At 36.7% G+C, this 72,089-nt stretch overlaps 2 protein-coding genes and 2 pseudogenes across 2 annotated transcripts; all 4 read left to right on the plus strand.

The window, feature by feature from the left end:
• The first annotated feature begins 18,035 nt into the window (after positions 1–18,035).
• LOC116590132 (olfactory receptor 4F6-like) lies at positions 18,036–19,001 on the plus strand. The gene is given in 1 exon segment (XM_032341784.1): positions 18,036–19,001. A coding segment is annotated over 1 exon segment (966 nt).
• A 17,906-nt stretch (positions 19,002–36,907) lies between these two features.
• On the plus strand, positions 36,908–37,819 carry LOC116590133 (annotated as a pseudogene).
• A 5,045-nt stretch (positions 37,820–42,864) lies between these two features.
• LOC116589968 (olfactory receptor 4F4) lies at positions 42,865–43,833 on the plus strand. The gene has a single exon (XM_032341695.1). The coding sequence runs from the start codon at positions 42,916–42,918 to the stop codon at positions 43,831–43,833; it is 918 nt and encodes a 305-aa protein (XP_032197586.1). The 5' UTR covers positions 42,865–42,915.
• Positions 43,834–65,310: 21,477 nt separating this feature from the next.
• On the plus strand, positions 65,311–66,256 carry LOC116590134 (annotated as a pseudogene).
• The last annotated feature ends 5,833 nt before the right edge of the window (positions 66,257–72,089 follow it).

Genomic DNA, 72,089 nt, shown 5'->3' on the forward strand with positions numbered 1-72,089 from the left:
TCTCTACTCTGTTCCCCTGGTCTATGTGTCTGTTTTTATGCCAATACCATGCTGTCTTGGTGATCACAGCTTTGTAGTAAAGCTTGAAATCAGGTAACGTGATGCCACCAGTTTTATTTTTGTTTTTCAACATTTCCTTAGTGATTTGGGGTCTCTTCTGATTCCATACAAATTTTAGGATTATTTACTCCAACTCTTTGAAGAGTACCAGTGGAATTTTGATCGGAATGGCATTAAAAGTATAGATTGCTCTAGGCAGTACAGACATTTTAACAATGTTTGTTCTTTCAATCCAACAGCATGGAATGGTCTTCCATCTTTTTATGTCTTCTTCAATTTCTTTCATGAGTGTTCTGTAGTTCCTTGAGTATAGATTCTTAACCTCTTTGGTTAGGTTGATTCCCAGGTATATTACGTTTTTTGGTTAGGTTGATTCCCAGGTATCTTACGTTTCTTGGTGCTATAGTAAATGGAATCGATTCTCTAATTTCCCTTTCTGTATTTTCATTATTAGTGTATAAAAAAGCCACTGATGTCTGTACATTGACTTTGTGTCTTGCCATGTTACTGAATTACTGTATGAATTCTAGTAGTTTAGGGGTGGAGTTTTTTGGGTTTTCCATATAAAGAATCATCTCATCTGCAAAGAGAGAGAGAGAGTTTGACTTCTTCATTGCCAATTTGGAAACCTTTTATTTCTCTTTGTTGTCTGATTGCTGTTGCTAGGACTTCTAATACTATGTTGAACAAGAGTGGTGAGAGTGGGCATCCTCGTCGTGTTCCTGATATCAATGGGAAGGCTGTGAGCTTTTCCCCATTAGGATGATATTTGCTTTGGGTCTTTAATAGATATATTTTATGAAGTTCAGGAATGTTCCCTCTATCCCCATACTTTGAAGCGTTTTAATCAGGAATGGATGCTGGATTTTGTCAAATGCTTTTTCTGCATCGATTGAGAGAACCATGTGGTCCTTCTCTCTTCCCTTATTGATTTCTCCTATCACACTGTTTGATTTGAAAATGTTGAACCACACTTGCAACCCAGGGATAAATCACACCTGGCCATGGTGGATAAACTTTTTAATGTACTATTGGATCCAATTAGCTAGGATCTTGTTGAAAATCATAGCATTTATATTCATCAGGGATATGGGTCTGAAATTCTCCTTTTTGGTGAGGTCTTTCCTGGTTTGGGGATCAGGATAATGCTGGCTTCATAAAAAGAGTCTGTAAGTTTTCCTTCTGCTTCATTTTTTTGAAACAGCTTCAGGAGAATAGGTGTTATTTCTTCTTTGAAAGTTTGGTAGAATTCCCCAGGGAATTCTGTCAGGTCCTGGGCTCTTGTTTTTTGGGGAGGTTTTTGATCACAGCCTCAATCAGGTTGTCAATTTCTTCCTGATTCAGTTTTAGAAGCTCATAGTTTTCCAGGAATGCATCCATTTCATCTAGGTTGCTTAACTTATTGGCATATAACTGTTGATAATAACTTCTGATGATTGTTTCTACTTCCTTGGTGTTAGTTGTGATCTCTCCCTTTTCATTCATAATTTTATTAATTTGGGCCTTCTCTCTTTTTTTTGGATTAGTTTGGCCAATGATGTAGCGATCTTATTGATTCTTTCAAAAAAAACCAGCTTCTAGTTTCAGTGATGTGTTCTACTGTATCTCTGATTTCTATCTCATTGATCTCTGCTCTAACCTTGATTATTTCCCTTCTTGCGTGTGGACTTGGGTTAATCTGTTGTTGATTCTCCAGTTCTTTACGGTGTAGAGACAACTGGTGTATTCTGGATTTTTTAATTTTTTTGAGGGAGGATAGATGGCTATATATTTCCCCCTTAGGAGACGCCTTCACTGTATCTCATAAGTTTTGGACCAAAGTGTCTTCATTCTTACTGGTTTCCATGAATCATTTAAGTTCTTCTTTGATTTCATGGTTGATCCAAGCATTCTTAAGCAAGTTGGTCTTTAGCTTCCAGGTGTTTGAATTCCTTCCAAACTTTTCCTTGTGGTTGAGCTCCAGTTTCAAAGCATTGTGATCTGAGAATATGCAGGGGATAATCTCAATCTTTTGGTATCGGTTGAGCCCTGATTTGTGACCCAGTATGTGGTCTATTCTGGAGAAGGTTCCATGTGCACTTGAGAAGAATGAGTATTCTGTTGTTTTAGGGTGGAATGTTCTGTATATATCTATGAGGTCCATCTGGTCCAATGTGTCATTCAATGCTCTTGCTTCTTTATTGATTTTCTGCCTGGATGATCTGTCTATTACTGAGAGAGGCATGTTAAGATCTCCTACTATTAACATATTCATATCAATATGACTCTTTATCTTAATAGTTTTCTTATGTAATTGGCTGCTCCCATATTGGGGGCATAGATATTTACAATTGTTAGATCATCTTGGTGGATAGTCCCTTTAAGGATTATGTAGTGTCCTTCTCTATCTCTACTACAGTCTTTAGTTTAAAATCTAATTTATCTGATATGAGATTCACTACCCCAACCTTCTTTTGAAGCCCATTGGCATGAAAGATGCTTCTCCATCCCTTCACTTTCAGGATGGGTGTATCCTTAGGTTCGAAATGGGTCTCTTGTAGACAACATATGGATGGGCCCTGTCATTTGATCAAATCTACAACCCTGTGTCATTTTATGGATGCATTTAGGCCATTTACAATGAGAATGATTATTGATAGATACGTTTTTATTGACATCGTGTTACCTTTGAAGTCTTTCTTTCTGTAGATTGTCTCCATATTTCTGTTCAATGATATTCTTAGGATTTTTCCTGATTTATAGAAGCCCCATTAATATTTCCTGCAGTGTCGGCTTGGTGGTCGCATAGTCTTTTAAGCCTTGCCGGTCTTGGAAACTCTATCTCTCCTCTATTTTGAATGTCAGTCTTGCTGGATAAAATATTCTTTGCTGCGTGTTCTGCTCATTTAGTGCCCTGAATACCTCTTTCCAGCCCTTTCTGGCTTGCCAGGTTTCTGTGGATAGGTCTGACGTTATTCTGATGGGCTTTCCTCTGTACATAAGGAGCTTCTTTGTCCTAGCTGCCTTCAAGAGTGCCTGTCTACTATTATAATTCTTCATTCTTAATATTGGGTGTCTTGAGGACTTTTGAGAATCTATAATCTTGGGGGGAGACCGTTCTGCCTCTAGTACATGAACACTGGTTCCATTCACAAGATTGGGAAAATTTTCATGGAGAACTTGTTCCACTAGAAGTCTTCTAGACTTCTCTCTCCTCCCCTCCAGGGAGTCCAATAATTCTGATGTTGGAACATTACATGGCATCATTTATTTCCCTGATTCTGTTTTCGTGGCTTCTAAGCTGTTTGTTCCAGGCTTCCTCTTGATCCTTTCCCTCTATCTATTTGTCCTCCAGATCACTAATTCTATTTTCTGTCTCAGTTACCTTAGTTTTTAGAGAATTTAGATTAGATTGGAACTCATTGAGAGCATTGTGAACATCATCCCTGCTGGCTTTCAGTTCTGTCCCAACATTGTGAACATCATCCCTGGTGGCTTTTCGTTCTGCCCTAATCAATTCCATTTGGTCATCCATGGCTTTCTTCAACCTAGCTATTGCCTGGATAATTGTTAACCTGAATTCCTTTTCCAACATATTGTCTATGTCGATAGCCATTAGGTCTGTTGCAGAAGGCCCATTCTCTGAATTTTTCTTTTCTTTGGCCTTCCTCCTCCTAGTCATTTTGGTCTGAGATGGCTGAACGGATGTAGCTGGATGTATCGACCGTGGTGCAGTCAAGGTGCACCCTGAAATGCTTCTGAGAAATCAGGAGTCCCCACCCAAATGAAAGAAAAAAGAAAGAGAGAAAAAAGAAGAGAAAAAGAAAAATAAAAAAGAAAGAGACAGGGAAAAAAAGAAAGATAGAAGAGAAGACTCAGCCCAAATGGGCCCCAAGGTAAGATTTATGACATATACAAACAACAACAGACAAATAAAAAGACTGATAAAAGTATATGAAAAGAGAAAAAATATATATATATATGTATAAATATAAACAAAACAAAACAAAAAGGACCACATCAAAAAGAACCTCAAGTATAATATTTATATACTATCAAGACAATCACAAATATACAGAAACTGGCGGAAGAAAACGATGGGAGAGTGGTTATAAATTCTCAGTGTGGATGAGGAAGGTTATTTTGATTCTTCCTGGATGTATCTTGATATCTTTGTTAAAGGACTCAACTTTCCTAAGATAAAGGGAGATTAAAAATTAGTTTGCCTATAGGGGTAGCATTGATTGGGAAAAGGGCATTACCTTGAAGTTTAACTCTATATGAATGTTAAAAAATAAAAATAAAAAAAGTATAAACTAAACTAAACTAAACTAAAATCATAAAAAAAATTAAAAATAGAAAAGCAAAAGAAAAACATGGGTATATGTATCAAAAAGTTCAGGTTAAAAGGTTATTTTGGAATTTGAAGTACTGGACATCTCACTGTGATGGTAAATAGGTTAAAAATTATCTATATTAAAAAAATGAACAGAATAGTGGGAATTAATTAAAAATAAAAGTTGTATCTATGAAGTAGTGGTGGTTGTTCTCTTGTCGTCTTTCTTTTCTTTCTTTTTTTTTTTTTTTTCCTGTTTGGCTTTCTGGGGGAGGGGCCTGCAACATGAGTTTTCAGGCAATGTTCCCTGAGTTAAGTCCTCCTGCCCCCCTCAGAGGGGTGGGCTCTGATGAAACCAGTTTTTCAGGCTTTCTTCTCTGAAGGTTTTTATGTTTGTTTGTTCATTTTTTGTTGTTGTTGTTGTTTGTTTTTGTTTTTGTTCTCTAGCCTTGACAGCTTTTGATGGTTTTTGGAGGTTTAGAGGAAAGCCAAACTGTACCCAGACCTCCCTCTCAGGGAGAAGCCTCAGTCTGTTCCCTTCTGGGTTCAGCAGAGCACATAAGTTCCCCCTGGGCCGCTGGCAGAGCACATTCTGAGTACCGGTCCCTGGGGACAGAGGAACTCATGCTTGTACCCAAAACCACAACAGCGGCAGCTGTCTGGGCAGCTCCGGACTGCCAGAGAGGTTCCAAGTAGTGATCGCACACTGAGATTTTCCCACTGGCCTGGGCTGGGAGTCCCTGGTCTTTCCAGGTTTGAGAGCACGGGGCTGGCGCCTGCATACACCTCTCTCAGGGGAGGGCATGGGGTGTGACTCCGACTCTGATAGCCCAGCACAGCACTTGTGTGGGGACTGTAAAAATGCTGTGCTTCTGCTGGCTGGCGAGGCTCCCAGCGCCTCATGGGAGCTGGACCCCACACGTTCTCAGGCGTGCTGGCAGCTCAGGGACCAAGAACTGGTTTCTCTGCCTCACTCTCTCTGGCTCAGCACCAGCAGTGGCTGTCCTGGGTCCGGGGACTTAATCCCCTGTCTCTAGCCACCCCAATTCCCACAATTTCCCCCTTGTAATACTTTGCTCTTTTTGAGTGCTTTCAAACTCCAAGTTAATGCTGGTGCCCAGTCACAGGGCACTCTCATATTGGGGTATTACTTTCTAGTGCTCCCTCCCCCTTTTGTTTATCTTTGATATTAGTCCGATGTTCCCACTCCACTTTACCTGCCCATTAGCATCTTCTGCCCCCGTAGAGATCCAGACATGTATAATTCTGATCTCAGGCTGGTTTCATGGGTGATCAGAGTTCTTCGGTAGGTAATCACTTTAGGGTACAGGTTGAAGCGGCACCTCCTCCTACTTCCCCGCCATCTTGTCCTATCCGGGAAACAATAATGTTTGAGAATTTCCCCCAGGTTAAAGTCATGCATCAAACCATAGATCCATAAATCCCAAGCTGGATAAATGTTCCCTGAAAACACAGCCACTAATATCATTTATGAGTGAAATAAAATCAAAGATAAAGAAAAAATCCTAGAAGAACTCAGAGAAAAACTTCACCTTACCTATTTAAAAAACAAACAAACAATAAATTCCATCCAGCTTTTCCTCAGGCATCATGCAAGCAAGAAGAGAACAAGGTAGAATATTTAGAGTACTAAAATACATAGATATTTTATATATAGACTTAGAATTCTGCACCCTGAAAAACTATTCTACAAATGTCAAGAAGAAAGAGAGACTTCCTGAGAGAAATAAAAAATGTGAGAATTTTGACAGGAGACCTCCATCAAAAGAAAAGTTCAAATAAGTTTCTCAGGGAGAAGAAATCCCACCAATTTATTTTATAGGTATTTACAAACTGATTCTAATATTTACATGGGGAGGCAAAGGGCTCCTATAGCCAACACAATACTGAAGAACACAGTTCAAGGACTGATGTTACCTGACATCAAAACTTATCATGAAGCTACAGTAATTAAGACAGTGTGGAATTGGCATATACATATAAAAAAAGATAAATCAGTGGAACAGAATACAGAACTTAGTATAGACACCCATAAATATACTCACCTGACCTTTTACAAAGGAACAAGATAATACAATGCAGCAAAGATAATCTCTTCAACAAATAATGCTAAAACACCTGAATGTGCACATGAAAAAAAAGGAAAAAAAAAGAATCTAGACACAGATCTTTATATCCTTCAAAAAATTAATGCAAACTGGATAAGAGACCCAAATTTAAAATGAAAAATATATAAAACTTCTAGAAGATAACATAAGAGAAAACTTGGATGTCCTTGGATATGATGAAGACTTTTTATTTTCTTTTTGAAGTATAACTGATACATAACATTAGTTTCAAGTGTGCAACATAATGATTTGATATTGGTATAGTTTGCAAAATAGCAGTGATGTCCTTTTAGATACATCAAAGACACAATCAAGAAATCATTGATGAGCTGGACTTCCTAAGATTAAAAACTCTGAATCACAAGAGATTATACCAACAGAATGAGAAGACTGAGAAAAAAATATTTGCAAAACAGATATGTATATTGAATTCTCCAATCAAAAGATGTAAGTGGCTAAATGACTGAAAGAAAACCCATGTACATGAGACTAGCCTCACCTAAGGACATATGGAGTCTCAAAGTAAACATATGGAAAAAAATACTTCATGCAGTTGGAAACCAAAACAGAGCAGGAGTAGCCATATCTGTATAAGATGAAATAAACTTCATGTCCAAACAAGAGACAAAAAAGGTCATGATGTAATGATAAAGGGAGGTACTTAACAAGAGGCTGCAACAATCATATAGATATACACAGAACATCAGTACAGCTAGATTCAACACTAACAGATATGAAGGGAGAAGTAGACAATACAAAAACAATAGTAAAATTCAAGATCCCACTTTCAACAATGGATAGATCAGACAATATCAGTAAGGAAACACTGAACATGAACAATATTTTAGACCAAATATATCTAACAGATATATACAGAACATTAATTAGAGCAACAGAACACAAATTCTCAAGGGCACATAGAACATTCTCCAGGATAGATCATATATTAGGTTCACAGAACAAGTGCAAAAAACTTTAAAAGATTAAAATCATACCAAATATCTTTTCTAACAATAATGATCTGGACTAGAAATAATACCAGAAAGAAACCTGAAGAAATTACAAATATGTGGCATTTAAACAACATAACACTGATCAACCAATGAGTCAAAGAAGAAACAAATGGAAAAATCAAAAACTATTTCTAAGTAAATGAACATGGAAATACAATATAACAAAACCTATGGGGTGCTGTGAAAGTAGTCATCAGGAGAAAATTTATAGTGATAAATGTTTCCATTAAGAAAAAAGAAAGATCTCAAGTAAACACCCCAATGTATAACCCCCAGAGAACCAGAAACAGAACAACCTAAGCCCAAACTTAGAAGAAGGAAAGAAATTATAAAGATCAGAACAGAAATAATGAACTAGAGACTAGAAAGAATAGAAAAGATCAACAAAAATACAGAAATCCTCTTTTTTTAAAGATTTATTTTATTTTATTTATTTCACAGACAGAGACCACAAGTAGGCAGAGAAGCAGGCAGAAAGAGAGGAAGTGAAGCAGGCTCCCTGCTGAGCAGAGAGTCCAATGTGGGGCTTGATCCCAGGACCCCAGGATCATGACCTGAGCTGAAGGCAGAGGCTTTAACCCACTGAGTCACCCAGGCACCCTCTTTTATTCATAGTTGAGCTTTCTGCAATTTCAGTTCCTGTGGACAACTGTTGTGATCTCGAAACAGATGGTACTCCTCTGATGACTCATCAGAATGTTACTAGTAACCTAAAGATGTCATATTGCCTGTATACATCATTCACCCACTTCATCTCATCAGGTAGCCTTTTAATGGTCTAATCATCACAAGAACAATAAAGGTGAGTAGGGTACCAACAAATACTTTGAAGGAAAGAGAACACATTCACACAATTTTCATTACAATATATTTTTAAAACTGTTCTATTAGTAGTTGTTGTTGTTATTTTCTTATGTGCCAAATTGATAAATTAAACTTTATCATAGATATGTATGCACAGAAAAATATGCAGTATATATAGGAATTGGGACTATCTGCAGTTTCCAGCTACAGGAGCTTTTGGATGTATCTCCTGCAGATAAGGGGGCCCTGTAAGAGCATTTTTCCAGATTTATAGAGAAATAGACATCACTGAAGATTTTTAAGGTGTATAACATGATGGCCTGATTACATATATTGTAAAATGATTCTCTGGTAGACTTAGTAAACATCCATCATCTCATGCAGACACAATAAAAAGAAAAAAACAATTCTACTCATGATAAGAACTCTTAGGATTTACTCTCTTAACTTTCCTGCACATCACACAGCAGTGTTAACAGTCACCTGTTGTAGATTGCATTCCTACTATTTATTTTGTAACCATAAGTTTGTACATTTTAACTACTTTCTTCCAATTCCCCCTCTCCCCTCCTTTGATAACCACAAATTATATCTTTTTCTGAGATTCTTTGTTTTTTGCTTTTTGTTTTAGGTTCCATATATAAACAAGATCATACAGTATTTGTCTTTGTCTCAACTAACTTCACTTAGCGTAATGCCTTCAGGGTCCATCCTTATTGTCACAAATGGTAGAGTTCCATTGTTTTTTATGATTGGAAAATATTCCATGATATATAATCATTACTCTTTTTTATTTTTACAATTGATTTTTTATGAGAACTTCTAAAACATACATCTTTAGCTATTTTCTTTTTTTTAATGTTTTCTTTTTTTAATTTATTTTTTATTTTCAGCATAACAGTATTCATTATTTTTTCACTACACCCAGTGCTCCATGCAATCCATGCCCTCTAAAATACCCACCACCTGGTACTCCAACCTCCCACCCCCCGCCCCTTCAAAACCCTCAGATTGTTTTTCAGAGTCCATAGTCTCTCATGGTTCACCTCGCTTTCCAATTTCCCCCAACTCCCTTCTCCTCTCTAACTCCCCATGTCTTCCATGCTATTTGATATGCCCCGTGAAACCATATGATAATTGACTCTCTCTGCTTGACTTATTTCACTCAGCATACTCTCTTCCAGTCCCATCCATGTTGCTACAAAAGTTGGGTATTCATCCTTTCCGATGGAGGCATAATATTCCATAGTGTATATGGACCACATCTTCCTTATCCATTCGTCCATTGAAGGGCATCTTTGTTCTTTGCACAGTTTGGCGACCGTGGCCATTGCTGCTATAAACATTGGGGTACAGATGGCCCTTCTTTTCACTACATCTGTATCTTTGGGGTAAATACCCAAGAGTGTAATGGCAGGGTCATAGGGAAGTTCTATTTTTAATTTCTTGAGGACTCTCCACACTGTTCTCCAAAGAGACTGCACCAACTTGCATTCCCAGCAACAGTGTAAGAGGGTTCCCCTTTCTCCACATCCTCTCCAACCCCTGTTGTTTCCTGTCTTGCTAATTTTGGCCATTCTAACTGGTGTAAGGTGCTATCTCAATGTAGTTTTAATTTGAATCTCCCTGATGGCTAGTGATGAATCATTACTCTTTATTCACTCTTCAATGGACACTTAGGTTGCTTTTTGTCTTGGATACTGTAACTAATGCTGCTATGAATGAAGGGGTGCAGGTATCTCTTCAAGTTAGTTTTTATTTCCTTTGAATATATTCTTATATGTGGAATTGCTGGATCATATGCTAGTGTTTTTGTTTTTGGTTTGTTTGTTTTTTTTTTTTTTTTTTTTTTTGAGGAGTTCTTATACTGCTTTCCATAGTGGACTTACCAATTTATAATCCTACTAACAGTGCACAAGGGTTCCCTTTTCTCCACATTCATACCAGCATTTCTTACTTCTTGTTTTTTTTTTTTAATTATTATACCCATTTTAACAGGCATGAGGTGATATCACATTGTGGTTTTTATCTGCATTTCTACAATGACCAGCAATGAGTATTTTTCAGTACTTGTTGGCAATTTATGTATCTTTGGAAAAATGCCTACACAATTCCCTTGTATGTTTTTTACTGAAATTTTTTTTTTTTTTTACTTTTGACCTGTTACTCTTTGAGAGGTTACTATTATCAGATATATGGTTTGCAAGCACTTTTTACCATTCCATAAGTTGTTTTTACACTTTGTTCATGGTTTCTTTCACTATGCACAAGTGATGTACTGTGCAGAAATGAAGTACAGTTTGATATAGTCCTACATGTTTGTTTCTGACTTTGTTGCTTATACTTTAAGCGTGATTTCCAAAACATCATTACCAAGACCATTTCTGGAAGCTTTTTTCCCAAGTTTTCTTTTATGACTCTCATGGTCTCAGGTCTTACATTTACATCTTAAATTCATTCAAAGTTAAATTTTGTGGGTTGTATAAGATAGAGGTCTATTTTCAGTACCATGCTTTTTAGAAGACTAGGTAAGAATGAGCTAATAACTACACCTGTGCCCTTTAATGCCAACGTGTGGGTCCAGAGGAAAACAGGGAGTGGCAGAGATGAGTAACAGGGTGGGAGGATTGCAACTGTTGAAAAGTGCCAGTGAAACTGGCCTTGGGTTCTTTATGCTTTTCTCTGACTGTTCTCTCACTGAGAACTGCTCTTCATCAAATGGTGCCTGACAAATAGGCAGGGAGCAGAGGGAGGGGAGTGAACAGAAAATAAAGCATGGGCTGAATTCTTTCTTGATAGAAATCAAGTACAACTGATTTACCCCAGCACTTAGTACATTGCCCAGCTTCTCTGGGGTAAGAGCTAGATTATTTCTTAAAGACATGAATGAGCTGAACTGAGCAGTTATTCTGCACTCCACTCCCCCATTCTCACCCCACTTCTTTGTTAGTATAACTGAATTCTAAAGGGGACCATTAAGTCAGAGTGAGTGCAGAGGAGGGTGTATCTTTTTGATATAATAAAACAGAGAAAGTCTACCTCATTTAAGCCCAATTTACCTCATCATCTGTTTTTAATTTTTTATTTTTTATAAACATATATTTTTATCCCCAGGGGTACAGGTCTGTGAATCACCAGGTTTACACACTTCACAGCACTCACCAAAGCACATACCCTCCCCAATGTTCATAATCCCACCCCCTTCTCCCAAACCCCCTCCCCCCAGCAACCCTCAGTTTGTTTTGTGAGATTAATTTTAAGATGTAACAGTCTGAGCTGAACCTCCAAGGGAGGTTGAGATCTCATAGATTGTCAAATAACCCATTACCTCACATCATTATTTGTATCTAAGTGTGGATTGGGACTAACGTGCAAGGTCATAAACAATATTTAATTTGACAGGTACTCATTCATGATCTCTTGAGATAATCATATGATTCTTTTCTTTCATTCTATTAATGTAATTTATTACATTGGTCAATTGCATATGTTGAGTTATCCTTTTATATCCCAGGAATAAATCCAACGTGATCATGGTGAATGATCCTTTTTTATTTTTTTTAAGACTTCTTTATTTTATCTTAGAAAGAAAGCATGTGAGTGGGAGAGATGCAGAGGGAAAGGGAGAGAATCTCAGACTCCCCACTCAGTGGGGAGACTGACTTGGAATTCAGTCTCATGACCCTCAAATCATTACCTGAGCTGGAACCAAGAGTTGGACACTCAATCAACTGAAACACCCAGGCATCCCATGAATAATCCTTTTAATGTTGCTGAATTTGGTTTGCTAGAGTTTAATTCAGAATTTTTGCCTCTAAATACATCAGAGATATTGACCTGTACTTTTCTAGTAGTACCTTTACTTGGCTTTGGTATCAGAATTATGCTGTCCTTGTAGAATGTGTCTGGGAGCATTCCCTTCTCTTTAATTTTTAGGAAGGGATGGGAAAGACTGGTGTCTTGGTTTAATAAATTTTTAATTAATTTATTTATTTTCAGCATAACAGTATTCATTATTTTTCACCACACCCAGTGCTCCATGCAATCTGTGTCCTCTATTTAATACCCACCACCTTGTACCCCAACCTCCCACACCCCCGCCAATTCCAACCCCTCAGATTGTTTTTATCCAGGATCTATAATGAACTCCTCAAATCAACACACACAAAACAGACAATCATATCAAAAAAATGGGCAGAAAATATGAACAGGCACTTCTCCAATGAAGACATACAAATGGCTATAGACACATGAAAAAATGTTCATCATCACTAGCCCTCAGGGAGATTCAAATTAAAACCACATTGAGATATCACCTTACACCAGTTAGAATGGCCAAAATCAACAAGACAGGAAACAACACGTGTTGGAGGGGATGTGGAGAAAGGGGAACCCTCTTACACTGTTGGTGGGAATGCAAGTTGGTGCAGCCTCTTTGAAGAACAGTGTGGAGATTCCTCAAGAAATTAAAAATAATTTTTTTTAAGAAAAAGCCCTACATATTCACTTTGTGTTCAGCCCTACAAGTGTGTAGTCAGTCCTGAGTGCAATGTGTCTGGGGAATGTTGTATAGAACTCCAATGAGCTTACTTCTCAACCTTCATCTGCATCTTTACCCCTGAGTATATAGGAAGTGATGAAGATCACTGTGGATGATCCTTCTACTATACCCTCTTCTTCTGCCCAACTTGATAAATGTGGGAATTCATAACACCTGACTAAATAAGATTTTATAAACATATGCCTCCCTGAGTGAGTCTAATTTAAAAGCAAAGAAGGAGTGTCTGGCAAATTGGGCCTCCTTTGAAGTTTTTGGGCTGAAAACAGCTAGATCCTCATTGCAGCTCAATTCCTTCATCCAGGGAGTAAATACTTAGGAGGAACATTTATCTTTGAAGGTCATGTGCTCCACATACTCCCTGCCGACACGCACATCACAAGCACATCTTGTTCTAATCACATGATGCTCCCTGTGTCACTGTCCTGATTATTAAAGCTTTGCACTCCTTTTTTTTTTTTTCTTACTCCCTTAATATCACTAATATTCACAATTAAAGTGGAGGCAGTGCTTGGTTCAGGACCTTTCACCACTAGTACTTGAGCATCTGGTCCCCACCTCCTCTCTTTTCTCCTAAGGTGTCTGGAATAAACTCATTTACCACCTCAGGGTTTTCTGGCCAAAACTAACAGCTTAATCTAGGGTAGGATCATCAAACTTCTTATGGAACAAGCCAAAGACTTTGTGGGCCGTATGTCGGCCAACTCTGCTTCTGGTAGCACAAAGAAGCCATAAACAATACATAAACAAATGGATGTGCCTGTGTTCCAATAAATTTGAGAAAGAGGCTGTGGTCCAAATTTGGCCCATGGACCATAATTTGCTAACATTTAATTCGGAATAGTATATTTTTATCTTTTCATTTGTCCAACAATTTAGTATGGTTATGGGATTGTTCCCCTTGGATAAATACTCTTGCTTGTTCTGGAAAGAAATATTCATACATAGGGCTCACTCTATCTCATTCCATAATGAGGGCATCTGCAACAAATGTAGAAACTTCTTAGTCTTCCCAAATCAGTAAATCTAAGATCATATTTCCACATAGTCTGTCTTAAATGAGTTATCACCCACACATCCAGAATATTAACTTGTGAAATAAGCAGGAGATACTCTAACATCATGCATCTTCTCTTACTTCCCATCAATAAGTAACTCTTCTATTTTTCTCTTGAGCCAATTAACATAACTCATGGCCTGGTTCCCAGGAGAAATCAATATAAGGCTGATAATTAGAAATCTCAGAAACATCAGTAGGTCACTACCACCTACTGCTACTAATTAACTGTATTCTTATGGAAAGAGACATATATTTTGTCTGAGAGGTGATTATACTACACAGCGGAAATCAAAAGTATTGAGTTTCTACAAAGGAGACTGCATACCTAAGAACAGAACAGGTAGGTCAGACAAATATTCCTAATGTTGAGCAATACCACAGCAATCTCTATCTTCTTATACTTCCATTCTACTTTCTTTCCCTTTTTCCCACTTGCATACTTTCCTCCTCTATCTACTTATTCTAGTCTATTGAACAGTGTTCTATTTTAATCACAAAATTATGCCTGAAGAAGGAATATTCTGAAATGACTGATATTTATGATGTCTCTTTGGTGGGTTGGTATCTCAAGGATCTTGCATCTCTCACCACTTGCTTCATCCTCTTAGGTGATATTTCACATTTCTCACTGTGGGTACCAAATATGTCTTGCCCACTCCATTTCCACCCATGCTTCCAACAGATTACAACAATGGAAATTATTTTCTGCCTTCATGCAGGAAAAGCTGGGGTGAGTCAGTTCCCTCCATTTGACACATTTGATCATCTGATCAAATCATCCAATGATGTTAGCCAATGAATGGGTCAAGAATTGGAGAATGATAAGAATGAATATGACTTAGTAGAACTGGTGTCCATCGGTTGTGAAAAGAACCTCTGTGAGAAGCAAGCTAAGATGGTTAAGAGTAGAGATTAAAAGAAAATTCATGAGTATGGTACATCAGTGACAGAACACTGGCAAAATGAGTTTTGAACCAATTTGCCTCCTACGCTTTCAGTTTTAGGATGGTTTTAATTATTGATCTTGGCCTCTTAGAGGAGAGGCTATGTTTAATCACTAAAGTCAAAAGACCTAAGTTCTATCTGATTTTCTGCATAGCCTACTTGAAAAATATCCTTCCTATGTTCTGAATGTTAAAGCCAAAATATCCAGCAAGGAGAGCAACCAACTCTTAGGGGACTCTGCTTTCAGAGAATTTCTGATTCTCCAATACCTCTAAGAAAGAAGTCTAAGAGGTCTTCATACCTCTAAGAAAGGTATGTCCACGGTAGCCAAAGTATGGAAAGAGTCTAGATGACCATAAACAGATGAATGGATAAAGAAGATGTGGTACATATATACAATGTAAAACTATGCAGCCATCAAAAAACTGAAATCTTGCCATTTGCAGTGACGTGGATGGAACTAGAGGGTATTATGCTAAGTGAAATAAGTCAATCAGAGAAAGAAAGAACTAAAAATTATTAACTGGTTTAAATTCACTCTTCCCTTATACACTAAGCATGAACACAGTATTTCAGGATAAACTAACTAAATATTAGAGGTAATTTCTTGTAAGTCTTGAACAAAAGATGGCGTCCTCTTCAGATGGTAGCTATACTTGTCCTGAACAAAACATAATGTTTAAACTAGTCAAATGACTAAACTGTACACCTGAAACTGTTGCTGCATTGTATGTCAACTATGCTTAAATTAGAAAAAAGAGAAAATGAAAGGGAAAAAGAAAAGGAAAAAAAAAAAGAAAGAAAGATGAGATCCTCTTTAAGCAGGATAATCAAAACAAAGTAGTATGAAGAGTTACTGGTAAGTCTGTTTTCACTAAAAATTTCTAGCTTTTCTCTTCAGACAGATTTCTTCAGTCTTACCTGAAAACATAAGGAAATATTAGCAACAAGAAATTTCAGTTGGCAAGGTAAATAATGTATTATATTATACATTTCCTGTTCTTGGTGTAGGACTTGCCTATTACAAATAACAAACTCACCCTCATTCTGTAAAATGCCATCCAGTTACCAATATTTTATATTCCTTGACCCAAATCTCTTTCACATATATTAATGTTCTCTAAACAAGGAGGCAGGTACACTTCTGGTTGGAATTAGGTATGAAGCATGAAGGTTTTCTTCATAGCATACCCAGGAATTGTCATTTATTGGCTGAAAGATGTTGGTTTAACCAGAAGTAGTTAAAGTAAAAAACTAGTACCAAAATAATAATAATGGTAATAATTAATAATTACCTTGTGTCACATATATGCATACTTCAGTCATATTTCACAGAATTCTTTTTCCTTTTCTTGCCCCTATTTCTCTTGTTGCTTTCATTTCCTTTTCATGATTATTATTGATTATGCTCACTACAAGTGTAGCTAACATCTATCAATACACAGTGCTATTACAATATCACTGACTATATTCCTTGTGCTGTAACTTTTATCCAAGTGACTTATTCATTCCATAATAGGAAGCCTTCATCTCCCACTCCTCTTTACCCTATTTTGCCCATAACCCCACCACCTTCCCCTTGGCAACTACCAGTCTCTTCTCTGTATTTATAGGTCAGTTTCCTCCTTTTCAAATTTTTATTTCAAACACATGACCAGGTTTCTGTGCTCAGCAGGGAGTCTGCTTGAGATTCTCAAGCTCTCCCTCTGCACCTTGCTTACTCATGATCTCCCTCTCACTCTCTAAAATAAATATATAAATCTTTAAAAAAAAAACATGGACAATGTGGAAAACTACAAAACACTGATGATCAGAGTTTTTATTATTAAAATGACCTAAAATGTCATTATCCAAAGTGATCTTGCAATGTTGATCTTGCAAAAATACTTGCATATTTTGTAGTGTATAATAATAAAGAGCACATCACATAATACATAGTCCTTTATAAAAAATTTTTGTTACTTAATAATTTAGTGGACATCTCAACAACTGTAAATTTTCATCATTTATAATGGCCAAACTCATTTTGGAACTAATCTTATCAAATTCCCCTTTCTGAATCTTCTCATATCTAATTGTATCTTTTAATTGTACATTTAATTTTTCACTTTAAATAATGATAGATTATATATACACATCTTCATCTTTCTACCTATTCACAGTCAAAACATATATTCCCCTTGAAAAAGTTGCAGCAATTTTACTCACCCTCAAATAGCATTTTAGCTAAGCTCAGCTTCAAATACTGGAAGACATGATTGCATGACCTCTATCTTTCATGACTCTCTGGAGTCCTGTATTTTTTACATGCTTTTTGTGTATCATGAGTAAATATTTTGTTTCATTATCTCTGAGTTTTGTGTTTGAATTGCTACTCACTAATGCTAGAACAGATATATCAAAAACACAAATGCTCTCTCAATCCTAGCAAAGTAAGGAGAAGCCCTTTTTCTGAGTCTGCTGCCACTCTGGGGTTTAGAATTTTACCAATTTAAGGTACATCTTAATTCTCCAAATCACTGGTTGCAGGGGCAATACTGGAAACTATCAGAGAACTAAGCCTATTCATTTTAAGCTATGAGTCCTCATAGAGTCAACACTCTTAAATTCATTGGCTGGTCACTATTCACTATTCCATGAGTGATAAATGCCTGAAATTTTGCAGTGCAAAGTAAAAGAATAATCAGACAGTACATTCTGCTATGGTATATACATGTGCACAAATATGATTAAGAGTTTGAACATTCAAATCATAGCTGACTATTTAAGACACAGAAAACATTTTCTCAAACATATAAGGAGAAGACTGAAGAAGCCCAAAATTGCAAAATAAACATGGTAAAGAATCTCTACCAGGCAGATGTTACTCTTTGCTCCTAATTCCTCCATTTTACCTGCCTTACTTATTCTCATATGATTTCTTTCCTGTAACCCTAGCTGGACTTTTTATTACCTCATTTCTATTTTTTTAATCTTCCCTTCACCTGCCCTCTCTGTAGGTGTTATAACTTCAAAATTAGACACAGGTAACATATTTTACACAAATCAATGATGGGCAAACAACATATCAATGTTCACTTCCCATATTTATCACTTCTGCCTTATTTTCTACCTTTAGAATATTTCTGCTTCTTCTCTACTGATTGAGCCAATGGATGCAACAAATGACTCTGTGGTGTCTGAATTTGTATTGATTGGACTTTCAAATTCATGGGAGATGCATCTTTTTCTCTTTTGGTTCTTCTCTGTATTCTACATGGGAATTATCCTGGGAAACCTCTTCATTGTGTTCATGGTAATTACTGACTCTCATTTACACACACCCATGTACTTCCTATTGGCCAACCTCTCTCTTCTTGATATAGGTCTATCCTCTACCACAGTCCCCAAAATGATCTCTAACCTTTTCACTAACTGCAACATCATTACCTTTCCCAAATGCATGATACAGATATTTTTTATTCATTTCGTGGGTGGAGGTGAAATGGTGGTGCTCATAACAGTCACATAACTTGCTGTGTTCTTGGTGAACCTGACCAAGTACACTGCAATCTGTAAGCCTCTCCACTACCTGACCATCAAGAGCCCCAAAATGTGTGTTTCCTTTGTAGTGGCTGCCTGGATAGTGGGGATAATTCATGCCGTGTCTCAGTTTGTTTTTGTCATAAACTTGCCCTTCTGTGGCCCTAATGAAGTAGATAGTTTTTACTGTGATTTTCCTCGGGTCATGAAACTCGCTTGTGTAGACACTTACAAGCTGGAGTTTGTAATCATCGCTAACAGTGGGTTTATATCCATGGCTACCTTCTTCTCTTTAATTATATCCTATATCTTCATTTTGGTCACTGTCTGGAAACGTTCTTCAGGGGACTTGTCCAAAGCATTTGTCACACTGTCAGCTCACATCACTGTAGTGATTTTGGTTTTTACACCATGCATGTTTCTCTATGTGTGGCCTTTTCCTACAACATCATTGGATAAATACTTTTTCATTGTTGACTTTGCTATCACCCCCCTCTTGAATCCTGCCATCTATACATTAAGAAACAAAGACATGAGAGTGGCCATGAGAAGACTGGGCAAACGGATTGTGGGTCCTAGTGGGATCTCACAATGAATGGAGCAGATCCACATACAACATGCTTCAGGTTCACCAAGAACACAGCAAGTTATGTGACTGTTATCACTGCAACGGTAAGAATTCTTTTAGGGGGTGGCAGTTTAGCAAAGGTCCCCCTGTATAAATTGATTGTTTAGTTAGAGGTGACTTTATTTTGTTAACCACAGAGAATAAATTGACTTTACCTACTTCCATCAAGAGGAGAGATGAGAATAGAAAACTGAGCTGATTTTCAGAAGTAAACTTAATATTTGAGTGCCTTTTTCTGGGTGACATTTTCTGTGACTTGCTAATTGTATTTACTCTCAATTATGAAAACAAACCTCAAAGAATTGATAAATATAACTCAGAGTAAACTTACGATTTTAATAGATAAGGTGCATTTGGATAAATCTAAATCAATGGCCTATTTTTTAAAGATTAATTTATTTTAGAAAGAGAGAGTGGGTGCATGAACAGTGGTATGGGGAGAGGCAGAGAGGGGAAGATGGAGACAAGCAGACTCCCCGCTAAATGGGGAACCCACCACTGGGCTTGATCCCAGGACCCTGAGATCATGACTTGAACTGAAATCCAGTTGGTCACTTTAACCGACTAAGCCACCCAGGTGCCCCAGTATTCTATTTTTTTAAATTTCTATTTTATTTTAGTTTAACTTAGAATAAGGAGAAAATCTACTTTTTGTTAGTTATTTTAAGGATACTGTATTTGTTTAGATTCGAACAGTTGTAAGTTAAGAGAAACTTTTTAACATGATACATAATTTAAGTAAATACAAATCAAAGATTTGAAAATTATTATTTAGGTGGGAGGGGCAGAGGGAGAGGCAGAGAGAGAATATTAAGCAGACTCCATGCCTAGCACACAGCCCAGTACTCACAACACTGAAATCAAGATCTCATTTGACATCAAGAGTCAGAGTCTGAACCACCTGAGCCAAGGAGGCACCCCAGAGATTTGTGAACTTTTTGTCTCATACTCTATTATTCTAAAAATGAATATGTTACAAAATTCAATTATCCCAGTTTATGATCAAGGAACAAAAGAACCTCATTGAAATAATAGATGTTTCACAAAGAAATAATCAGTCAGGTATGTGTTTATAGATTCTGGTTTCTTTGAATATGGTTTGCCAATCAGGCAATATATATCAGACCCCAAGAGCTTTTATATCTGAGTTTGAAGTCTTGAATAAATGTAAAGCCAAAAATGGTGAGGCATATTCAATTCAATTGAGTATTTCTACAAATGGACTAAGTGCTTTATTAAAGTTACACATAACTTTTTGACAAATTTATTTCTACTGCTCTCTAAATAAAATCTACTCAATTAAGGAAAATAATGCCTATATTTTTTTCCTGTATTTCTTCAAAAACCTGTCCAATAATATCTCTGCTTTATCCATGTAAATTAATCACTAATACTTTTTTTAATTCTTTGGTATTCATCTGGATGGGAAGTTCTTCTTTACTTCAATATTGCTAACCACTCCTTCTTTCAAATATTTTACTGGGGTTCTGAGAAACTATATTCTCTTGTTTTTCCTTCTGCTCTTTGGGAATTTCTTCCCAGTAGCAGTTTCCTGGGGTTCTCACATCTGCTCCATGACCAAAATTAGTGTTCCTCAGAATTGCCTCTTTGGTCTTTTCTCACTCCATATTCTATCCCTGGGGGCATCTATTCCTTTGGCTTTAATTACCATCTCAGCTAAAAGCTTGCATTCTTAAGCCAGTGTATTATTTCTTGAATTCCTACTTCATAAATTTAACTGCCTGCTGACTTGATGTTTCAAGGGCATCTCCCACTCAGCATTGGAAACTAACCAATCATCTCATCCTCCAACTCACTGCTCTTTCAGGCCTCTAGTCATAATAAGCAGCACCAATATTAACCCAGTTCCCCAATGCAAAATCTAGAAGTAATAATGGACTCTTCCCTTTCCTAATCCCCAAAAATAATAAATCAGCAAATCATATTAATTCCAACATCTAAACACATCTTTAATATGTCCTTTGTTTTCTTCCAATTGTCACCATTCCTTTTTTTTTTTAAGATTTTTTACTTATTTGACAAAGAGAGACAGAGTGAGAAAGTAAACACAAGAGGGGGAGTGGGAGAGGGAGAAGCAGGCTCCCTGTGATGTGGGGTTCGATCCCAAAACTCTGGAAACATGACGTGAGCTGAAGGTAGATGTTTAAAGACTGACCCACGAGGTGCCCAAATGTCATCATTCTTGTCTAAGTCTTCACAATTCATTTTTCAAATAGGATATTAAGTCACTAAATGTCTTCCCCCCTTCAAATCTCATCTCCCTTAATTCCCATTATTGGCATTCAGAATGAAAATTTTTGAAAAATACATATAAATCTAAGCACATGATATTTCCCTTAAGACCCTTCACATACTTACCATTGTTATTATATTAAAATATAAACTCCTTTTCAAGATTTATCAGGACATCCAAGATCTGGCCCCCATCCTCCTCTCCAGACTCAGAGGACAACATGCTCTTGCCCTATCTACAATACTAGAGGCAATTTGATTTCTTCTGATTGCCTAAAACTTTCATTTTCTTTGAGCACCCTGTGGCTCAATCAGCTAAGCGTCAAAATTTGGCCTTCAGCTCAGGTCATGATCTCAGGATTGTGAGATGGAGCCTTGAGTTGAGTACCACATCAGGTTCCATGCTCAACACAGAGTTTGCTTAAGATTCTACCCCTCTGACGTATCCTCAATTCATGCTTTCTATCTTTCTCCATCCCTCTCCCTCTCTCTCTCTCAAAAATAAATAAATAAAACCTTAAAACAATAAAGTTTATTCTCTCTCATCTTGAGGCTTTGCACTAGCTAATCATTTTGTCTGAAGCCGCCGTCTTTTATGCTTTGCCTATTAACATCTGTTCATTTCCCAATTCTCAGTTTCAACATCATTTTATTAAGAAACACTTCCAAGAACCTGGGTCCAGGAGAGCTCTTTCCATTGTATATATTATATCACTCCTTAGTGCCACTTTTATAACATCAGCCACACTCATAATTTCTTATTCAAAGTATGTCTTCCTCATTACAATTTAAGTTTAATGTGAGAAAGGGGCTGGGTACATCATGGTTACTGCTATAACACAAGTGACAACTCCACAGAAAATGCTCAATAACTATTTTCATTAAATAAATGAATAAAACCAACAAAGAGTAAAAAACAAGTAATGTGAATAATTTCTTGAATACTGTTTGGACTTTCTTTGTACATTCAATCAAAGATCATAGGATTACAGTAATTCCTCCCTTTTCTTTCTCCTTTTCTCTATTAATTTTCTCTTCTTGTATGTCCTCAGTACTCTATGGTGAAATCTACTAATGAGAACATTTTGTAGACTTAAGTCAATTCAAAGCTTAGGCCAATCTCAACTGAGGCAGTCTATATAAATAAGTGGTCTCAGCCCTTTGATATTCTAGGTCCCATAAACCCTATCTTAACAACCTTTGCTCCTCTTGACCCAGCAGCTTTTTCTTCTGCCAAGCAAACCGAAGATCCATTCCTCAGAGAATGGCTCTCAAATCACAGCTTTCTCTGTGTCTGCCTGGTAAACTCCTCAGGACTTTATTTATACCTAAATGTACTCATTCATCTTAATATGTTGTTCTGCCTGGGATAGTGTCTGACTTAGAATCCAAGAATATCAGGACTGGAGCACACTGACATGATAGAATGATTTTATGGGGGAACTGTGTTGCAGAATAGTCTCAGGGGGTTGAGAAGAAACAGGAGAAATTTTCCTCTCATCTTAGAGTAGTTGTGCTTCTTCTAGGCAAATGAATAGCTTTACCTCATCTTATATATACTGATTCATGTACTTGACCATGCATCCCTATTTATTTTTTAATTTATCAGCCCACAGTATTCTCCAGTTTATATCATTGTTTATATATTTTGTAATGTCGATACTTTTTGAAAATTAATTTGAAATTATCATCTGCAGTCAAGAGAATTATGATTTTCCTTTTTCCGAACTGAGAAAATAAAATACAACTCTGAACAAATACAGCTCTAAGCAAAGATAGATCCTTCACACTCTGGGGCCCCATTATAGCCTGGAGATCAGATTCTTTGTATCTCCACATCAAAAATAAAGACTTACTTTTACAAAGATACACTAGGCTAGTTTCAATGCCTTATTATAGGTCCTTTGAATGGGTATCTCCCCCAGGTAACATGCTCCCATTAGGAACAACTCAAAACAACTCCCTCATTTTCCTCTTATCTGTGTCACCTTTATCTCTTAAAAAACGGATCCAATAATATACAAATTTTACTTGTAACCAGTCAACTCAGGAAAAATAAGGGTCAGAAGCATTCAAGAAGACCTTCATCCTCAACACTCCAAAGTTTGGGACCATAGGTAAATATATACAGTTTAACACTGGCTATAATTGATATTAGGAAAATGATCAATTTATCCTTACTCCCAAGAATTATCTTGACATATCATGGGTTTTATATCTATTTCTTCAAGTTTGGTACTACAAGTGAAGGTATGTCTGTCCACTCAAGATATGTTTTCACCCTTATCCCTTCATCTCCGTGCTTTCAAACAATTCATCCTGAAGATCATCAAATCTGTAAAGGGATATTTTACACAAACCAACATCCTACCTTCAAAACTTACCCTCTTCCCTCAACCACCATTTATCACGAGGAATTCTTTTCTATTTTTCTCATGGGAAAACAAATATGACTCAAACATTTAGTCCCCCAAGAGAAACTAATACTGGGCTCAGTATTGCTCTTATCTGAGACATCAGAAGGTCATTCTTCTTTGCACCTAATTAGCTTATTTCCCTTTTTGAAGAACCTAATACAGATTTAGTCTTTGAGGAAAGATTGTGCACAGAAATTAAGATAAAGCTCTCTGAATTTTTTTTCTCCTAAAAATGTATATCCTGTGGCTGAACAGGCAGATAGGAAAGATGCTTTTGAATTATAAAACTGCACCTGTCATGATTACATTCCTCTCCCTAACCCACTTAACTCTGCTTCAGTGTCTGCTCTTCTGTAAAATATTTGTGTCAAAAATTTTCTTTTATTGAAAATATTTTTGTCCTGTTCTTTCTTTTTTTTAAATTTTATTTGACAGACAGAGATCCCAAGTAGGCAGAGGTAGGCAGGGAGAGAGGGGGAAGCAGTCTTTCCACTAAGCAGAGAGCCCCATTCTCTACCTGTTGAATGAAGTAACTGAACAAGATTCTCTCAAAGTTCTTTCCCAATTCTATACAAACTTATAATTCTGATCATCTTATTTGTTTAATATGTATCTATACTTCTTTTTTAAAGAAGGGTCTCCCCAGGCCCTGAATGACTGAAAAATATTATATCTCCAATAGGAATGATACAAAGTTGGGTATTCATCCTTTCTGATGGAGGCATAATACTCCATAGTGTATATGGACCGGAGTCTTAACCTGTCTTTATGTAAGTGGCCAGTTTCCCTACAGCTTTACTAATACTTTCCATCCTTTCAGCCAAAAGATACCTAAAGCAGTGAATGAAACCCAAATAAAATTCACACCCAGGTGCTTATAATTTATCAATGTGTTTTGGTTTAAACTTGTTCAAGCAACATATGCAATGATATGCAATATTCTACCAATGCCTTTTTTGATTATTATTTTATCTTCCTTATTTGTCTTTTAAGAATTCTTTCTAGGATTTTCTTATTCCTTCTCCTATTCATCACTTTACTTTCTTTTTTTATTTTTTTAAAATTTATTTTTATTTTTAGCATAACAGTATTCATTATTTTTGCACCACACCCAGTGCTCCATGCAATCCGTGCCCTCTCTAATACCCACCACCTGGTTCCCCCAACCTCCCACCCACCCCGCCACTTCAAAATCTTTAGATTGTTTTTTCAGAGTCCATGGTTTACCTCCCCTTCCAATTTCCCCCAACTCCCTTCTCCTCTCTAACTCCCCACATCCTCCTTGCTATTTGTTATGCTCCACAAATAAGTGAAACCATATGATAATTGACTCTCTCTGCTTGACTTATTTCACTCAGCATAATCTCTTCCAGTCCCATCCATGTTGCTACAAAAGTTGGGTATTCATCCTTTCTGATGGAGGCATAATACTCCATAGTGTATATGGACCACATCTTCCTTATCCATTCGTCCGTTGAAGGGCATCTTGGTTCTTTCCACAGTTTGACGACTGTGGCCATTGCTGCTATAAACATTGTGGTACAGAAGGCCCTTCTTTTCACTACATCTGTATCTTTGGGTTAAATACCCAGGAGTGCAATGGCAGGGTCATAGGGAAGTTCTATTTTTAATTTCTTGAGGAATCTCTACACTGTTCTCCAAAGAGACTGCACCAACTTGCATTCCCACCAACAGTGTAAGAGGGTTCCCCTTTCTCCACATCCCCTCCAACACATGTTGTTTCCTGTCTTGCTAATTTTGGCCATTCTAACTGGTGTAAGGTGATATCTCAATGTGGTTTTAATTTAAATCTCCCTGATGGCTAGTGATGATGAACATTTTTTCATGTGTCTGATAGCCATTTGCATGTCTTCATTGGAGAAGTGTCTGTTTATATCTTCTGCCCGTTTTATGATATGATTGTCTGTTTTGTGTGTGTTGAGTTTGAGGAGTTCTTGATAGATCCTGGATGTCAACCTTTTGTCTGCACTGTCATTTGCAAATATCTTCTCCCATTCTGTCGGTTGCTTCTTTGTTTTATTGACTGTTTCCTTTGCTGTGCAGAAGCTTTTGATTTTGATGAAGTCCCAAAAGTTTATTTTCGCTTTTGTTTCCTTTGTTTTTGGAGACATATCTTTTTTTTAATTTATTTATTTTCTGCATAACAGTATTCATTATTTTTTCACTACGCCCAGTGCTCCATGCAATTCGTGCCCTCTAGACATATCTTGAAAGGAGTTGCTGTGGCTGATATCAAAGAGATTACTGCCTATGTTCTCCACTAGGATTCTGATGGATTCCTGTCTCACATTGAGGTCTTTTATCCATTTTGAGTTTATCTTTGTGTATGGTGTAAGAGAATAGTCGAGACCCACAGCAAATATCATCCTCAATTGGAGAAAGCTTGCAGCCTTCCCACTGAGATCAGGAACATGACAAGGATGCCCACTCTCACCACTCTTGTTCAACATAATATTAGAAGTCCTAGCAACAGCAATCAGACAACAAAGAGAAATAAAAGGTATCCAAATTGGTAATGAAGAAGTCAAACTCTCTCTCTTTACAGATGACATGATTCTTTATATAGAAAACTCAAAAAAAAATCCACCCCCAAACTACTAGAACTCATACAACAATTCAGCAAAATGGCAGGATACAAAGTCAATGTATAGAAATCAGTGGCTTTCTTATACACTAATAATGAAAATACAGAAAGGGAAATTAGAGAATCTATTCCATTTACTATAGCACCAAAACCCATAAGATACAGGGGAATAAACCTAACCAAAGAGGTGAAGGATCTGTACTCAAGGAACTACAGAACACTCATGAAAGAAATTGAAGAAGACACAAAAAGATGGAAGATCATTCCATGCTCTTGAATTGGAAGAATAAACATTGTTAAAATGTCTATACTGCCTAGAGCAATCTATACTTCTAATGCCATTCCGATCAAAATTCCACCGGCATTCTTCAAAGAGCTGGAGCAAATAATCCAAAAATTTGTATGGAATCAGAAAAGACCCCAAATCGCTAAGGAAATGTGAAAAACAAAAATAAAACTGGGGGCATCATGTTACCTGACTCCTCTTTGATTTTTTTAAAAATTTATTTATTTTAGAGAGTGAGAGACCATCAGCAGGGGTGGGACAGAAGAAGAAGGAGAGGGAGGGAATCTGAAGGTGACTCTATGCTGAGCACAGTGCCTGATGTGGGGCTCCATTTCATGACCCTGAAATCATGACCTGAGCTGAAACCAAGAATAGAATGCTCAAGAAAATAAATCACCCTGGTGTCCTTTTGATGTTTCTATCAAAAAACAAAGTACATAAATTAAAAGGATTATTCACCAAAACAAAGTGGGATTTATTCCAGGGCTGCAAGGTTGGTTCAACATCCGCAAATCAGTCAATGTGATACAACTCATCAATAAAAGAAAGAACAAGAACCATATGATACTCTCAATAGATGATGAAAAAGCATTTGACAAAGTACAGCATCCCTTCCTGATCAAAACCCTTCAAAGTGTAGGGATAGAGGGCACATACCTCAATATCATCAAAGCCATCTATGAAAAACCCACCGCAAATATCATTCTCAATGGAGAAAAACTGAAAGCTTTTCCGCTAAGGTCAGGAACACGGCAGGGATGTCCATTATCACCACTGCTATTCAACATAGTACTAGATATCCTAGCCTCAGCAATCAGACAACAAAAGGAAATTAAAGGCATCCAAATCGGCAAAGAAGAAGTCAAATTATCACTCTTCGCAGATGATATGATACTATATGTGGAAAACCCAAACGACTCCACTCCAAAACTGCTAGAACTTGTACAGGAATTCAGTAAAGTGTCAGGATATAAAATCAATGCACAGAAATCAGTTGCATTACTCTACACCAACAGCAAGACTGAAGAAAGAGAAATTAAGGAGTCAATCCCATTTACAATTGCACCCAAAACCATAAGATACCTAGGAATAAACCTAACCAAAGAGGCACAGAATCTATACTCAGAAAACTATAAAGTCCTCATGAAAGAAATTGAGGAAGACACAAAGAAATGGAAAAATGTTCCATGCTCCTGATTTGGAAGAATAAATATTGTGAAAATGTCTATGCTACCTAAAGCAATCTACACATTTAATGCAATTCCTATCAAAGTACCATCCATCTTTTTCAAAGAAATGGAACACATAATTCTAAAATTTATATGGAACCAGAAAAGACCTCGAATAGCCAAAGGGATATTGAAAAAGAAAGCCAACGTTGGTGGCATCACATTTCCGGACTTCAAGCTCTATTACAAAGCTGTCATCATCAAGACAGCATGGTACTGGCACAAAAACAGACACATAGATCAATGGAACAGAATAGAGAGCCCAGAAATAGACCCTCAACTCTATGGTCAACTAATCTTCAACAAAGCAGGAAAGAATGTCCAATGGAAAAAAGACAGCCTCTTCAATAAATGGTGCTGGGAAAATTGGACAGCCACATGCAGAAAAATGAAATTGGACCATTTCCTTACACCACACACCAAAATAAACTCAAAATGGATGAAGGACCTCAATGTGTGAAAGGAATCCATCAAAATCCTTGAGGAGAACACAGGCAGCAACCTCTTCGACCTCAGCCGCAGCAACATCTTCCTAGGAACAACGCCAAAGGCAAGGGAAGCAAGGGCAAAAATGAACGATTGGGATTTCATCAAGATCAAAAGCTTTTGCACAGCACAGGAAACAGTTAACAAAGCCAAAAGACAACTGACAGAATGGGAGAAGATATTTGCAAACGACATGTCAGATAATGGACTGGTGTCCAAAATCTATAAAGAACTTAGCAAACTCAACACCCAAAGAACAAATAATCCAATCAAGAAATGGGCAGAGGACATGAACAGACATTTCTGCAAAGAAGACATCCAGATGGCCAACAGACACATGAAAAAGTGCTCCATATCACTCGGCATCAGGGAAATACAAATCAAAACCACAATGAGATATCACCTCACACCAGTCAGAATGGCTAAAATAAACAAGTCAGGAAATGACAGAAGCTGGCGAGGATGTGGAGAAAGGGGAACCCTCCTACACTGTTAGTGGGAATGCAAGCTGGTGCAGCCACTCTGGAAAACAGCATGGAGGTTCCTCAAAATGTTGAAAATAGAACTGCCCTATGACCCAGCAATTGCACTACTGGGTATTTACCCTAAATATACAAACGTAGTGATCCGAAGGGGCACATGCACCCGAATGTTTATAGCAGCAATGTCCACAATAGCCAAACTATGGAAAGAACCTAGATGTCCATCAACAGATGAATGGATCAAGAAGATGTGGTATATATACACAATGGAATACTATGCAGCCACCAAAAGAAATGAAATCTTGCCATCTGCAACAACATGGATGGAACTAGAGCGTATCATGCTTAGCGAAATAAGTCAAGCGGAGAAAGATAACTATCATATGATCTCCCTGATATCAGGAAGTGGTGATGCAACATGGGGGCTTAAGTGGGTAGGAGAAGAATCAATGAAACAAGATGGGATTGGGAGGGAGACAAACCATAAGTGACTCTTAATCTCACAAAACAAACTGAGGGTTGCTGGGGGGAGGGGGGTTGGGAGAAGGGGGGCGGGGTTACGGACATTGGGGAGGGTATGTGCTTTGGGGAGTGCTGTGAAGTGCGTAAACCTGGCGATTCACAGACCTGAAGCCCTGGGGATAAAAATATATGTTTATAAAAAATAAAAAATTATAAAAACCAAAAAAGTACGTATACCAAATAATATTTCAAATCTAAAGAAATTTTTTTTTCTTTTCATTTGGAAATTTATTTTAATTTTTTTTATTTTTTACATCTTTTATTTTTTATTTTTTACATCTTTTAATTTTTTTTATCTTTTACATCTTTACATTATTTCACATCTTCTTGATCCATTCATCTGTTGATGGACATCTAGGTTCTTTCCATAGTTTGGCTATTGTGGACATTGCTGCTATAAACATTCGGGTTCACGTGCCCCTTTGGATCACTGCGTTTGTATCTTTAGGGTAAATACCCAATAGTGCAATTGCTGGGTCATAGGGCAGTTCTATTTTCAACATTTTGAGGAACCTCCATGCTGTTTTCCAGAGTGGCTGCACCAGCTTGCATTCCCACTAACAGTGTAGGAGGGTTCCCCTTTCTCCGCATCCTCGCCAGCTTCTGTCATTTCCTGACTTGTTTATTTTAGCCATTCTGACTGGTGTGAGGTGATATCTCATTGTGGTTTTGATTTGTATTTCCCTGATGCCGAGTGATATGGAGCACTTTTTCATGTGTCTGTTGGCCATCTGGATGTCTTCTTTGCAGAAATGTCTGTTCATGTCCTCTGCCCATTTCTTGATTGGATTATTTGTTCTTTGGGTGTTGAGTTTGCTAAGTTCTTTATAGATTTTGGACACCAGTCCATTATCTGACATGTCGTTTGCAAATATCTTCTCCCATTCTGTCAGTTGTCTTTTGGCTTTGTTAACTGTTTCCTGTGCTGTGCAAAAGCTTTTGATCTTGATGAAATCCCAATCGTTCATTTTTGCCCTTGCTTCCCTTGCCTTTGGCGTTGTTCCTAGGAAGATGTTGCTGCGGCTGAGGTCGAAGAGGTTGCTGCCTGTGTTCTCCTCAAGGATTTTGATGGATTCCTTTCACACATTGAGGTCCTTCATCCATTTTGAGTTTATTTTGGTGTGTGGTGTAAGGAAATGGTCCAATTTCATTTTTCTGCATGTGGCTGTCCAATTTTCCCAGCACCATTTATTGAAGAGGCTGTCTTTTTTCCATTGGACATTCTTTCCTGCTTTGTTGAAGATTAGTTGACCATAGAGTTGAGGGTCTATTTCTGGGCTCTCTATTCTGTTCCATTGATCTATGTGTCTGTTTTTGTGCCAGTACCATGCTGTCTTGATGATGACAGCTTTGTAATAGAGCTTGAAGTCCGGAAATGTGATGCCACCAACGTTGGCTTTCTTTTTCAATATCCCTTTGGCTATTCGAGGTCTTTTCTGGTTCCATATAAATTTTAGAATTATGTGTTCCATTTCTTTGAAAAAGATGGATGGTACTTTGATAGGAATTGCATTAAATGTGTAGATTGCTTTAGGTAGCATAGACATTTTCACAATATTTATTCTTCCAAATCAGGAGCATGGAACATTTTTCCATTTCTTTGTGTCTTCCTCAATTTCTTTCATGAGGACTTTATAGTTTTCTGAGTATAGATTCTGTGCCTCTTTGGTTAGGTTTATTCCTAGGTATCTTATGGTTTTGGGTGCAATTGTAAACGGGATTGACTCCTTAATTTCTCGTTCTTCTGTCTTGTTGTTGGTGCACAGAAATGCAACTGATTTCTGTGCATTGATTTTATATCCTGACACTTTACTGAATTCCTGTACAAGTTCTAGCAGTTTTGGAGTGGAGTCGTTTGGGTTTTCCACATATAGTATCATATCATCTGCGAAGAGTGATAATTTGACTTCTTCTTTGCCGATTTGGATGCCTTTAATTTCCTTTTGTTGTCTGATTGCTGAGGCTAGGATATCTAGTACTATGTTGAATAGCAGTGGTGATAATGGACATCCCTGCCGTGTTCCTGACCTTAGCGGAAAAGCTTTCAGTTTTTCTCCATTGAGAATGATATTTGCGGTGGGTTTTTCATAGATGGCTTTGATGATATTGAGGTATGTGCCCTCTATCCCTACACTTTGAAGAGGTTTGATCAGGAAGGGATGCTGTACTTTGTCAAATGCTTTTTCATCATCTATTGAGAGTATCATATGGTTCTTGTTCTTTCTTTTATTGATGAGTTGTATCACATTGACTGATTTGCGGATGTTGAACCAACCTTGCAGCCCTGGAATAAATCCCACTTGGTCGTGGTGAATAATCCTTTTAATGTACTGTTGAATCCTATTGGCTAGTATTTTGTTGAGTATTTTCGCATCTGTGTTCATTCAAGGATATTGGTCTATAGCTCTTTTTTTTGAGGGGATCCTTGTCTGGTTTTAGGATCAAGGTGATGCTGGCCTCATAAAATGAGTTTGGAAGTTTTCCTTCCATTTATATTTTTTGGAACAGTTTCAGGAGAATAGGAATTAGTTCTTCTTTAAATGTTTGGTAGAATTCCCCCGGGAAGCCGTCTGGCCCTGGGCTTTTGTTTGTTTGGAGATTTTTAATGACTGTTTCAATCTCCTTACTGGTTATGGGTCTGTTCAGGCTTTCTATTTCTTCCTGGTTCAGTTGTGGTAGTTTATATGTTTCTAGGAATGCATCCATTTCTTCCATATTGTCAAATTTATTGGCGTAGAGTTGCTCATAGTATGTTCTTATAATAGTTTGTATTTCTTTGGTGTTAGTTGTGATCTCTCCTCTTTCATTCATGATTTTATTTATTTGGGTCCTTTCTCTTTTCTTTTTGATAAGTCGGGCCAGGGTTTATTAATTTTATTATTTCTTTCAAAGAACCAGCTCCTAGTTTCGTTGATTTGTTCTATTGTTTTTTTGGTTTCTATTTCATTGATTTCTGCTCTGATCTTTATGATTTCTCTTCTCCTGCTGGGCTTAGGGTTTCTTTCTTGTTCTTTCTCCAGCTCAGTTAGGTGGAGGGTTAGGTTGTGTACCTGAGACCTTTCTTGTTTCTTGAGAAAGGCTTGTACCGCTATATATTTTCCTCTCAGGACTGCCTTTGTTGTGTCCCACAGATTTTGAACCGTTGTATTTTCATTACCATTTGTTTCCATGATTTTTTTCAATTCTTTTTAATTTCCCGGTTGATCCATTCATTCTTTAGAAGGATGCTGTTTAGTCTCCATGTATTTGGGTTCTTTTCAAACTTCCTTTTGTGGTTGAGTTCTAGCTTTAGAGCATTGTGGTCTGAAAATATGCAGGGAATGATCCCAATCTTTTGATACCGGTTGAGTCCTGATTTAGGACCGAGGATGTGATCTATTCTGGAGAATGTTCCATGTGCACTAGAGAAGAATGTGTATTCTGTTGCTTTGGGATGAAATGTTCTGAATATATCTGTGATGTCCATATGGTCCAGTGTGTCGTTTAAGGCCTTTATTTCCTTGCTTATCTTTTGTTTGGATGATCTGTCCATTTCAGTGAGGGGAGTGTTAAAGTCCCCTACTATTATTGTATTATTATTGATGTGTTTCTTTGAATCTGTTATTAATTGGTTTATATAGTTGGCTGCTCCCACGTTGGGAGCATAGATATTTAAAATTGTTAGATCTTCTTGTTGGACAGACCCTTTGAGTATGATATAGTGTCCTTCCTCATCTCTTATTATAGTCTTTGGCTTAAAATCTAATTGATCTGATATAAGGATTGCCACTCCTGCTTTCTTCTGATGTCCATTAGCATGGTAAATTCTTTTCCACCCCCTCACTTTAAATCTGGAGGTGTCTTCGGGCTTAAAATGAGTTTCTTGGAGGCAACATATAGATGGGTTTTGTTTTTTTATCCATTCTGATACCCTGTGTCTTTTGACAGGGGCATTTAGCCCATTAACATTCAGGGTAACTATTGAGAGGTATGAATTTAGTGCCATGGTATTGCCTGTAAGGTGACTGTTACTGTATATGGTCTCTGTTCCTTTCTGATCTACCACTTGTAGGCTCTCTCTTTGCTTAGAGGACCCCTTTCAATATTTCCTGTAGAGCTGGTTTGGTATTTTCAAATTCTTTCAGTTTTTGTTTGTCCTGGAAGCTTTTAATCTCTCCTTCTATTTTCAATGATAGCCTAGCTGGATATAGTATTCTTGGCTGCATGTTTTTCTCGTTTAGTGCTCTGAAAATATCATGCCAGCTCTTTCTGGCCTGCCAGGTCTCTGTGGATAAGTCAGCTGCCAATCTAATATTTTTACCATTGTATGTTACAGACTTCTTTTCCCGGGCTGCTTTCAGGATTTTCTCTTTGTCACTGAGACTTGTAAATTTTACTATTAGGTGACGGGGTGTGGGCCTATTCTTCTTGATTTTGAGGGGCGTTCTCTGAACCTCCTGAATTTTGATGCTCGTTCCCTTTGCCATATTGGGGAAATTCTCCCCAATAATTCTCTCCAGTATACCTTCTGCTCCCCTCTCTCTTTCTTCTTCTTCTGGAATCCCAATTATTCTAATGTTGTTCGTCTTATGGTGTCACTTATCTCTCGAATTCTCCCCTCATGTTCCAGTAGCTGTTTGTCCCTCTTTTGCTCAGCTTCTTTATTCTCTGTCATTTGGTCTTTTATATCACTAATTCTTTCTTCTGCCTCATTTATCCTAGCGGTGAGAGCCTCCATTTTTGATTGCACCTCATTAATAGCTTTTTTTATTTCAACTTGGTTAGATTTTAGTTCTTTTATTTCTCCAGAAAGGGCTTTTATATCTCTCGAGAGGGTTTCTCTAATATCTTCCATGCCTTTTTCGAGCCCGGCTAGAACCTTGAGAATTGTCATTCTGAACTCTAGATCTGACATATTACCAATGTCTGTATTGATTAGGTCCCTAGCCTTTGGTACTGCCTCTTGTTCTTTTTTTTGTGTTGAATTTTTCCGTCTTGTCATTTTGTCCAGATAAGAGTATATGAAGGAGCAAGTAAAATACTAAAAGGGTGGCAACAACCCCAGGAAAAAATGCTTTAACCAAATTAGAAGAGATCCCAAATCGTGAGGGTGGAGAAAGGGGATAAAAAGAGGTTCAAAAAGGAAAAAAGAAAAACAGAAGAAAAAAGAAAAAAAAGAAAAGAATTTAAAAAAAGAAAACAAATAAGAAAAATATAAAAAAGAAAAAATATATTTATTAGATAAACTGGTTTAAAAACGTTAAAAAAGAAAAAGGTAAAAGTTAAAAAAAAAATTTTACCAGAAGGCGAGAAAAAAAAAACAAAAAATGAAAAAGAAAAAAATTAAATTAACTGCAAGACTAATAAAAATCACAGGGAAAAAGCCATGAGTTCTGTGCTTTGCTTTCTCCTCCTCTGGAATTCTGCTGCTCTCCTTGGTATTGAAACTGCACTCCTTGGTAGGTGAACTTGGTCTCGGCTGGATTTCTTGTTGATCTTCTGGGGGAGGGGCCTGTTGTAGTGATTCTCAAGTGTCTTTGCCCCAGGCGGAATTGCACCACCCTTAGCAGGGGCCGGGGTGAGTAATCCGCTCGGGTTTGCTTTCAGGAGCTTTTGTTCCCTGAGAGCTTTCCGTAGAGTTCCGGAGGACGGGAATGCAAATGGCGGCCTCCTGGTCTCCGGCCCGGAGGAGCCGAGAGCCCAGGGCCCCACTCCTCAGTGCGCCCTCAGAGAACAGCGCCAGTTACTCCCGTCTGCCCGACCTCCGGCCGCGCTCCGAGCTCACCGAGCCTGCGACCAGTTCAAGGTAACCCCGAGCTGTGAGCTTACTGTCGGCTCTGTCTCTGTAGCCGGCTTTCCCGTTCCAATACCCGCAAGGTCTGCGACACTCAGACACCCCCGATCCTTCTGTGACCCTGCGGGACCTGAGGCCACGCTGAACCCGCGTGGGCTTCGCTCCGGTTTAGCCTCTGGAGCGATGTCCCTCAGCGGAACAGACTTTAAAAGTCCTGATTTTGTGCACTGTTGCTCCGCCGCTTGCCAGGAGCCGGCCCCTCCCCCCGGGGTCTATCTTCCCGTCGCTTTGGATTCACTTCTCCGCGGGTCCTACCTTTCAGAAAGTTGTTGTTTTTCTGTTTCCAGAATTGCTGTTCTTCTTCTCTTCGATCTGCCGATGGATTTTCAGGTGTTTGCAATCTTTAGATAAGCTATCTAGCTGATCTCCGGCTAGCCGAAATAGTCTCAGCCTGCTACTTCTCTGCCATCTTGACTCCTCCCTCTAAAGAAATTTTTTTAATTCTAAAAAAATCAGTATCAATTACTATTATTTAAAATATTGACTATGCAATTTGTTTACTTTTTTGCACTTAATATTCTAGAGAAAAATCTTCCTAGTGCTGCTATAAACTCTTTTATAAATATTTATTTTAGTAACTATTAAATTCCATTATATGCAAATATTGTAACAGACTTAAAACTAATGTTTGGCATTTAAATTGTTCAGTTTTTCCACTGCAGAGTGTAATGAACATTTCTGTGCCAGAAATCTTTTCTGTCAAATAGAACTCTGTAAGGAGTACTATTGCACCAAATGATAAGGATCAAGATTCCTGATACATAGTTCAAAATGTTTTTTTTAATGCTTGAATCAGACTGTATTTCCTCAGCAATGTATGAATATATCTATTTCATTGAGGCTTCCTGGTTTTGATAATAACTACAAAATTCTTTGTAATTTAATAGGAAACTAATATATATTTTATCACATTTCTTTGATTTGTAAAGCAGAAATGAATATACCTACACACAGAGTTGACATTTGTGAATTCTTTCTTGGTATCAATTATGTCTAGTAGGTTTTGAAAGTTTTACTGAATGGTTTGATCTTTTTTATATTATAAAGATACAAACCTTTTGCCTCTCTATAACATTTTAATTACAAGTACGAATTGTGTGTTCCTTTTGAGCAAATTGTTTTTAAGGACTTATGAGAAACAGACTTCAGAAGTGTCTTAACTATTGTTACGTTAACTGTTACTATTCTATACTCATTTCTAAGTTTTTATTATTCTTTTAAAAGTTCCGTCTATTTTTTGTTTCAAAAAAATTTTTTTAATGATTTTATTTATTTATTTGACAGACAGAGATCACAAGTAGGCAGGTAGAGAGAGAGGGTGAAGCAGGCTCCCTGCTGAGCAAAGAGCCCGATGTGGGGCTCGATCCCAGGACCCTGAGATCTTGACCTGAGCTGAAGGCAGAGGCCCAACTCACAATACATATTATTTTTGTTTTTAATTTTTATTATTTTCTTTTACCTGAATTCCTTGAGTTTAATTTGTACATCCACTTCTAACTTCTTAAGTTTCCTGATTACTTCATGTACTTGAATAAATAAGAGCAAATTTAATGCAATAGATGGCCTCTGAGTGCAGCTTTGGTCATACTACCCAACCCATACTCTGGGTTCCCATGATTTTGTTAATAATTTACTATCAATTAAATAAAAGATCTGTCAGTAACCAATTTAAATTATCAACAGTTAACACATAGTTTTTAGTGCCTCACAGCTGATCCTTCTTTCAGGTCACTTCAGAGTCTTCCCTTCCTTATGATTCAATGGACCAAGTAAATGGCTCTGTGGTAACTGAGTTTGTGTTACTAAGACTTGTACAATCCTTGGGAATACAGGTCTTCCTTTTTCTTTTCTTCTCTTTGTGTTTTGTGGGAATTATCTTGGGAAACCTCTTCATTATGTTAACAGTGATTTAGGAATTTCATTTACACAACCTATCACTCCTTCATTGACCTGGGGCTTTCATCCACCACAGTTCCTAGGATGATCTCTGATCTTTTCAGTGGTTGCAAAATCAGTCACCTTTAACACCTTCCACAACTGCATGATACAAATGTTCTTTATTCATGTCATAGAGGAGTTGAGATGGTACTGCTCATAGCCATGGCATATGACAGGTACACAGCAATTTGCAAGCCTCTCCACTATCTAACTACTATGAGTCCCAAAATGTGCATGCTTTTGATAGGAGCTGCTTGGATTACTGGGTGACTCATGCTGTGTCTCAGTTTCTTTTTGTCATAAATTTACCTTTCTATGGCCCTAATAATGTGGGGAGCTTTTGTTTTGATTTCCTTAGGATTATTAAACTTGCATGTATGGACACTTAAAAAACTAGAATTTGTGGTCACTACCAACAGTGGCTTCATATCTAGGGGCACCTTCTTTTTCTTAATTGTATCATACATCTTTATTCTGATAATTGTCAGACAACATTCCTCAAAAGATTTATCTAAAGCATTCATCACTCTGTCAGCTCACATCACTGTAGTGGTTTCATGTTTTGTTCCATGCATGTTTCTCTATGTGTGGCCTTTCCCTACCAAGTCAATGGATACATTTTTGCCATCATAGACTTTGCCATCAGTCCCATATTAAATCCTTCCATCCATACTTTAAGGAACAGAGATGAAGGGGGCAATGAGAAGGCTAAGTTAAAGAGTTGTAAGTTCTAGCGAGATGCCATAACAGACTTCACCAGTAAGAGCACAAGGTGAATGTCATGAACCATCAGGACCCTTATGACCACCACAAACACTATGGATTAAGGACAGTTTCGTTACTGCCCTTAAAAAACTGAGAACTCTACATAAAGAAGGTATTGTATCAATGAACTTCACTTTCAAATATAGCTGCAGTTATTTCTGTTAAGTATGAAAAATAAAGTATTATATATTCCTTCCTACCTACAATACTAAATGGCAATTATCATCAATGAGTACATTCAATTTTCATGTTTTTTATCTCTGTGTAAATACATACATGTATATATGGTTGAATTTTATTTATCAATATTTTCATATTGATTATAAGCATTGCTAGAAATCAATATTTCTTGTGGAAATTTTGTGGATCCAATGGATAAAATGTGAGTTTATTTGAACTAGCACCCATTAAAAGTCAAGAAAGAAATATTTCTCATCCTAATTATATTTTATGTTAGATAAATAGGCAGGCAGCACTATGCTACAATTCCTAAGAATTATTTACCGTCTTTAACTGTTAAAGTATTTTGTACAACGTTGCTTTAGAAAACACTCTACTATTTTACATAATGCAAAATTTGTCTATGTTCCGTTTTTTCCAACAGATTTCTATCATCCTTGCAGTCTTCCTCAAAGAATTTCTTGATTCACCCTAAAACAGTATCTACAATTATCAAAGCATTTTAAGGATGTTATTACCTAAAGAAAAGCATCCAACCCAGATCTCACCTTATATAATATACCTATACTTAATCCATGGTGCTTAGGACAAAGAAGATGGCTGACATATTTATTTTACTTGTCCAGGTAAAACTTGGGAAGCCTGTTGAGCCAAGGAGCATGACTGAGAAATCAGCTGGACACATCCCAATGAATGATTTAAGAAACATTAATTGTGGTGACTCAGCTCAGTTGTAGCTGCAGAATTGTAATTAAAGCTGCTCAAAAAAAAAAGTAAAAAATAAATGGCACTTTCTTTTTACTGGTGAAGGTATTTTTCCTATATTTTATCTGAAAGTGGTAATAAATGCTATATGCTATCCTCTTTGTATAATATCTAAAGCATTATTGTTTATTGTCTACTTAATCCATCCAGATTTTAATATTGGAACTTTATCTTTTTACTTTCACTATGACTCTTAAAAAAAAAATAAAAAGTCATCTTTAACAGAAAAAGACACCCCACACACACACATACCCACAAACAGAGAAAGACAAATACTATATGATATCACTTATTGGTGAAATCTCAAACACAAAACAAATAAAAAACAAATTGACTTTTAGAGAGAAAAACCTGGTGGATGCCACAAGGCAGATGGGTGGGGTATGGGAGAAATAAAGGGGATTCATAATACAAACATCCAGTTTTAAAGAAAGTAAGTCACAGAGATGTAAAGTATAGCATATGGAATAAAGTCAATAATATTGTAATAATGTATGTTGACAGATGATGACTACACTTAGTGTACTGAGCATTGAGTAAAGTAGAGAATTGTCAAATCAATGTTTTATACACTTGAAAGTAACATCACATTGTATGTCCCTATATTGGAATATAAAGAGAATTATGGGAAATATAGATATAAGGAAATAAACTTTCATTTTCACAGAAATACAAAATCACCCTTAGATTCAGTGAAGTACTAGAAATACCTAAGAAAGCTGAGAAACTGTGACAACAGCCCCTGACTCAAAAAGATTCCATGTGTATCCTCAAGGGAAAACCTGTGAGACTATATGATTTAGTCTCAGCACTCAAACTTCAGGCTGGCTACTTCCAGATCTCCTCACTTGCCTCCAGTCAACTCATAACTGGCTCTTAACCAAGTGACTTACTAAGGAACACCAATCAGACACACTTTATTCTCTTGGAAATGTTTTGCTTCAAGACAAAGTACAAAAAGGAAAATCTGTACTCTTCCTTGCTCTGAAAATTGTTGCAGTCTCTTCCAGATATGAAGGAGGTGGGTGGAATGATGAAAGTGAAAGTAACCACAGTGTAGCATTTTATTGACAATGAGTTGTTTCTATTAGTAAGAACCCATTTGGCAGAATTCAATTGCATGTGCACCTTCAAGAAAAGTGGAAGGTCCTGTGAGGTCAGTTCAAATATTTAGAAGAGTTAGTATGAATATTAACAAGGATTGCCCTAGGTGTGTTATAAAACTTAGTATATGTTACATAAGTGTTCTAAGTGTTTAGTCCTTCTGAGTCTTTCAGGCTAATCTCTTCTTTCCTTTCTATTTAATGATCCTTTTTCCATATAACCAGAAGCAGTGTTCTCTTACTTACCTCTTTCCATCCTTCCTACAATACAATCTGGCTTGGGATATTTCTTTCACATATAGGTGTAAATCATAAATCATAAATCACCCTATAGCTGTAGCTGGCTAGAGTTATGGAATTTCACATTTGAGAGATTTTGGTCCAATGAGCTCATTGGTAAACAGGAAAACTAAGTCTTGGAAATTCTGAATCACATGCCAAAATCACACGGTAACTTTGTACTAAAATCCCCAAGTCTCCTGACTTCAATCTCAGTGAAACTTATGAGGACTTTAGGTATTTTTCTTTAAAGAGGGGTAAAAGATATTTAGGACAAACGTAACACCCTCATTGTTGAATTTTAAGTTAATTTAGTACATAGGGAAAGATTTTCTTTCCCTATAGCTGTAGCTGGCTCTTCATGAATGCTATAGCCAGTGTCGAAGACTCTGGAGAACTTGACTTCAATAAACTTAATCTTTAACTTAGAATCAATAGAATTCTTCTCAAACTCCTTGAGCCATTTTTGAAGAATCAGATATAAGCTTTGAAAGGATTACAGAGGTAGCAGGTCCCCTGTAACTGAGAATCCATCATCATCACTCACTCCTCCATAGCATACACTCAGGAAATGAGATGTCTTAACACAGTGAGCAAGAAATTCCTCTTGCCGAGGAGCAGCATATCTGAATTCTTGTTACCATGCTATAAAGTCTTTTTGTCTTTTTGTTTTACCAGCCATTACCGTTGGTATATTTCTTATGGAGATGTGAGTATCGATTTTGTCCTCTCAGTGGACAAATAAAATGGTTGCAGTACATAAGTAATTACTGAAGTCCCACTATAAGTTGCATACTTTGATTCTTCAGAATGATCCTAACCAATCAGTCACATCAGAAATGATCTCACAACAGGAATCCCATCCTCTCTGTTGTCAACGATCACTAGGATTGTATTTATTACTGTGCTAAGCAGGAGGGAAGAGAGGGGTTATGCTTGTTTTATTATTTGACTTCTTTTTATACATGGAAATACAATTAGAATTGCTAAATTCATACAGAACTTTGAAAAGAGTAATAGAGAGCATTAGTGGATAGGGCTAAATAATGGAATTGGGATATGAAAGAGAAAAGTGTAAAGGCAACACAATATCCACAATTAGGAAAATGTTGAAAATAAATACTACTACTCCCGAAGAAATTTGGTAATAACACACTATACTTTCAGACCTCTTTAGGACCCATCTATTTCCACATTACTCAGAATAAAATCATTTACATCATTTTTTAAAAATCTCCCACATCCTGTTGACAAATGCCCTATTCTTACTACTTTAACAATAGCTATTGTGCATAGACTATTCACTATTTGTTAGAAATTTGTATTAAACAATTGCACATAATTCTTCAATAATTCTGTGCTGTACTCATAATTATATACCTTAGGAGACATTCCAGAATCCTTTTTTCGATTTTATCTCCTATTAAACTCTTTCACATTATCTCTCATGCGATATTTTTTTGCATTTTTCTCACTTTTCATTTCACCACTGAATCACCTTTTATTATTTCCCTGTTATTTTTTATTCTATTTTTCATCTTTAATTTTATTTTGTATTAAATCTTTTTCTTCTAAGCACTTCCATATCACTAAATGGTAAGTATGAATTCCATTCTCTATAAGGCCTCTTACCTTCTATTCTAGAATACTCATTTATTTTAACTTCTCCTAAGACTGGATCTCTACATCTGTCTTGGCTCTCACATTTCTATCCAAGCTTCTGAGAGACTATGAAAATTATTTTGGAATTCTGTCCCTCACTCATACCCTATAGAGTATTAGATGAGTGGGCATGTTGAGAACTTTTAAGCCAGTACATTCATTCTAAAGATGGGAAAACAGAAGAACAGGGAGCTGAAATTCTTGTTACGATTATTTCTAGAATACAAGTAAAATTCATTAATGATTATTGGGGAGCCAGGGTTCCCCTATGAATCAGAAGGTGATAAATCTTACTGCTAATAATTATCTAAATCTATTGTGCACTCACTAAATACAAAAACTCTCCAAAAAAACTTTATTTTTACTACTTCATTTGAAATTCATAATAACCATAAGAATTGAATATAATTAGTATCCACATTTGTAAAAAATAAGACTTAATTAGGGACATTAAAATGTCCACAGACTACATTCAAAACTTGTGCATTACAAATTGCCTCACATAGCAAAACTGTGAATAAGGATTTGTCTTAGTTTGTTGGAGAGGTTTCCAATGACCAAAATATAAAATTATCATGATGGGCTACAAAACCTCTAAGAGTAGTTTTTCAAAAATGGATGTTGTAAAATGGTGCTATAAATGTAAAGATCACATAATATTGCATTTACTTAAGAGCTAAGAGAGTGGTTACAGAATATAAACTGTTTGGGAGCTCAAGGAAAAGGAGCCAAATGTAGGCTGGCAGTATAGACGTAATCTGGCAGAGAGAATAGCATGAACAAAGGTATTTTATTAGGATAATTATTAGGATAAGTGGAAATACTAAGTAGACTTGAATAAGTGGATAAGGCATCATCAGGAAGAGTGTAAGATAAAATAGTAGGTTTAGATTGTGTGCATTTTGAAAGTGTTTGTGTAATAGACCACACAAAGTCATTATATGAGTGAGCAGAATAATACAAAATGAGACTTTGAATTGGAATCTAATAATTCTGACTTCCTTCTTACTCTATTCTCCAAGGTAACTACACAGGCTGTTTCCTGGAATGAATCAATAAGTGACACAAATTACTCCATGGTGACAGAGTTCATTTTTCTGGGACTCTCCAATTCTCGGGAATTGCAGATTTTCCTATTTGTGTTTTTTTTTGTATTCTATGTAGGAATTGTGTGTGGAAACCTTCTTATTGTCATAACTGTGGCCTCCGACTCCCACCTTCACTCCCCCATGTACTTCCTGCTGGCTAACCTTTCACTCATTGACCTGTGTCTGTCTTCTGTCACAGCCCCCAAGATGATTGCTGACTTTTTCAGTAAACGCAAAGTCATCTCTTTCAAGGGCTGCCTTGCTCAGATATTTCTCCTTCACTTTTTTGGTGGGAGTGAGTTGGTGATCCTTATAGCCATGGCCTTTGACAGATATATAGCAATCTGTAACCCCCTTCGCTACACTACCATTATGTGTGGCAATGTATGTGTTGGGCTTGTGGCAGCTGCATGGGGGACTGGTTTCCTCCATTCAGTGAGCCAGCTGGCCTTTGCAGTAAACTTACCTTTCTGTGGTCCCAATGAGGTTGATAGCTTTTATTGTGACTTACCTAGGGTTATCAAACTTGCTTGTACAGACACCTATAGGTTGGATATCATGGTCATTGCTAACAGTGGTGTGCTCACTCTGTGTTCTTTTGTTTTCCTAATCATCTCCTATGTTATCATCCTAGTGACCATCCGACAACGCCCTTCACACCAGTCATCCAAGGCCCTGTCCACTTTGACTGCTCACATCACTGTAGTTCTTTTGTTTTTTGGACCATGTATCTTCATTTATGCCTGGCCGTTCCCCATCAAGTCATTAGATAAATCCCTTGCTGTGTTTTATTCTGTGGTCACTCCTCTCTTGAACCCAATTATATACACACTGAGGAACAAGGACATGAAGACTGCAATGAAACGGTTGAGAAAATGGAATGTGAACTCTAAGGAAAAGTCTTAGATCTCCTGTAACTATAAGGCTAATCTAAGACAATGACATAGCAAAGTTGATGAATTATTTAGTAAACCTCATGAAAATCTTACCTCCATTTCCATATCCTTTAGTAATTTTCTAAGAACTTTCACATACATTGTCTCAATTTATCCTTTTATAATTTTGCATTTTATATTTTTAGGTACAGATAAAAAGTTGATCTGCCTTCCAAATATTATCTCACTAATCCTCAGAACAATAGCAAAAATCTGTCAATATTTGTACACTCCTGTGACTACCTGAGCAGTCCTGAGCATAATACAGGGAGAGACAGAAACTAGCCTGATTTATAATTTTTTTAACATTTTACATGGCTCATTTTCCCTAAAAACATCAAGGAAGAAACTGCCGTATGCCTCACTCAAAAAATATTCTTAGTGTTCAGAATATTTATCAACTAACTTTAAAGAGATTTAGAAAAGAAACTCTTCACACTGCAACAATCCATAGTTCCTTCCAATCACTAGAGCAACCCATAATCCATGAGTTCATCATCAGGAGTGACAGGAAGAGGGAGTCTGCCTAATAGGCAGTTTACATCCTGTGCATACAGGAAGAGCTCATATGCAGTAAAATGTACCCAGAAGGATCCAAGTCTCTCAACAGGTTGGCACAAAGTACATCAATTTGGTCCATCCATGTCATTTTCCATGGTTAGCTTTTAAGAACATAGATTTTGAACTCAAAAGAGATGGGTTCAGCTCTACTTATGCATTACTAACCATGACCATGCATTTTGTCTAACTTGCCTAACCGTCAGTTTCCATGTGTGCAAAAGAAGGATAATAATACCCAAACATATGGTTATTATGATAGATAATGAGACAATAGATATAAATCAGATAAACAGCACATTTTGTGGCAAGTTATCTGGATGCAATAAATATCAACTCCTACTATCATTATTATAAAAAGCCTCTATGCCAACAAACAAAAAGTTCTCAACCCTTATTTTATCCCAACATACTTGAAAGATAGGATATCTATTAATCTTAACAAATGCTCATTTGAAGACATTATAGTTGTATGTGCATATTTATTTGCAAGTGTGTACCCATGCTCATACACCATACCATGCTAGAAAGACATGCCAAAAAGTCAAGATAGAAGTACAGGGAATATATTTTTTTTAAAAGAACTTGGTAATTGAGTCTGGTAAATAGCTCCACTCTCCAGCAAGAATCACTGAATCAGGCTAATATTGAAGATTAAATATTCTAAGAAAAAAAAAGAATGTAGTTTTCCAAAGTGAAGCTTCAATTAATATGAGAGTCAAATGATAAGAGAATCAAAATTATGTTAGCCACAGGAAAAAAAATAATAGAAACTCCAGTAGCAGGTTAAAAACACATAAGAAAATAAGTATATGATAAAGGCAGTATTTCAAATCAGTGGAGGAAGGGAGAACCTAGTAATGTCATGGTAAAACAACTGGACAATACAGTAAATGATATATTGGACCTTTTCCTCATGTCCTATGCCAGGACAATTTCTAACTAAATTCAAGCCTAAGTCTTTTTTCTTAACTATACAAATATTAACAGAAAACATGGATTATATCTTTGTAACCCCTGAATATGGTAAAGATTGATAATATTAACTATATCAAATTAAAGTTTTAAATGCATGATAAAACCTTTGAGCAAGGCAGAAAAGATAAATGTGATATTAGAAAAAAGTTGTTACAACTCACATCACAAAGAATAATAGCTGTAACAGTAAAGAACTTCTAAAAAATACGAACAAACAAACAAATGGGCAAAACATGAATATACAATTGACATTTAAGGAGATATAAATGATGCTTAAATACATAAAAAAGTTCAGGCTCTCATATGAAGATATATACAGAGTAAAACCAATGTGAATATCAGTTTTGACCATAAGGTATGAAATATCTGACTTCAATAGTTAATAATACAAACTGTTGGTTCAGCTATACAGAAAGGGGCACCATCTGCATTGTTAAGAATACAAAATAGTTACCTCTTGACATTGTTTATAAAATTTACCATGCTACTAGCTTTTGGCCCAACAATCCTAATTCTATCTTAACAACACATTTCAAAAATACAAAACAACCAATGCACAAGGTTACTTGTGGCAGCATTGTTTTTAACAGTAGAAGATTGGAAAATACCCAAAAGACAATGAGAAAAAAAAACTATATAAATTATACATAATGGAACACTATGGTACTATAAAAATTGCTGAGGAATATCTCCAAAAACCAGCTATGGAGGAATCTCCAAGATATATGTTAAATAAAAACAGTAAATTGAGAAAGAATATCTCCAGGTTGTTAATTTATTATGTTCAAACGGGGATACATGTATTAGGCTTGTATGTATATATAACTTATAAACATACATTTTATAAATACTTATAGAAACATATTTTTAACAATAAACCAAAAATTAAAAATGGTTTCTTATGGAGAGAGGAAGAGATAGATCAAAGAACAGGGATAAGGTCTAGATTTTTCAGAATATATCTTATTTTCCAGTTTTAACATTGAAATCATGTAAATTATTTTACATAATTAAAAATAAAATTAAATCAAAAGAAAAATGTTCTCTAAGATAAGTCATAAAAGGAATCTCAAAAATTTTAAATATTAGCACCTTAAGAACATATGTTCTCTGACCACAATTCAATTAAATTAGAAAGCAACAACCATAAGATATATAGAAAAGCCCAGGTATATTAAAACTAACCATCTATCTCTGAACACTTTCAAGGAAGAATTACAATGGAATCTGAAAATATTTTAACTGAATTATAATAAAATTAGAATATGTCAAAATTTGTTATGCAACTAAAGAGAACTTTGAAATGTCTTAGTTTAACATTGTTTTAAGTAGTAAAGAGCATTATCTAAGCTTCTCACTTAAAAAGTTAGGAGACAAAAAGTACATTAAATCCAAATAAGCAGAAGTCAAAATATTACACAAAAGAGAGGAAATCACTGATAGAAAACAGACACAGCATGAATTTTGTATTAGTCGGGTTCTCCAGAAAACAGAACAACAGGGTATGGGTGTGTGTGTGAGTATCCGGGTGTGTGTGTGTGTGTGTCCAGTTGTGTGTGTGTGTGTGTTGATTTTAAACTGGCTCACCCAGTTGTGGAGACTACCAAATGCAAAAGGCTAGCAGACTGGAGACCCAGGGAAGAAGAGCTGATGTTGCAAATTGTGTCCAAAGGCAGAAAAGCCCAGCCCACAATACAGAGAATGGTCTTTACTGGAAGTGTTTTGTTTTCAATGTTACTCTTACCTAAAAAGTACTTTCAAAGATGTAATACAAAAGGTAAAAGCTACAGAAAAATAAAATAAAATTAGACTTTGTCAAATTGAAATATATTTTTTGTTCCAAATGTCACCATCAAGAAAGGCACAAGACATAGAATGGGAATAAATTTGCTAATTATGTAAAATAAGGACCTCATATCCAAATATATAAAGAACTCTTGCAACTCAATAATTAAAATAACAAAAAAATAGACATTTAAAAAAAAAGAGAGAGAGATCAAATAATCATTAATTAAATTGAAAAATGCTCAACATCATTAACCATTACAGAAATTTAAATCAAAGCCCCATTAAGATATCATTTCTCAAAAAATTAAGATATCATTTCACATATAACTAGGAAGGCTCCAATCAAATAGATTTTAACAAGTGCTGACAAGGATGAAGAAAAAATGGAACCCTCATCAATAAATGGGAATGCAAAATACACCTGCTTTAGAAAACACTTCAAATGTAAATAGACTAAAGACTCCCATCAAAATACATAGGGTGGAGTCACCGAGTTCCTTAAGTCTATGAGCATGTTGCATGATTCTTCTTTCTCTCTTTTGTTGAACTTCATCATTTTCTATTATTGTGACTTCGGGGTCACTAATTCATTCATCTACTTTTTCCAGCCTGCTGTTCATTGCAACAAGCCTGTTTCCAATTTTGTTTATTGCATTTTTCATCTCTAATTCTTTTTTTACTTCTTTCATCTCTGTGATAATGGTCTCTCTCTTTCTTTCCTCAAGCCTGGCGAGTATTCTTAGGACTGTTGCTTTAAATTCTCCATCAGGCATGTTACTTATATCTGTTTCACCTAGATCTCTGGCCATGGCCTTATCCTGTTCTTTCATTTGGGATGAATTCCTCTTCACATTTTGTTTAAGTCTCTATCTTCTTCTCTGTGTTAGAAAAGCACTTATATCTCCTGCTTCTGAAAGTAATGGCCTTGTGAAGAAGTCATGTAGTACCCAGGGCCTACTGCTTCAGGGAGCGTCCACAGTGTGTGCTTCCTGCACTCTGCTGTTGTGTTTTGGCTGCTCTGTACTTCAGGCCAGTCATCCACAGAGGCTCTCCTTGCCTATAGTGGGAAGTGTTTGGTCCCTGGCCTGAATACAGCCACTTTTAATTAGATGTGCTTTGGTCTGCTTGTGAAATGAGACCTGACACTGGAACTGAGGTGCTGGAAAATACTACTGGGTATTTACACAAAGAATGCAAAAATGCTAATTCAGAGGGATACATACACCCCAACATCTATATCAGCATTCTTTGCAGTAGCCAAATGATGGAAATTACTTTAGTATCCATGGAATGATGAATGGATAAAGATGTGGTGTATATAATATATTATTCAGCCATGAAAATCTTGCCATTTGCTATGGCATGGATGGAACCAGCGATATTACACTAAGTAAAATTAGTCAGCCCCATCCACCGCATAAGCACCTCTCAGCCAGGGACATATCCCACAGTTGCAGACTTACAAAAGTTCTAATTTTGTGGTCTGCTACTTAAAATACTTTGTGTTAGCCTCCTTAAGCAGGCTCCCTTCCCTCCATTGTTTCCTCAGATATATCACCCCAGACTCAAGTCTCTGAACCTCCTGCTTTCCAAAAAGTGGTCACTTTTCTACTTACAGGATTGCAGCATTTTCCTCAGATCTCCAATAGATTTCACAGGTGTTCAGAATGATTTGATAACTATCCAGCTGTATTTGAGGGACCAGCAAAACTTAGCATCCCCTATTCCTCTGCCAATTTAACTCCAACCTACTGGAATACTCTTTCATTTTTAAATTCATTAGCATGTCCAATCTTTCCCAAACAGAAAACTGTGCATTATAAAAAGCCAGAGGAGAAACCATAAGGTGCTGGCAATAGAGGAACAACTTGTTTGGAAGTAAAAACTGCCACAGCATATCCCACTTTTTAAAGAACTTAGCTCCCCTTTCCTTATCCTATCACAGATTCTTCAAAGTAATGGCTATTTTAACTTTCACAAAAAGAAGACGTAAAACAGTAGTGACAAGATACAGGAGCACCATTGCTCATAGTTGATAGTCATAGTCTCCTCTGTTACCCATTCTAAATATCCCTATCTTCAGGCAGTTCTCCTGATGATCTATGTTACTTTCCTGCTGAGGTGAGTCAGCTTTTTATGAGCAGTATGAACTCTAGTTATTGTTCTTACCAATCTATTGTTGCTACAGTAGCTTCACTACTGTTATCATCCATCATGAAGGCAACAAGGCATGGCTCAGTGATCCCTAGTTTTAGACAAACTCTTCACTGTATCACCCATTAAGAAGCAGCAACCTGGTACTTAACCAATATGTGATAAAAAGGAGGTAACTCAATCTTCTAAATGCTGCTCTTCCAATATGAAGAACCCCAAATGAAAGAAAAGCAGGTAAACATTTTAGGTTTATTATAACCCATACTGTCTCCCAAAAGAAGCATTCCCCCCACTACAACAAAACCTAAAATTTGAGAACAGAAAACAGAAACTCCACAAAAACTTCAATGAGATCTGATAGGAGAAACTACTGTTTACTCTACCCCTTTGGTTATAAAACCTGTATATATATTTTTTTATTTATTTATTTTCAGCATAACAGTGTCATTATTTTTTCACCACACCCAGTGCTCCATGCAATCCTTGCCCTCTATAATACCCACCACCTGGTACCCCGCCCCCGCCACTTCAAACCCCTCAGATTGTTTTTCAAAGTCCATAGTCTCTCATGATTCACCTCCCCTTCCATTTTACCCCAACCCCCTTCTCTCTAACTCCCCATGTCCTCCATGCTTTTTTTATGCTCCACAAATAAGTGAAACCATATGATAATTGACTCTCTCTGCTTGACTTATTTCACTCAGCATAATCTCCTCCAGTCCCTACATGTTGATACAAAAGTTGGGTATTCGTCCTTTCTGATGGAGGCATAATACTCCATAGTGTATATGGACCACATCTTCCTTATCCATTCATCCGTTGAAGGGCATCTTGGTTCTTTCCACAGTTTGGTGACCTTGGCCATTGCTGCTATAAACATTGGGGTACAGATGGCCCTTCTTTTCACAACATCTGTATCTTTGGGGTAAATACCCAGGAGTGTAATGGCAGGGTCATAGGGAAGTTCTATTTTTAATTTCTTGATGAATCTCCACACTGTTCTCCAAAAACCTGTATATTTTAACCACGGAGGGCACAGCACCATCTGAAGGTCATAGATCAAAGCACATATCTTAGAGCACAGACCCCCAACTCTTTACAGTATCATCTTCAAGCTGGTGCCTCAGTTGTAATTTTGACAGGCTATTCCAATGTTCTATCAGATCCATAGCTCCTAATCATGCAATGTAGAAAGGAAAAACAGGTTCCTTAGTTCTGCATGATTTCATGTACTTTCTTAGCTACAAAGTGAGTAGTCTTGGTCTAAGGAAATATTATGCAAGACTTCATACTTGCATCATACTTGAAATCAGACACTGTGAACACTTGGATAGTGGTGTGCCAAGAGCCCAAATTAGGAAAGATAATAAATACTCAAAATATATAAATGAATCCCAAAGGATAAATCTCTGTCCCCTCCAGTTTAGAAAATGTTCAGTGTCAGTAACTACTCTCAACTGATTGATTTCAGTCCTTAAAACATGGTACCATTTCAAGGCTCTCCCTATGCTGCTGATAGGTCAAACAGTCTACAGTGACAGTAACTAGCAAAAACTCATTCATGGATCCAGTGTTCACGCATTAGATTAGTTGAGGAAAATGCAACTATTTATCCTTTAAATTACCTCATTCAACATGTTACACCTAATGGTTCCTTAAATTGATTTGTCAGTGTTCCAGTAAGTTGTGTAATTTCATCCTAATGGTTGAAACCTGGCTGACATGTTCCACTCCAATAAAAAGAAAACGGAATACTTAAACAATTCCACTAGGGAATTCTCCAAAAAAGTAACAAGAAAAATATTCTAAATTTCTATTAGAAATATAGATTTTAAAAGGTGAAACAGCTTATCTGACAGATATAAAACAAAGGGTCTGTCATACCAAAGACACAACTATCAAACTTCTTAGTTACACACTTTTCTAATAATTCACAAATACATGTAACTGCAAGATACAAGTGAAGCAGATGTCTGAGAGTGCCAATATAACTCCCCAGGTTCTCTTTTGTTGCATGAGGATATTACCTGGCCCAGATATAACAGATTAAGTCTCCAATGTGCATGAAGGATATCACTTACAAAAAGGGAGGTATTTGGTCATGACATATGCCTTTTTTTTATTGCAATAAGCAAAGAGTAAACATTAATATTTTGTTATGGGTTCTGTCTCATAAAACATAAACTCCAGAGTCATTTACCATGAGCAAACTAAAATGACAAGGTATATCTTGCGACCATTCCATTTTCTATCTTCTAATAGAAACCACTAGGAAGAGAACCAGTTACCATGTTTTCATGGAGAGTTGACCAAGTCATTTCTTCCTATTACACCCATTCATTCCCTTCCTCTTTGCTATACCTCTCCCTGTCTCTGTCTCTCTCCCCGTTTGAACCTTCTTCCTTGACCATGAAACAGAGTGGTTATTGACCCGTAGTAAGGCTTTCCTTCCAATAACCAGAGTATTAAAAAGACAATAACTTTATAAGAAAGGAAAATAATAAACCAGTTTGAATAGTCCTTCAACACAGATACAAAAATCTAAAAAGTAAGAACAAAATAGAAACACTGATATATGTAAGAGAAAATACCAGGGTAAGTTAGTTGTATCCCGGAATGCAAAGTTGTTTTAATATTTGGAGATCAATCAAAGGAATTCACCATATCAAGTATATGAAGAGGGAAAATATCACACTACCTTCTTTATAGATATGGAAAAGGCATTCTATTAAATCCCATTCTCAAAATAAATCTCATAGCAAAAGTCCCAGCAAAGTAGGCATAAAAGGTGTATGAGGTTGAATAGTGTCCCCAAAAAATTCATGTCTGCCCAGAATGTCAGAATGTGATCTAATTTGGAAACAGAGTTTTTGTAGATGTCATCAAGGTAAGGATAAAGATAACATCACACTGAACTAGGATTGATTCAAAATCCAACACCTGTTCTTATAAGAGAAAGAAAAGGGCACAAAGAGACACAAGGAAGGAAGCTATATGAAGCCAGACACAGAGATTGGAATTATGTTTCATCAGCCAAAGAATGCCAGAAGATGGGAAAAGCAAAGAGAAAAAAAATTCTTCCCCAGAGTCTTCAAAGGGAACATGGACCTGACAACACCTTGATTTTGGATTTTAGTCTCCAGAACCTTGAGAAAATAAATTCCTGGATTCTTAAGCCACAAAATTTGTTATTTGTTACAGCAGCTCTAGAGAAAGAAGGGAATGTATTCCCTCTATAGAAGGGAATGTATTCTGATAAGCAGTATTTATGCAAAAACTACAGGACACACAGGAAATAATAAGATATATTTAGAGCTTTCCCATGAAATCAGAAATATGTCCACATTCCTCTTAATTCTACTTATATTTTGTATTTTACACAGCTTCTCACATGTAAAATGAAAGAAAAATATTTATCAATATGTATAAAATTGAATATTATAAGTAAAACATTTCTTCATAGACATTATTATCTATACGTTAATTATTTTCCCACAGCCCCGTAGCATTCCCTGCATAAATAGTATTAAGCACACTATCACCTGTTCCTTTCAATAAATGGTAAAATAAATGAGTGCAGGAAGTCACAGAGAGTACAACAAAATATAAAAAGTTTCCAAAGTGTTTTAAGAGCAAAAATATATAAGCAATAAAAGCTGAGCTGTTGGGCGCCTGGGTGGCTCAGTGGGTTAAAGCCTCTGCCTTTGGCTCAGGTTATGGTCCCAGGGTCCTGGGATCCAGCCCTGCATTGGGCTTCCTGCTCAGCGGGGAGCCTTCTTCCCCCGCTCTCTCTGCTGTCTCTCTGCTTACTTGTGATCTCTGAATGTCAGATAAATAAATAAAATCTTTAGAATATATATATATGTATATATATATATATATACATATATATATATATCTTATTATAAGAAACATATTATAGTAGGCATCCAAATCAGCAAGGAAGGAGTCAAACTTTTACTATTTGCAGATGACATGATACTCAATAGAGAAAACCAAAAAGACTCCAAAAAAAAAAAAAATTGCTACAACTAATATACCAATTCAGCAGAATCAGAGGATACAAAGTCAACATATAGGAATGTGCTGCATTTTTATTAACCAATAATGAAGCAGCAAAAAGAGAAATCAAGGAATCAATCTCATTTATTGCAAAAAGAAAAGTCATAAGATTCCTAGGAATAAATCTTGCCTAAGAGGTAAAAGATCTGTTCTCTGAACATTTATAAAACACTGATGAAAGAAATTGAAGATGACACAAATAAGTGGAAAATGTTTCATATTCATGGATTAGAAGAACAAATATTGTTAAAATGTCTACACTACCTAAAGCAATCTATACATTTAATCTGATCCTATCATATTAACACCAGCATTTTTCACACAGCTAGAACAAACAACTCTAAAATTTGAATGGAACAGTAAAAGACCCCAAAGAGCCAAGGCAGTCTTGAAGAAGAAAAGCAAAGCCAGAAGCATCACAATTTCAGACTTTAAGTTATACTACAAAGTTGTTGTCATCAAGAGAGTATGGTACTAGCACAAAAACAGACACATAGATCAATGGGACTGAATATAAAACCAAGAAATGAATGGTCAGCTTATCTTCAACAAATTGGAATATCCAATGGAAGAAAAGACAGTCCCTTAAACAAATGGTGTTGGGAAAACTGAACAGCACCACTCAAAAGAGTGAAACTTGACCACTTTCTTACACCACACACAAAAATAAACTCAAAATGGATGAAAGACCTAAATGTGAGATAGAAAACTATCAAAATCCTAAAAGAAAAGACAGACAGCAACCTCTCTGACCTAGGTTGAAGCAACTTCTTGATAGACACATCCCCAAAGGCAAGAGAAACAAAAACAAAACCAAAAACAAATTATTAGGACTTCATCAAGATAAAATGCACAGTGAAGGAAATGATTAATAAAACTAAAAGGCAGCCTTTCAAAGGGGAGAAGATATTTGCAAAAATCTGATAAAGGGTTAGTATCTAAAGAACTTATCAAACTCAACACCTACAAAACAAATAACCCAGGTAAGAAATGGGTAAAAGACATGAATAGACATTTTTCCAAAGAAGATATACAAATGGCTAACAGACACAGGAAAAATGATCAACAACCCTCATCATCAGGGAAACACAAATCAAAACTACAATGAAATATCACTTCATACCTTTCAAAATAGCAAAAATTAACAACACAGGAAACAACAGATGTTGGTGAGGATGTGGAGAAAGGTGAACCCTACTACACTGTTGGGGAGAGTGCAAATCAGTACATCTACTCTGGAACAGTAGTGGAGATTCCTCAAAAATTAAAAATAACTACCCTATGGCCCAGCAATTGCACTAATAGGTATTTACCCAAAGGATATAAAAATACTGATTCGAAGGGATACATGCACCAAAATGTTTTTAGCAACATCATCAACAATAGCCAAATTATGAGTTTTGAGGCAATGTGGAGGGGTTGGGGAGTAGGGAAGGAAAAAATGAAACAAGATGGGATTGGGAGGGAAACAAACCATAAGAGACCCTTAATCTCACAAAATAAACTGAGGGTTGCTTGGAGGAAGGGGTTCCGAGAGGATAGTTAGGTTATGGACTTTGAGGAGGGTATGTGTTATGGTGAGTGCTGTGAAGTGTGTAAACCTCATGATTCACAGGCCTGTACCCCTGGGGCTAATAATACATTATATGTTAATAAAAAACAAAAAATTAAGTAAATAAAAAAATAAAAATAAATCCTCCAGGTGTGAGGAAGAATTGGAATTCACAGTTTCTAAATCATGTTACCTACAACATCCACTTTTCAACAAAAATTTATGTAATATACAAAAAATACCAGTAAATAATATCTATACTCAGAGGGACATAAACAAACGATAGAAACTGTCTCTGGAAGATCCAGATTTTGGATTTAGCCAACAAAAACTTCAAATCAGCTATGATTAACATGTTCAAAGAACTAAAGAAAGCCAAATTTAAAATATGGGGGAAGTCACAGGGGAAGACAAACCATGAGAGACTGTGGACTCTGAGAAACAAACTGAGGGTTTTGGAGGGGAGGCGGGTGGGGGGTTGGGTGAGCCTGGTGGTGGAGGGCACATACTGAATGGAGCACTGGGTGTGGTGTATAAATAATGAATTTTGGAATACTGAAAAGAAATAAAATAAAATAAAAATAAAATTGGGGATGAACATTTTTTCATGTGTCTGATAGCCATTGTATGTCTTCATTGGAGAAGTGTCTGTTCATATCTTCTGCCCGTTTTATTTAAAGATTTATTTATTTAAAGATTTATTATTTTCAGCATAACAGTATTCATTATTTTTGCACCACACCCAGTGCTCCATGCAGTCCGTGCTCTCTATAATACCTACCACCTGGTACCCCAACCTCCCAACTCCCGCCCCTTCAAACCCCTCAGGTTGTTTTTCAGAGTCCATAGTCTCTCATGATTCACCTCCCCTTCCAATTATTCCCAACTCCCTTCTCCTCTCTTACTCCCCATGTCCTCCATGCTATTTGTTATGCTCCACAAATAAGTGAAACCATATGATAATTGACTCTCTCTGCTTGACTGATTTCACTCAGCATAATCTCTTCCATTTTTTGATATGATTGTCTGTTTTGTCGGTGTTGAGTTTGAAGAGTTCTTTATAGATCCTGGATATCAACCTTTTGTCTGTACTATCATTTGCAAATATCTTCTCCCATTCCGTGGGTTGCCTCTTTGATTTCTTTTTAAAGATTTTATTCATTTATTTGACAGAGAGAGAGAGATCACAAGTAGGCAGAGAAGCAGGCAGGGCGGGGGGGGGGGGGGGGGGCGGCTCCCTGCTGGGTGGAAAGCCCAATGTGGGGCTTGATCTCAGGACCCTGAGATCATGATCTGAGCTGAAGGCAGAGACTTCACCCACTGAGCAACCCTGGTGCCCCACCTCTTTGTTTTCTTGACTGTTTCCTTTGCTGTGCAGAAGCTTTTGATTTTGATGAAATCCCAAAAGTTTATTTTCGCTCTTGTTTCCTTTGCGTTTGGAGAAGTTGCTGTGGCTGATATCGAAGAGGTTACTGCCTGTGATCTCCTCTAGGATTCTAATGGATTCCTGTCTCACGTTGAGGCCTTTATCCATTTTGAGTTTATTTTTGTGTACGGTAGAAGAGAATGGTCGAGTTTCATTCTTCTGCATATAGCTGCCAGTTTTTACAGCACCATTTATTGAAGAGACTGTCTTTTTTCCACTGTATATTTTTCCTGTTTTGTTGAAGATAATTTGCCCATAGTGTTGAGGGCCCATATCTGGGCTCTCCACTCTGTTCCACTGGTCTATGTGTCTGTTTTTATGTCAGTACCATGCTGTCTTGGTGATCACAGCTTTGTAGTAAACCTTGAAATCAAGTAACGTGATGCCCCCAGTTTTATTTTTGCTTTTCAACATTTCCTTAGTGATTCGGGGTCTCTTCTGATTCCATACAAATTTTTGGATTATTTGCTCTAGCTCTTTGAAGAGTACCGGTGGAATTTTGATTGGAATGGCATTAAAAGTATAGATTGCTCTAGGCAGTATAGACATTTTAACAATGTTTATTCTTCCGATCCAAGAGCATGAAATGGTCTTCCATCTTTTTGTGTCTTCTTCAATTTCTTTCATGAGTGTTCTGTAGTTCCTTGAGTACAGATCCTTCACCTCTTTGGTTAGGTTGATTCCCAGGTATATTACGTTTTTTGGTTAGGTTGATTCCCAGGTATCTTACGTTTCTTGGTGCTATAGTAAATGGAATCGATTCTCTAATTTCCCTTTCTGTATTTTCATTGTTAGTGTATAAGAAAGACACTGATTTCTGTACCTTGACTTTGTCTCCTGCCATGTTACTGAATTGTTGTATGAGTTCTAGTAGTTTAGGGGTGGAGTCTTTTGGGTTTTCCATATAAAGAATCATGTCATCTGCGAAGAGAGAGAGTTTGACTTCTTCATTGCCAATTTAGATACCTTTTATTTCTCTTTGTTGTCTGATTGCTGTTGCTAGGAGTTCTAATGCTATGTTGAACAAGAGTGGTGAGAATGGGCATCCTAGTCATGTTCCTGATTTCAAAGGGAAGGTTGCAAGCTTTTTCCCATTGAGGATGATATTTGCTGTGGGTCTTTCATAGATAGATTTGATGAATTTCAGGAATGTTCCCTCTATCCCTATACTTTGAAGCGTTTTAATCAGGAATGCACTAGCCCTCAGGGAGATTCAAATTAAAAACACATTGAGATATCACCTTAAACCAGTTAGAATGGCCAAAATTAGCAAGACAGGAAACAACATGTGTTGGAGAGGATGTGGAGAAAGGGGAACCCTCTTCCACTGTTGGTGGGAATGCAAGTTGGTGCAGCCTCTTTGGAGAACAGTGTGGAGATTTCTCAAGAAATTAACAATAGAGCTTCCCTATGACCCTACAATTGCACTCCTGGGTATTTACCCCAAAGATACAGATGTCGTGAAAAGAAGGGCCATCTGTACCCCAATGTTTACAGCAGCAATGGCCACGTCGCCAAACTGTGGAAAGAACCAAGATGCCCTTCAACAGACGAATGGATAAAGAAGATGTGGTCCATATACACGATGGAGTATTATGCCTACATCAGAAAGGATGAATACCCAACTTTTGTAGCAACATGGACGGGACTGGAAGAGATTCTGCTGAGTGAAATAAGTCAAGCAGAGAGAGTCAATTATCATATGGTTTCACTTATTTGTGGAGCATAACAAATAGCATGGAGGACATGGGGAGATGGAGAGGAGAAGGGAGTTGAGGGAAATTGGAAGGGGAGGTGAACCATGAGAGACTATGGACTCTGAAAAACAATATGAGGGGTTTGAAGGGGCAGGGGGTGGGAGTTTGGGGTACCAGGTGGTGGGTATTATAGAGAGCATGGATTGCATAGAGCACTGGGTGTGGTGCAAAAATAATGAATACTGTTATGCTGAAAATAAATAAAAAAAATAAATTTTAAAAAATAAAATAAAATGGGGCAAAAAGCAAAATAAAGAACAAAAAAATTTAAAAATAAAAGTTTGAAAGTATGAAAGCAATGATACAACATATATTGATATAAAAATATTTTTAAGTCAAGCAGAGAGAGTCAACTATCATATGGTTTCACTTATTTGTGGAGCATAACAAATAGCATGGAGGACATGGGGACTTAGAGTGGAGAAGGGAGTTGGGGGAAATTGGAAGGGGAGGTGAACCATGAGAGACTATGGACTCTGAAAAACAATCTGAGGGTTTTGAAGGGACGGGGGGTGGGAGGTTGGGGTACCAGGTGGTGGGTATTATAGAGGGCACGGATTGCATGGAGCATGGGGTGTGGTGCAAAAATAATGAATACTGTTATGCTGGAAATAAAATAAATAAATAAATAAATAAATAAATAATAAAATAAAAAAATAAAAATAATCTTTTACTCCCAAAAAAAAAAAATATTTTTAAATGACTCTATTTGAATTTGAGAGTTTTAGTACATAACTACTCTATAATTCATTACAAGGACTCAAAACAGCTATGAGATGACAGAATACTAACCTCCATAAAGTTGTTAAAAATACCAACAGAGATTTTCAAATTTAAATTTGTACTAATTTTGGAACTCCCCTGGTTTGTTCAAATTTTAATTCATTATTTTTCAAAATTCCCAGGGAGATAGCTGTTAAGAGTATAAGAGGATAGTTTCCTTAAACTTGATAGTGGTGCCAAACTGATACTATCAGTGGTTCATATAACTCACAATATCACAACGGACATCTAAGGTAAACCTAACATTCTCTAATTTGAAAAAAAAAATGATCAGAGCACAAAGACACAGATCATCACATTGAACTTCTCAATTTCCCTGGATCTCTTCAGCAAGTTGAGATAATTTGTCTTTGGGAAAACCAGTGTACACAAAGACATGGCTTTCATTAGAAGAAATTATGGACTCTACCTAGTCCTACCATACAGTCCAACTAATTGACTACCTTCCAAAGGGTAGGAACTATTTATAACTTTCTGTCATGAGAAAAGGTGGTGATTCAAAAGGGTGTGATCTGTCTGTGTGTTCAATCTCTTGAAGCTCCTGCTGAGTGAGACCTGCACCTAAGCAGGTACAAATGAAACCTGCTCTCCAACTCCCCCAAAACTGGTTACATTTTGTTCCCAAACCTTCTTTTCTCTTTATCTCAAGGTTCTTTCTGCTCATGCTCTTTACCTGAATGATTTTCACTCATACAGTTATATATATATTCTGGTCTCATTTTCATAATTTCAATTGTATTTTGAGGTGAATTTCTCTTTGAAGAGCCCATATCTTTACTAAACTGATATGTGAAAGGGCTTCAAATTTCCATCCCCTTTTTTCTGTGATATTATATTCATGGAAATAAAACTTCGTTTTGTCTATTTCATTCAAACAGAGCACAGTCTAGCAGAGCAAGCTATCTGCATCTTTGGAAAGAAAAATTAATCATCTTTAAAAATCATTATTATTTTTAAAAATTTATTGAATACTTATTATATGACACAGCATGTTTCACCGTTTTCCATGTATTAACTCATTTAATCGTCACAACAACACTATAAGGTACGTACTATATTTTTGGTCTTTTTAAAAAAAAATTTTATTCACAAATAATGTATTTTTAGCCCCAAGGGTACAGGTCTGTGAATCACCAGGTTTACACACTTCACAGCACTCACCATAGCACACAGCTTCCCCAATGTCCATAATCCCACCACCCTCTCCCTACTCACCCCACAACCCTCAGTTTGTTTTGTGAGATTAAGAGTCTTATGGTTTGTCTCCCTTCTGATTCCATCTTGTTTCATTTATTCTTTTCCTTAAGGTAAGTACTATTATCATTCCTAATTTTACAGTTGAGGAAATTCAGAGACATAGAAGTGAAGCAACTCACCCAAGGACATGTAGTTCATAAATCAAGGAGATAGAGAGTGCAATCCATGTGGTCTTTCCCCAGAATGTTTGCTATTCATTTTACATAATAATGCTATTTATAAAATTGCTCCTACATAATTTTTCCTATTTCTTTGACTAATTTCAAATTTTCTTTGGAAATTAGAAAATCTATAAATATCATTTATAATAAATAATGAAAAAAAAAGAGTTCATATTTAGGAAAAATAAAATCACCTAAAATCCCACAACTTAGAGATTCTGTGGTATAAAGTCTAAATATTTCCATATATGCACTTACATTATATGTAATATTTTGCATTTTATAATCTTTTTTAACTAAATGACAAAATAGGCATATTTTCAGTTTCATTCATCCAAAGTTCTAATTTGTTTCATGTGCACTGAAATCTGTAAACATAGTTTTAAGTGTATATAAAGATTCTGTTCCTCAAATTACTGAATTTTTCCAAATATATGGTGGTGATTTTCTGTTCAGCAATATTTCTATAGCATGCAATAATACTTCAGTATAATTTCAGGAAAGTTCCAGGTATCTGTAGTGACTATACACATTTTGCTGGAGGCAAAAAAAAAAAAAATGAAGAGCAAAGTTTGTACCTTTGCTAGTTTTATTGTATTAGATTTAGATCTACATGGGAATGTGGGTGTTGAGGTCACTCTGTAAGGACATTGTCATGGCAAGGAGGTCTCTGGCTTCCAGACTGGTTTCCACTCTCCCATCAGTGTGAAGGTGTCAATGAGGCCAATTCACAAAGTCATTTGGTGAATATTTCTTCTCCACCGTATGTCCCCTAAGGGCTTCTAAGCACCTGATTTTCTTCCCATGTCTTCTTGAACTTTCCCTTATGAACATTAGTGAAGACTCTCATTTAATAGTGCCTACCTTGTGCCAGAAATTATGCTAACTACTGGGGAATACAAAGTTGGCTAAAGGCTCCTTTTTCAAAGAAGTTCTAGATGATAAGGAAGACTAATATGCATAAGAAATTATAATACGCTTTATTAAAAAGGAGATAGAAGATTTAACAATAGTTTATAGACATTATTTTGCATGGGGTCATCAATAAATACTTCAAGGTAACTAGCATTTAATCTAAGTTTGAAGGATAAAGGAAAAGGGGAATTAACATTTCTGTCAGATAGTTATACCCATATACTCTCAAACCTTCATAACATCTGGTGAAGTTTGTCATCTCTAATTTTATGGACAAATAAATATCTTCAGCATAACTGATTACCTTACTCTAGTTTATATAACTCACAAGTGGCAGGACGAAAATGGCAACCAGGTTATTAGGTCTAAGAGCCAAAGACAGTTCCACTTTGTAACGACAAGGAATAACATAGATGAAAGTATATGAAAGAGCTGAAATGTGAAAACAAATAGTGAAGTGTTCAGTTCATAAAGGTTCTTATATGATACACAATTGAATTTTATTTTTAAAGTTTATTATTTTTATTTATTTGAGAGAGACAGAGAGGGTAGGGAGGTGCAGATGGGGTAGGAAAAAGAGGGAGAGAATCCTGAGCAGTCTCTGTGCTGAGTGCTGATACAGACACAAGCCTTGATCCCATAAACCTGAGATCATGACCTGAGCAAAAACAGAGTTGGACACTTAACCTACTGAGCCATCCGGGCACCCCTACAACTGAATTTTAAATATCCTGAATGATAGAACCAAAGGCTTAGAATAGAGAGTAATAGGACCACATTTGAGTTTTAGATAGATAGATCTGAAAGCAGAGTGTAGAAAAGAGACTAAACTTAGCTAAAATTGGAGAGAGAATTCATTTGGAAATGAAAAATATATAAATCTGAGATAAAACTGACAGTGGAAATGAAGACCAGGACACAAAACAGAAATATTCAGGAGGTACAATTTCCCATCTGTCATATAAAGTAAGAGGGGAGAAAAGTTGCCTCAGAGATTCTTGGATTAAGCACCTAAGAGATAATGGTCATATTTCCTAAGACATTAAAAAGAGGATAAAATGACGAACTTAGATTTGCACAATTTAACTTTGAAGTGTTTGAGGGATGTCTATTTATGTACTACAGTACATTCTTGGATATATTATGTTAGAGTCCAGGAATAGAACTATAGATATAGAAATCTTTTAAGTGAGGAGTAGTTAAAAGAATGAAGCATGCTTAAAATGAAAATATATATATATATTGGGTCTCCTGAGTTACATAGGAACACTCAAAAATAAGCAGGAAAAAAATCCATGCATCAGTGAAAGAAGTTAGAGATACAGGAGAGAAAGCAAGAGAGCTCTGTTACACAAATACTAAGAATGTAAAAATACATTCAGCTTCAGTAAGTTAATAATGCCTGACTTACAGTCTCTTAAAATTTTTTAAATTTTATCCGATTATAAGATAACAGAATGTAGATCTTTTTTAATAAATATATTTTTTCAGTGCTCCAAAATTCAATGTTTTTGCACCATACCCAGTGCTTCATGCAATACGTGTCCTCCATAATACCCAATATTTTATTTATTTGACAGAGAGAGTGAGAGAGAGGGGACAAGCAGGAGTAGTGGGAAATGGAGAAGCAAGCTCCGCACTGAGCAGGGAGCCCAATGCTGGGCTCGGGATCCCAGAGCTCTGGGATCATGACCTGAGCCGAAGGCAGACCTGAACAACCCAGGTGTCCTCAGAAGGCAGACATTTGCTGACATCCGTCAAAGACCTTTTAGACTGGATTATTTTTCTGTCTGTTCATAATATCATCTTAAACATATAGACTCTCAAAGGTCATGATTGCTGCATCTTTGGGCATCACATTAATATCGAATGCAGGAATGGAAGAGCTAAAAGAGACTTCTATACATTAATCTTTGTATTTTAATCTGAGGGGGAAAAAAAAAACCTTCTACAGAAGTCATTGTTTTGTATCTCATCAAAAATCAGCTACATGCCCCTCTGACACCAATCCATGGCCAAGTCACATAGATTATTCATATTTCATCCCATGGCTAAAATAAGAACCTAGCTTCTTATAAAATTCAGAAATTTCCATCAAATACTTAAAGAGATAGGTTTTCTCTCTTTTAGAGACTATAAAAAAATATAAGGAACAAGAAATCAGTTGGCAAGGTAAAGAAGGTATTGTTAGTGTTTTCCTGTTCTTGGTGTAGGACTTGCCTGTGCCAAATAATAAAAACACTAGCATTCTGTAAAATGCCATCCAGTTACCATTTTATTCCTTGACCCAAAATTCATTCATGTATATTAGTGCTAAGCAAGGAAGCCTGTACCTTTCTAGTTAAAATTAGATATGAAAAATGAAGGTTTTCTTCATAGTATACCCAGAAATCATCATTTGTTGAAAATTTTGGTAACAAAATAATAACAATAGTAATAATTAATAATCCATTTCTATCATATGTATGCATACTCTACCCAACCATATATTTTACAGAATTCTTTTTACTGTTCTTGCCCCTCTCTCTCTTATTGCTTTCCTTTCAATTCCTTTCCATAATTATTATTTTGATTATGCTCAACACAGTGTAGCTACCATACCTGACCATACAATGCTATTACAGTGTCATTGACTATACTCTCTGTGCTGTAACTTTCATTCCAGTGATTTATTTACTCCATTATAGCAAGTCTTATATCCCACTCCACTTTACACTATTTTGTCCATCCCTTAACCACCCTCTCCTTGGAAACCACCAGTTTATTCTCTGTATTTGTATGTCCATTTCCTCCTTTTCATGATTTTTATTAAAACACATGGTTAATATAGAAAACTACAAAACATAGGTTGTCAACATTTTTAGTATTAAAAATACATAAAATGTCATTATCCAAAATGATCTAAAATGTTGACTCATAATTTACATATTTTTCTAATGTATAATTATAAAGAGCACACCAAATGCATATTCCTTTGTAAATAATTAATCTTAATAATTTAGTGGACATCTCAGCAAGTCTAAATTTGCTTCTTTATGATGGCCTACCTCATCTTACCAAATCCCCCTTTCTGAATATCTTCTCATTTCTAACCTTATCTTTGAAATGTACCTTTAATTTTTCCTTTTACATTAAATAATGAATGGGCCCAAATGCACGTTATATATACGTATGTTCAACCTTTCTATTTTTCTTAAGATTTACTTATTTATTTGAGAGAGAGAGAGAGCATGCACAAATGGGAGGGGCAAAGAGAGAGGGAAAAAGAATGTCAAGCAGACTCCTGCTGAGCACAGAGGCCAGCAAGGGGCCCCACACAGGGCTCTGACTCCGCACAGGGCTCTATCTCATGATCTGCACATCACAACCTGAGGCAAAACCAGAAAGTTTTAGCGTTTCACCAGTTTAAAGTACATTTTAATTATCCAAGACATTGGTTGCAGTCACAATATTGGAAACTATCAGAGGGTTAAGCCTATTCATTTTAAGCTATGATTACTCTTAGAGTCAACACTCTTACACTCATTGTCTGGTCACTTCATTATTGCATGAGTGATTAATGCTTGATATTTTGCAGGTACAAAGTAAAAGAATAATCAAAGAGTACATTCTGCTACAATATTTGTGCACAAATATGATTAAGGTTTTGAACATTCAAATTATGGCTAACTGTTTATGACACAGAAGTCATTTTCTTGAATATATATGTAGAAGACAGAAGAAGCCCAAATTTTATACAATGAGCATGGTAAAGAAGGTCTCTACCAGGAAGATGTTACTCTTTACTGCTAAACCTCCACTTTACCTGCCTTATTCTCACAGGATTTCGTTCCCTGTCACCCAAGACTAACTTTTGATTTTTTATTTTCTATATTTTTCTTCCTTTCCCCTTTCTCCTCTGTATGTGTTCTAACTTCTAAATTAGACACTTGCAACATATTTTACACAAAATCACTGATGGGCAAACAACATATCAATGTTCAGTTCCCATATTTCTCAATTCTGCCTTATTTTCTACCTTTAGAATACTTCAGCATCTTCTCTACTGATTGAGCCAATGGATACAACAAATGATTCTGTGGTGTCTGAATTTGTATTGCTTGGACTTTCAAATTCGTGGGAGATGCATCTTTTTCTCTTTTGGTTCTTCTCTGTGTTCTACATGGGAATTATCCTGGGAAACCTCTTCATTGTGTTCACGATAATCATTGAATCTCATTTACACACCACCCATGTACTTCCTGTTAGCCAACCTCTCTTCTCCTTGATCTAGTCTGTCCCTCTACCACAAATGTGCCCAACACAATCACTAATCTTTCACTGAACTGTAAAATCATTTCATTCAAAATGTATTATACAGATATTTGTGGTTACATGTCATGGGGGGAGGTCAGTGGTGCTGCCTCATAGCTTGCATATAACCGGTAACACTTCAATCTGTAAAGCCTCTCCACTACCTGACCATCATGAGCCCCAAAATGTGTGTTTCCTTTGTAGTGGCTGCCTGGATAGTGGGGATAATCCATGCTGTGTCTCAGTTTGTTTTTGTCATAAACTTGCCCTTCTGTGGCCCTAATGAAGTAGATAGTTTTTACTGTGATTTTCCTCGGGTCATGAAACTCGCTTGTGTAGACACTTACAAGCTGGAGTTTGTAATCATCGCTAACAGTGGGTTCATATCCATGGCTACCTTCTTCTCTTTAATTATATCCTATATCTTCATTTTGGTCACTGTCTGGAAACGTTCTTCAGGGGACTTGTCCAAAGCATTTGTCACACTGTCAGCTCACATCACTGTATTGATTTTGTTTTTTACACCATGCATGTTCCTATACGTGTGGCCTTACCCTACAACATCACTGGATAAGTGCTTGTTCATTTTTGACTTTGCTATCACCCCCCTCTTGAATCCTGCCATCTATACATTAAGAAACAAAGACATGAGAGTGGCCATGAGAAGACTGAGCAAACGGATTGTGGGTCCTAGTGGGATCTCACAATGAATGGAGCAGATCCACATACAACATGCTTCAGGCTCAACAAGAGCACTGCAAGTCATGTGATTGCCATCATTACAATGGTAAGAACTACTATTGTCATGACAGTTCAACAAAACTCTCCCTGTAGAGATGGATTATTGAGTCAGAGGTCACGTTATTTTGCTAATGACAGAGAATAAATTGACCTCACCTACTTACATTGAAAAGAAAGGTGAGAACAGAAAACTGAGCTAATTCATAGGAGTAAACTTACATTCAAATACCATTTTCTGTGACTTGCTAATTGTATTTACTCTCAATTATGAAGACATACCTCAAACAAATGATAAATATATCTCATGGTAACCTATGGATTTAAGAGATAAAATGTGACTTTGAGTCAATCAAAATCAATAAATTCTACTTTTTAATTTTTATTTTAGTTTGAGTTTAACTTAAAATAAGAAACAAAACCAACTATTTGTTATTTAGATTAAGCAAGCTGTTTTAGTTGTTTAGATTTGATTGGCTGTAAATAAAGAAGGATAATTCTTTGCACTATAAATACTTCAAATAAATACAAACCAGATTTCTGAGATTTTGTCTCACTTTCTACTATCCTAAAGATGAAGATTTTCAAATATTCAATATCTTAGTTTATTCTTAAAAAAAATTATAAAAGTAATTGCTCTTTCAGGACACCTAGGTGGCTCTGTCTGTTAAACATCTGCCTTTGGCTCAAGTTATGATCTCAGGGTCCTGAGATTGAGCCCCATGTGGGACTCCCTGCTCAGCAGAGAGCCTGCCTTTTTTTCTCCCTTGCAACTGCCCCAAACTTGTGCTCTCTCTCAAATAAATAAAATGTATTTATTTTAATAAATTAATAAATTCTTTCAAGAATATAAAATCTTGAAAAATTTAATTAATTAAAATATAAAACTAATAGCTGTTTCACATAAGAATAATCACCCTAGAATGTATGTTTAGAGATTCTGGTTTCTTTGAATATGGTTTCCTGACCTGACAAAATGTTCCCCCAAAAGTTTATGTATCTTAGATAAGTAAAAAGCCAAAACTGGTAAGGCATATTCAATTTGATTGAGCACTTCTACATTTGGAATAAATGCTTTATTAAAGTACACATGTTTTCATTTACTTGTTTATACTACTCTGAAAATAAAATCTGTTCGATTAAGGAAAATAATGCCTATGTTTTTTGTCCAGTGTTTCTCCAGGAACCTTTTCAATAACATATCTGCTACTCCATGTAAATTAATCATTAATACTTCTTTTAAAGCTTTGGTATTCATCTGGATGGAAAGTTCTTTACTTGATCATTGCTAACCACTCCCTCTTATAAATAATCCACTGAGCTTCTGAGATAGTACAGTCTCCCCCTTTTCCACCTACTCTTAGGGAATTCCTTCCCAGTAACAGTTTGCTGGGGTTCTCTCATCTGCTCCACCACCCAACTCAGTGTTCCTCAGAATTGCATCTTTGGTCTTTTCTCACTCCATATTCTTTCCCTAGGGAACACCCATTCCCTTGGCTTTAATTACCATCTCTGCAAGACCTTTTATTCTTAAGCCAGGGTATTATTTCTTGAGTTCCTACTTCATAAATCTAACGGTTTACTGACTTGATGCTTTAAGGGCATCTCCCACTCAGCAGACCTGAAACTAAACTAATTGTCTCATCATTAATCATATTAATTCCAACCTCTAAACACCTCCTAAATATGTCCTTTGTTTTCTTCCAAATGTCACCATTTTTGTCTAATTCTTCACATGTCATTTTTCAAACTGAGTATGAGTCACTATGTGTCTTCTCCCTTCAAAGCTGATTTGCCTTTATTCCCATTATCTACATACAGAATGAGAGGTTTTTTAAGTATAAATTTAAGTACATGATATTTCTCCTTAAAACCCCTCAATACTTGTCAATGCTCTTAAATTAAAATATAAACTACTTTTTAAGATTTATGAGGTGACCAAGACCTGGCCCTCATCCTCTTCTGCTGGATAGAGGACAATTCCAGAGGAAATTTATTTTCTTTTGCTTGCCTAAAAATTCATTTTTCTCTGGGCACCAAGTGGCTCAGTTCCTTAAGCTTCAGAGTCTTGGTTTCAGCTCAAGTCATGATCTCATGCTCATGAAATTGAACCCAGAGTTGAGTACTACCTCAGGCACTGTGCTCAGGACAGAGTCTGCTTGAGGCTCTACCCCTCTGTCTCTCTCTCTCTAAAATAAAATAAGTAAAAACAATCTCTTTTTTTGCCATTAAAAAACGTTAATTGGAGCACAGAAGAAATGCTTAAATCACAAGAGTAATACGGAATTTTAAATAAAGTATAATCAAAGGAAATGAATATGCATCATTCACAGGCATGAAGAGTAAGAAACATGGAAATGAGTCTTGGAGCACACTCAGTGGTCTTCTGTCCCTTCTGTTTTGAAACTTTCTTTAGAAATAAAAAAAATCTATTTGTGGACGAATGGAAAAGGAAAATGCGGTCATTATACACTATGGAGTATTATGCCTACATCAGAAAGGATGAATACCCAACTTTTGTAGCAACATGGACAGGACTGGAAGAGATTCTACTGAGTGAAATAAGTCAAGCAGAGAGAGTCAATTATCATATGGTTTCACTTATTTGTGGAGCATAACAAATAGCATGGAGGACATGGGGAGTAAGAGAGAAGAAGGGAGTTGAGGGAAATTGGAAGGGGAGGTGAACCATGAGAGACTATGGACTCTGAAAAACAATCTGAGGGGTTTGAAGAGGCAGGAGGTGGGAGGTTGGGGTACCAGGTGGTGGGTTTTATAGAGGACACAGATTGCATGGAGCAGTGGGTGGGGTGCAAAAATAACGAATACTGTTATGCTGAACAAATAAAAAATGAATTTAAGAAAATAAATAAATACATAAAATATTTTAAAAAAAAAACTTCATTCTCTCTCATCTTGAGGCTTTGTCCTAGCTAATCACTCTGTCTCAAACATCTGTCCTTCATGTTTTGTTTATTAATATCTATTCATTCTTCAACTCTCAGTTTCAACATCTTTTTTTTTAATTTATTTTATTTATTTTCAACATAACAGTATTCATTGTTTTTGTACCACACCCAGTGCTCCATGCAATCCATGCCCTTTATAATACCGACCACCTGTTACCCCGACCACCCACCCCCCCGCCACTTCAAACCACTCAGACTGATTTCAGAGTCCATAGTCTCTCATGATTCACCTCCCCTTCCAATTTCCCCCAAATCCCTTCTCTCTATCTCCCAATGTCCTCTATGCTATTTGTTATGCTCCACAAATAAGTGAAACCATATGATAATTGACTCTCTCTGCTTGACTTATTTCACTCAGCAGAATCTCTTCCAGTCCCGTCCATGTTGCTACAAAAGTTCGGTAGTCATCCTTTCTGATGGAGGCATAATACTCCATAGTGTATATGCACCACATCTTCCTTATCCATTCATCCATTGAAGGGCATCTTGGTTCTTTCCACAGTTTGGCGACCGTGGCCATTGCTGCTAAAAACATTGGGGTACAGATGGCCCTTCTTTTCACGACATCTGTATCTTTGGGGTAAATACCCAGGAGTGCAATGGCAGGGTCATTGGGAAGTTCTATTTTTAATTTCTTGAGGAATCTCCACACTGTTCTCCAAAGTGGCTGCACCAACTTGCATTCCCACCAACAGTGGAAGAGGGTTCCCCTTTCTCCACATCCCCTCCAACACATGTTGTTTCCTGTCTTGCTAATTTTGGCCATTCTAACTGCTGTAAGGTGATATCTCAATGTGGTTTTAATTTGAATCTCCCTGATGGCTAGTGATGATGAACATTTTTTCATGTGTCTGATAGTCATTTGTATGTCTTCATTGGAGAAGTGTCTGTTCATATCTTCTGCCCATTTTTTGATATGACTCTCTGTTTTGTGTGTGTTGAGTTTGAGGAGTTCTTTATAGAGCCTGGATATCAACCTTTTGTCTCTCCTGTCATTTGCAAATATCTTCTCCCATTTCGTGGTTTGCCTCTTTGTTTTCTTGACTGTTTCCATTGCTGTGCAGAAGCTTTTGATTTTGATGAAGTCTGAAAAGTTCATTTTCTCTTTGGTTTCCTTTGCCTTTGGAGACATATCTTGAAAGAAGTTGCTGTGGCTGATATCGAAGAGGTTACTGCCTATGTTCTCCTTGAGGATTCTGATGGATTCCTGTCTCATGTTGAGGTCTTTTATCCATTTTGAGTTTATCTTTGTGTACGGTGTAAAAGAATGGTTGAGTTTCATTCTTCTACATATAGCTGTCCAGTTTTTCCAGCACCATTTATTGAAGAGACTGTCTTTTTTCCACTCTATATTTTTTACTGTTTTGGCAAAGATTATTTGCCCATAGAGTTGAGGGTCCATATCTGGGCTCTCCACTCTGTTCCACTGGTCTATGTGTCTGTTTTTATGCCAGTACCATGCTGTCTTGGTGATCACAGCTTTGTAGTAAAGCTTGAAATCAGGTAATGTGATGCCACCAGTTTTATTTTTGTTTTTAAACATTTCCTTAGGGATTCAGGGTCTCTTCCGATTCCCTACAAATTTTTGGATTATTTGCTCCAGCTCTTTGAAGAATACCAGCGGAATTTTGATTGGAATGGCATTAAATGTATAGATTGCTCTAGGCAGTATAGACATTTTAAAAATGTTTATTCTTCCGATCCAAGAGCATGGAATGGTCTTCCATCTTTTTGTGTCTTCTTCAACTTCTTTCATGAGTGTTCTGTAGTTCCTCGAGTAGATCCTTTACCTCTTTAGTTAGGTTTATTCCCAGGTATCTTATGGTTCTTGATGCTATAGTGAATGGAATTGATTCTCTAATTCCCCTTTCTTTATTTTCATTGTTAGTGTATAAGAAAGACACTGATTTCTGTACATTGACTTTGTATCCTGCCACGTTGCTGAATTACTGTATGAGTTCTAGTAGTTTGGGGGTGAAGTCTTTGGGGTTTCCCATATAAAGAATCATGTCATCTGCGAAGAGAGAGAGTTTGACTTCTTCATTGCCAATTTGGATACCTTTTATTTCTCTTTGTTGTCTGATTGCTGTTGCTAGGACTTCTAATACTATGTTGAACAAGAGTGGTGAGAGTGGGCATCCTTGTCTTGTTCCTGATCTCAGTGGGAAGGCTGCAAGCTTTTTCCCATTGAGGATGATATTTGCTGTGGGTCTTTCATAGATAGATTTGATGAAGTTCAGGACTGTTCCCTCTATCCCTATACTTTGAAGCGTTTTAATCAGGAACAGATGCTGGATTTTCTCAAATGGTTTTCTGCATCAATTGAGAGGACCATGTGGTTCTTCTCTCTTCTCTTATTAATTTGTTCTATCACATTGATTGATTTGCGAATGTTGAACCATCCTTGTAGCCCAGGGATGAATTCCACCTGGTCATGGTGGATAATCTTTTTAATGTGCTGTTGGATCCTGTTTGCTAGGATCTTGTTGAGAATTTTAGCATCCATATTCATCAGTGATATTGGTCTGAAATTCTCCTTTTTGGTAGGGTCTTTGCCTGGTTTGGGTATCAGGGTAATGCTGGCTTCATAGAGTCTGGAAGTTTTCCTCCTGCTTCAATTTTTTGAAACAGCTTCAGGAGAATAGGTGTTATTTCTTCTTTGAAAGTTTGGTAGAATTCCCTAGGGAATCTGTCAAGTCCTGGGCTCTTGTTTTTTGATCACTGCTTCAATCTCGTTACTAGATATTGGTCTATTCAGGTTGTCCATTTCTTCCTGATTCAATTTTGGGAGTTTATAGTTTTCCAGGAATGCATCCATTTCATCTAGGTTGCTAAG

This window comes from Mustela erminea, chromosome 5 (assembly GCF_009829155.1).
Source record: "Mustela erminea isolate mMusErm1 chromosome 5, mMusErm1.Pri, whole genome shotgun sequence".
Taxonomy (NCBI): Eukaryota; Metazoa; Chordata; class Mammalia; order Carnivora; family Mustelidae; genus Mustela; species Mustela erminea.

What these genes read in the sequence shown, in the direction of transcription:
- LOC116589968 (XM_032341695.1), top strand. Translation starts at nt 42,916, where the DNA reads ATGGTGACAGAGTTCATTTTTCTGGGACTCTCCAATTCTCGGGAATTG.